The sequence below is a fragment of the Scyliorhinus torazame genome, chromosome 2 (genome assembly GCF_047496885.1).
Source record: "Scyliorhinus torazame isolate Kashiwa2021f chromosome 2, sScyTor2.1, whole genome shotgun sequence".
NCBI lineage: Eukaryota > Metazoa > Chordata > Chondrichthyes > Carcharhiniformes > Scyliorhinidae > Scyliorhinus > Scyliorhinus torazame.
The window spans coordinates 144,859,908-144,931,996 of NC_092708.1; the positions used below are offsets into that span (position 1 = coordinate 144,859,908).

Sequence of the window (72,089 nt, forward strand, 5' to 3'; positions counted from 1 at the left end):
TGTGTCTTCATCCTTTATGTCATTTTTTTCAAGACTCAAAACAGGAAACATTAAAAGTAGATTGTTATTCTTCATTGTAAAAAAAACATCATTACATGGAATGATTGTCATACAGGAAGAAAAATCTGCCACTGTAATGATGAGAATAAAGGAAGCCTACCAATTAGTCTCCTGTTCTGAATGTTACCAAAGTGTCTGATACTGAAACTTCAGTGAAATGATGCTGTGTGACAGGAAAAGTCATTAAACTTTAGCTCTCGATAGTTTTTATTCCAAACAAGTATTTCTGTCAAGTTTTGCCCATTACAAACCAAATTGTTTACAGTATAGTGGAGCTACTTTTAATGAAAACTTGGTTCCAAAGTGTGTTAGTCCTTCACGATGGACATCAAGAGAATTGTTTTTGGCCCATCTCTGATTGGGAAATGCATGGGAAGAGCAATTTTCCTGCTCCAAGAAGATGTACCATTTGAAGGCAGTCATGTGGTGGCCATAAGGACCTTGATGAGATGCAAGGAGGGACTGTTTTGGTTCACTGAAAAGAGATGCATGCCGTGATTTTCATATTCCTCTTGCAGAATGGTGTTTCCATCACATCTTGACAGGAATCTGGGTGATGTTGCCAATTGTTAAAGTGACCCATGGAATAGAATTTAAGTCAACTTGATAACTACGGATTGGCAGTGTCCATTTTTTGGCACCATCCCTTCCTTCATCTTGTTCTGAGTTAGGCCAGTGGCAGCTTCTATTGGTTAGTATGAGATAGCTCGCACATTGTTCCTCAGTGAGTTTGGGGCAGGAATTGTGCTTTTCATATATCCACAGGATGCAGAACTGTATGCTTCCTACCCCATCACCTGCCTTTGGCAATCTCTGTAGATTTGCCATGATAACCAGAACACATAAAATTGCATAGATTAGTTATTTTTTTTGCTATACAGCCTTAGTAGATTTTAGTGCTAAGGTACAAACTGCTTTGGTTCTTCAAAGAGCTAGAAATCATTTGTGTTACAATCTCTGTAGACACCATTAACTTTTAGAAAGAAATTCAAACTTCCGGTTATTAATTGAAAGGATAACGTGACAAGTTTTCACTTTATGAAGACTTTTACTGCAACAGAAGGCTAATAGTACACGAGTCTAAACATTATATTCATAGACAACTTAAGTTTTGAATCACAAAACAGAACATTGCCCTTTTCCTTTTAGCACGACCAGAAACACACTTCAAGGAAATACTTTACACTGTCCTTCAAGTAGGCATTCAATTCTCCGGAACCAGTCCAAGGAAATGGTCCCTCTTTTCTTTCCATCCTTTTCTGGAATACATTTTGTTCTTTGCACCATCTCAATGTAACATGCAGATCTATGTCACCAGTAGAAACAAATAACCTGTAGGTAAAATATATTTTATTATTTACTCTGAGAGTGACCAAGGATATGGTAGAAAGAATATTAACACAAGCAAAAATCAACAATATGCATTGTTTAAGGTGTTACTTTGATACTAAATCAAATATGAAGAAAATTAACACTGTAAAAATTCCAGTAGCCTTTTCAAAATCGTACATGTATCCATTCCTTTGCAGCAGAAAACAAAATTATCCATTTTCTTGTCTTAGGAAACAAACTATGTTCTTCACATTGATGCATTTTTACTCTTTATGTTTAAAATTATCAAATCTTAATAACTCAGCAATTCCTAATAATTTTAATAGTAAAAAGGTGGCAGTGGCATGGTGGTTAGCACTGCTGCCTTACAGCGCCAGGGACCCCGGCTCGATTGCAGCCTTGGGTGACTGTGTGTATGGAGTTTGCACGTTCTCCCTGTGTTTGCATGGGTTTCCTCCAGGAGCCTTAGTTTCGTCTCACAGTCCAAAGATGTGCAGGTTAAGTGGATTGGCCATGCTAAATTGTCCTTTCGTTTTCCAACAAGATGTGTAGGTTAGGTGGAGTTACAGTGATACATGGAGGAGTGGGTCAAGGTCAGGTGTTCTTTTGAAGCGTTGGTGCAGAATTGATGGACCAAATGGCTTCCTCCTGCACTGTGGAGATTCTATAATTTAATTCCTGCTTGCCGTTTCCCACCACTTGCAGTCCACCTCTTCCGACTTGCAGATGCTCCCTACTCATCACTTCTCCCCTGAAACCGGCTGCTTGATTCCTCTTCCACCTCATCGCTTTCCTCCTACCACCTCTCCCACTTTCTGTCTCCCTCATGAACCCTCCAATTCAGCGCAGCTCCTGCTTTCCCTCCCATATCCCGATTCTGATTCTGTAAATCCTTATGTTCCCAAAGATTTACATTGGATCCTTACCAGCGAACATAAGAGACTGCGCCTCTGCTGGACTAACATCAGTCAAACTCCAAATTGTGGCTGAGGTGCAAATATTTGCACCCTGACAATTTGTTTAAAAGCCGGACTCCATTGTAGCATGTCTCCTTTGGGACTGGCTTCAGTTTCAGTATTGGTCACCGCCCACATTGGCAATGCTAAGATCAGCCATTAGATTGGCCAGCAACACTCGGAGGCATGATTTGCTATCCAAATGGATGCAGAAGGCCAACCTCAAGCCGATGAATGGTTTAGACAACTATTAATTGACAATGGGACAAACCAGTCAAGTGGAGGTGGCCTCACCTTTGACTTTTGCGCTGGGATGCGGGAAATTTCCCAGCATCTAGCCCCTATGGGAAGAATTTTACAGTCTCTCCCACTGGCAGGATTTTCCAGTCCTGCCAAAGTCAATAGACTTTTGAATGCTTGCCACATTTTCCATCCCCGCCCAGCTGGGACAGGCCGCAAAATAATTCTGCCCCATGTTTCTGAAACATTTTTAATGATAGGAAGGAAAATCTGTTCATTATTCTCTGATCAAAACACAAAGATGTTTATTTGCTCTTTGTGTCTGAAATATATGCTAATTGTGCATTAAAGGGGAATAATTTTATGATTCAGCATTGATTGACCTTTTCCCACGCTTCTAACTTTGCTTCTCACTGTGAAATGTGAAGTTAAATAGTGAGGGTATTGCTGCAGTGGGATAAGATGCTGCTAAGTAATTTTCACTTCTTAAGTGTTTCTAAAGCTGTTCACCACCTGTTTTTAGTACATTGAGGGGTCTGCTTCTCACACACAGTTACATAGAAGAATCCACCATTTGATAAAATTACAACTTTTATTTTCCAACAGAAAGTTTCATTGAGGCCAGGCAATCGTTTGTAGCAACAGAATCTAATAACCAGCTGTTCCAAACAGCATTATCTCAAGAGGACAAAGCGGTAGATATTATATAATACAAAAGTGTGCATTTACTTCAGTTGCTTTGCATGAAGCACATTCGCAAGACGATGTTCATTGTATTCACTATTAATTTTCAATTCTAATTCTAACCACAGCTATACACTTTAATATTCTACCTTACAGCCCCATCTTTTTTTCAGTTTTGGTTACAGAAGCTTTGAGCAAAAACAATACGATTTAAATTTATTTTGTGGCTTAAAAGAGAAAACGGGCGAAATTCTCCGGTATCAGCGCGATGTCCGCCGACCGGCGCCAAAAACGGCGCAAATCAGTCGGGCATTGTGCCGCCCCAAAGGTGCTAAATCCTCCGCATCTTGGGGGGCCAAGCCCTAACCTTGAGGGGCTAGGCCGGCGCCGGACTGATTTCCCCCCACCAGCAGGCGGAAAAGGCTCCTCCAGCTGGCGCGGAAATGACATTGCCAGGCGGCGCATGCACGGGAGCGTTTGCGGCCGCTCACGGTATCCCCGCGCATGCGCTGTGGAGGGAGTCTCTTCCGCCTCCGCCATGGTGGAGACCGTGGCAAAGGCGGAAGGAAAAGAGTGCCCCCACGGCACAGGCCCGCCCGCGGATCCGTGGGCCCCGATTGCGGGCCAGGCCACCGTGGGGGCACCCCCCCCCCGGGGCCAGATCGCCCCGCGCTCCCCCCCCAGGACCCCGGAGCCCGCCCGCGCCGCCTTGTCCCGCCGGTAAGAGAGGTGGTTTAATCCACGCCGGCGGGACAGGCATCCTAGCAGCGGGACTTCGTCCGGGCTGGAGAATCGCGGGGGGGGGGGGGGGGCGCCAAGCGGCGCGGCGCGATTCCCGCCCCCGCCGAATCTCCAGTGCTGGAGAATTCGGCAACGGGTGGGGGCGGGATTCACGCCAGCCCCCGGCGATTCTCTGACCCGGCGGGGGGGTCGGAGAATCTCGCCCGACATTTGAATTCTGTGGCTGGATAGGATCACCACTGACTGAACTGGTTGAGCCCTTTAATATATAGCTGCCAACTATGCCCTTGTCATGAAACAATCAATACAGCAAAGCACAGTATATTTTTGTGTAAAAATAGATCTTGAGTAAAAGTCAACCCCATGACCATTGGTCCAAAAAAGCATAAATTTCCATGGTTCTCGTGTAATCGATTATCCTAGTTTCTCAAGGATCAAACTGCATTATGACTATTAATTTACTTATCGGTAATTACTAAAGTTCACAGAAACATAGAAATATAGAACAAATAGAGCAGGAGGAGGTCATTCGGCCCTTCAAGCCTGCTCCGTCATTCAATATGATCATCCAACTCAATAGTCTAATCCCTCTTTCCCCCATATCCTTTATTTCCTTCACCACTCTCTGAGTGAAGAAAGTTCTCCTCATCTCTGTCCTAAATGGTCTACCCCGTATCCTCAGACTGTGACCCTGGTTCGGGACACATCCACCATCAGGAACATTCTTCCTGCATCTACCCTGTCCAGCCCTGTTGGAATTTTATAGGTTTCTATGAGATCCCCCTCATTCTTCTGAACTCCAGCGAGTGAAATCCTAACCGATTCAATCTTTCCTCGTATTTCAATACTGCCATCCCAGGAATCAGTCTTGTAAACCTTCGCTACACTCCCTCTATAACTAAAACATCCTTCCTTAGAGAAGGAGACCAAAGCTGAACACAATATTCCAGGTGTGGCCTCACCAAGGCCTTGTACAATTGCAGCAAAACATCCTTGCTCCTGTACTCAAATCCTCTCGCAATGAAGGCCAGCATACCATTTGCCATTTTTACCGCCTCCTGCACCTGCATGCTTACCTTCAGTGACTGGTGTACGAGGACACCCGGGTCTCATTGCACACTCCTAATTTATGGCCATTCAGATAATAGTTTGTTTTCTTGTTTTTGCTACCAAAGTGGATAACCTCGCATTTATCCAAATTATACTGCGTCTGCCATTCATTTGCCCACTCACTCAACTTAACCAAATCAAACTGAAGGATCTCTGCATCCTCCTCACAGATCACCCTCCAACCCAACTTGGTGTCATCTGCAAATTTGGAGATGCGACATTTTGTTCCCTCATCTAAATCATTAATATACATTGTGAGTAGCCGGGGTCCTAGCACCAATTCCTGCGGTACCCCACTAGTCACTGCCTGCCAATTTGAAAAAGACTCGTTAATTCCTACCCTTTGTTTCCTGTCTGCCAACCAGTTTTCTATCCATCTCAGTACACTACCCCCAATCCCATGCGCTTTAATTTTACAGACTAATCTTTTATGTGGGACTTTGTCAAAAGCTTTCTGCAAATCCAAATACACCACATACATTGACTTCCCTTCGAAGTGTGAGTCTCTGCGCTGGTGGAGGGTGCAGTTCACAGCTGTGACACAGCTTTAGTGTCCTTCGTCGATAATTCTTCAGAGCTCTGCCCCTGGCTTGGCACAGGAACTCTGGTGGTGGAGGGGACAAATTGTTCCGGTGATTTGCCTGCAAGGGAAGAGACATGGTATTAGTGTATGGGCAAAGGTCTGGGAAAGCACAGGTCTGGGAAGACAGACCTCATGTGAGTTAGGGCAGACAAATGTAAGTGCAGAGGCTCCTCACTTTCCTCTCTCAGGCCCAGCTTGCTCTCCACACAGGCGTGCTATTTCTCCTCTGCTGCGAGCTTCATTGCTCGCCCCTTGAATGGAATCAGGATCCTCAGCTCCCCCACAGAGACTCCCTAATGAAAGGGACCGCTTAGAGACCCTCTTACTAAAGGGACCACCCCCAGAGACCCTCTAACTAAAGAGACACCCCAACTAAAAGAACCCCTCCCACAGACCCCCCAGAAATGAGACTCCTGTCTGGAAGCTAGAGAGCAGTCCAGACAGGGGCAGTGAAAAAATCTACTGTTGTTACACTTACCTGGGTGTACGCCTGCTGGTTCAGAGAGAGGAAGCACACATGTCCATTCCTGGAAAGAGAAAAGTATTGACCTGTGTTTAAACACCTCAGATCCCATAGCTACAAACCATTCATTCATTTCTGTGATTGACTGTGATTCCACAAACACAGTCTTGCTTCATTCATCTGCCTTCATGGATGGGTAACTCTGTGTTGTGACCGCAATGTGTACAACAGTGGGTCTCCTTATTCGGTGCATCTCTGTGGGGGGGTTACCCTACCTAGGGGATGTCTGGGGGGGGGTCCCTATCCGGGGGTCTTGGGGTGCGAGTGATTCGGGTCACCCCCGTACCTGTGGGGGGATCCAGTAAATCCATGGGTGGGGGGCTGAATCACGATACGGGAGGGCAGAGGGCGGTGGGAGGCTGTTTTGCGACGCAGGTGGGGGGGGCTGGCTGGCCACGGGATCTCGCTATCAGGCCGCCGACCCAAAATGACGGTCCGATAACGGATTCCATTGGGAATCCCTCGCATTCCTCGCCATGCATAAACTTGCATGGTGAGGGATTCTGAATTGCTTCCTGAGTGGAAGCACAAATCAGTTCCAATTCACCTCCGGCGGGAGAACAGTCTCCCAAACAGAGAATTCCGGCCAGGGTTTATTAACTGCTAATTCCTGAAATTTGCTTATTTAACTATTTTTCACTGAAACAATGACTTCCTTAGCATGGAAATATTCAACGTGTACAACACTAGTTCGTCAGACCAGCCATTGGTTTACAAACAGATGTGTTGTCCAAGAATGAATGGTTTCTGGAATTTTTGATATAGCAGTAGTGTGCAATTCAGATGCTCGAGCCCACTGCGCCATTCAATACAATCATGGCTGATCTCTTGGCCTCAACTCCACTTTCCTCCCGTTCTCCATAACCCTTCAACCAATTATGAATTAAAAACTTGTCTATCTGCTCCTTAAATGTACTCAATATCCCAGCATCCACTGCACTCTGGGGTAGTGAATTCCACAGATTCAGGATCCTTTGAGAGAAATAATTTCTTCTCATCTTTGTTTTAAATCTGCTATCCCTTCTTCTAAAACTGTGAACTCTCGTTCTAGACTGCCCCACAAGAGGATGCATCCACTCAACGTCTACTTTGTCCATACCTTTTATCATCTTAGTTACCTCAACTTAACAGAAAATACTGAACAATTGTCAGTCTTCTTCAACATACTTCGAGCCACTGCCAGCTACCTTCTCACTAAACTTGTAAAATGTCTTTATCTGAGTCATGTCACCACTGTGTGTCTCTCCTCTACCATGTGAGCTTCTGTGGCTCTCCTGCCATATCAACAATCATTCTGAAAAACCCTCAATGAATTCAGGCCATTAGCAGTCCTGGACTATTTATGACCATCCCTTCTCTTTGAGAACAACTGATCAAGAACTAATGACTGATCATCTCTAATACACAGCCCAATTAGGGTTTTGTAAGGTTCTGGTTTCTCTGATTTATGACTGGTAAGAATCTGTGAATGATAGTGATATGGAAATGATTGGCTTTGCCAGTCACAATCTTATCCATTAAGTGGTTAGGATTGTGCTTAACAAATTCACTGAAGGCTTCAAATTACTGAGTACTGGCATACATAGCAGACACAAGCCTTGTAGGTGCTGGGGTTTGGGGGGAATTGCTTGAGTGAGACTACCAGCATTTACTTGCGGGAGAATGAAGATGCCCAAGGATCAAACTCAGGATGTAGGAACATTTTCTATTGACAACATTTCCTTTTATTTAGTTTGCGTGAACACCTAAGCTGGATACTTGGAGCTTGTTGACTATTAATTCGGCAATTGGCGCCTTTTGGAAGAGGTCAAACGCAAGATGTTACCCCTAAAAATTGATCTCCCCCCCAAGTTAATTTCACCCAATAATATAAGCAGAATGGAAACCAATTTCTCCTGCATAATGCCGCACCGTCCCTCGAAGACTGGAAAGTCCAGGAAGAATCCTAATGAAGGCAATATCTGAAATGTTGTCATCACTCCTCTTCAACAATGCTGAAGGTGCAATAGCCCAAACGGGGCCTACGGGATGGGAATGAATATCTTCTCTGTTGTTCTTGTGGAGTACGAATTCCCCCGCTTGGGGCAAGGTAACTCAATTGACCTCTGTCTATAAGGTTGGCCAGTAAGGCACCTACCAGAACAGGAACGTGGTAGGGATCTACTGAGCAGTGTACATATTGTGTGTAAATTAAAACTACATTTCCTATTTTTACTCGGTGTGGACTCCTCGTGTCTTTTTAAAGAAGGTTTCCCCACATTTTCGGTTTCGCTTTCAGATTTCCAGTGCTTGCAATGTTTTGATTTTGCAATTTAAAGATTATTTGTAAAGGAGGACAAGAAAGATATTTGACTCCACTGGCACCTCGAATTGATGTATTTTCTAAAACCAATACAAGCCGAGGAAACTTTACAAATATATGTTAACAGAATCTTTCTGAAGCAAAACAATATTATAGTCTGTTGGATTAATGTCTGTCAGGCATTGTCAAGGCCCACTGGGATACATTTATGGGTAAAAAGTGCCTAAGGTCTGCTGGCTGCTTCATGGATAACAGAACCAACATGTCTTAGGTCAGACACTAGCATTCTCAAGTCCAAGCATTGTGGATTTAGATTGAATTCTGGAGCCCTGATTATATAATTTGTCTGACGTATCACAGTCGTGAGGGACGTATGCACTATTAGAAGTACTTTCCTTCTGATGATATGTTCACACCTTGACTCTCCCTGCTATTGTGCAAATAATGGCCTGTGCCAACCCCTGGCTGTCTTATTCTCGCCGTCACCAGTATGTCTGGTGGCACATTTCTGGCTCATAATTAGTGCATTTTTACTATCTGCCACATTGGCGATTTTAAGAGCCCATTTCAGAAAAAAATCACCAGTCAACATTGATTGTCTAAGTCAGTGAGAAGAACGCAAGGTCCACATTGATATTTTAAATAAAGAATTCTCAGACTGTTTCAAAAGTGAGACCTCCCTATCATATTTTCTGAACGGAAATGTTATTGTAATGTGCCAGAGACCATTAAGTACACAAACAAGCGAGAGGTTTGCATTCCCATTTGTACTGTTCATTATGTTGAGCAAGCACCAACTCTCCAAGATAATGGATATAACTGGTTACTGGACCTTCGCAGCTTCATGCCACATGACTTGATTCCTTTTATGATCTTCCAGTATAACACAAGAAGACACTTGTATTCGGTATTCATATATAAGCTAGGGTTTTAGAACCCTTTAAATATTGGATTTGAAAGGAATATCTCCGTTCTCACAAAATAGGGCAGCACGGTAGCACAATGGGTGGAACTGTGGTTTCACAGCACCAGGTCCCAGGTTTGATTCCCGGCTTGGGTCACTGTCTGTGTGGAGTCTGCACATTCTCCCCGTGTCTGTGTGGGTTTCCTCCGGGTGCTCCGGTTTCCTCCCACAAGTACCGAAAGATGTGCTTGTTCGGTGAATTGGACATTCTGTATTCTCGCTCTGTGTACCCGAACAGGTACCGGAATGTGGAGACTAGGGGATTTTCACAGAAACCTCATTGCAGTGTTAATGTAAGTCTACATGTGAGAATAAGGATTATGTGAGAATAAAGATTATTATTATAAAGTTGACAGATTGCACATTTTGTGGAATATTATCAAGAATTATATAGGCATTCAGTAAATTGTGTATTGTAGATGGTAATGCATTAAAAAAAATTAGAGCTCTAATGTGTTTGAAACCCCTATGATTCAGTGCCTTTCAATGTTTCATCCAACTGAGTTATCCTGAGCACAGTCTCCAAGTTCACATTCTATAATTGCCCAACTTGACATCAATATTCGGTGCAATATCATGCCAGCTGGTGGTGTGATTGTAATAGCAGCAAAGTACACCATGTCCTATTCCAGGAAATGTCCAGACCTCTGTCATTTATGTTTTGGGCCATGCAATGGGTGCCCTGGGTGCTGGCCACAAATAAATTGGCACCAGCAAATTGGACTTGCCCACTGGTACTTAATTGGCATTAAGCAGGCTAACCAGCAGTTCTTAAAGGAACGACTGAAGATCACTCAGGAAATGTCGAATTGTAAATTAAGTTGTGGGCGTCAGAAGGATTGTATCAGACTTTCTCCTCTTTCATTTCTCAATCCAAGATCATAATGACCAATGTGCATTCCTGATGTTCCTTTATCGACTTTTGAGTCATCTATTACATTTACCACATCAGTTGATTTGACTTGATCATAGTACTTCAGGGTGTCACTACAGAAGGCCTCAATTTCCTGCTCACAATGATCTTGTGCTGGAATATACACTTGAGGCTAAAGAGGAATGGTATAATGCATTGTATGATGAAGTATTGGAACTGGAAAGAAATCACAAAATGAAAGTATTGTGCTGGAAGGTGAAATCTTTGACAGATAGGTAACAACAGATAAAAAGACAACAATGGCAAAATATTGTTTGAAAGGGATGCAGCAGGAAAATGATGGACATAATAAATGGCACAATGATCCAAATCATGGGATCCCTCAAGATATAGAGGCAAATGATTGTCTAAACAATATGATATCAGAGGTAAAGAATACTTTGAAATTCTTGAGTACAAGAGAAACCCCAGGCATAGATGAAAGTATCAACAGAAATGGGAGAAATGGAAGTAGAAGTGATAAACAGAAATTTGTGATCAAATATATCTCAAAGCGTGCATTCCAAGTGACTTGACATTCAATATTCATTAAGTTACTTGTGAAACTTAAAGCAATGGAGTGCAATAACTTTAGAACTGTAAGCTTAATGAGTCATCTCATTAAATTGATCTTGAAAATCATAATTTAAAAAAAGAATTATACAGACAAAACAGAAATTGGTGAAGCATAGCTTGGATTTAGACCTAGAGTCGGAATAAAAGAGAGTGTTCACGCCGTCGCATTTTACGACGCATGAACGGGACGACCCGATGACTAATTCTGGCCCATAAAAGGGGCCAGCACAGCACTGGAGCGGTTCACACCGCTCCAGCTGCTGATCCCGGCGTGAACTGGGCACCGCTGGTTCCGTGCATATGCAGTGGCACCGGCGCCAATGCACACATGCGCAGTGGTTTCCTTCAACGCGCCGGCCCCGACGCAACATGGCGCAGGACTACAGGTGCCGGCGCGGAAGAAACAAGGCCCCCAGCCAGAGAGGCCGGCCCGTCGATTGGTGGGCCCCAATCGTGGGCCAGGCCACATTGGAGGCGCCCCCCCCCCCCCGGGTCGGATCCCCCTTCCCCCCCCCCCCCCCCCCCCCCCCACAGGCCACCTCCCGAACCTTCCACGCAGAGGTCCCGCCAGCTGAGAGCAGGTGTGGATGGCACCGGCGGGACTCGCCGTTTTTACGACGGCCGCTCGGCCCAACCCAGGCCGAGAATCGGCGGGCCGGCCGCGTAGAGCGGCCCCCGACCAGCACCGCACCAACCACACTGGCACCAATGGCGCCAATTCGCCACTCTGCAGAGAATTGCGTGCCGGCGTCGGGGTGGCGTGGAGCAATTCATGCGGGTTGTGGGGATTCTCCGGTCCTGCCCCGGGCTGAGAGAATCCCGCCCAAGGGATCTAAGAACAATCTTTGATAAATACCTAGAAGTAAAGAAGGATATTTATATATGCTTCATAGATTTTGAAGAAGTGTTTGATTGTATTTAGCACCATGCGCTAATATAGAAGGTGTTGAAAGTGACATTAAAGATGTGAGATTTATGTAGACTCTACATTGGGACCCAATAACGGGTAGCAGGCTCAAAGATGGACGATCAGCTATGTTTCATGAGATGAGAGGAGTATGACAAGGTTGTGTACCATCGTCAAAATTATTCAACCTCAGGACAAATAGTCAGAGGTAAAAATTGGAGGCAAGAACATAACAAAATTGCGGTACGCTGATGACACAGCACTACTTACAGAAATAGATGATGTACTAGGATATATCAGGGATCAAGTAAAACATCGAAGCTTAGAATATGGATTGAGTATAAACACCAAAAAGACAACAACAATGGCGGTCAGAAGGAATACATTAGAAGAAACTAGAGTGAAGATTGAAGTGGATGGTGTCACACGAGATCAAATAAGTAAGTGTGGCTTTGGACAAATGATAACAGAAGATGGCAGGTGCCATGCCAACGTCAGGGGAAGGGTAGAGATAGCCACAAGTAATTTTGTGAAGATAAAGGATGTGTTAACAACAAAAAACTCAAGCTTGTAAATATGTCACATACTATCAACTTTTCTGAAATTCGGACAATAAAGAAAGATCTGTAGAAAAAAATGGATGCATTGGAAATGTGGATGCTGAGGCGCATGCTAAAAATAATCATATCATACTATAAGACAAATGAAGGTTGCTTGGAATTGCAAGAGCAAAAATAACTCATAAAAGTAACAAAATGAAACATATTATGACCATGTGGTCAAAGCTGATCTCTCCCAGAGGGCAAAGTGGAGGGCAACAGAAAGAGCGATGAACATCAGGGTAGTTGGATGTTAAGCACCACAAACAGTTGCAGATGAGCTACAGTGGATGTGTGAAGATGGCACAATCCAAACGAGTGTGACATTCCATGGTAGCAGATCTCATAGTTGGAGTCGCACTGATATTCACAGAATGCATGCTACACCATGTAGCTTTGACCAATCAAAGAGGTTTGGAGGGGTTGCCAGTTGAGGTCCAATGGGTAGCCATCACCGTTATACCCTAGGGCTGAGACAGTTACCAAGCAGGATGACCGATGCCACCCCTCACAATGCACCATCATTATGAATTACCTCCTTGGCCTTTCTGACTGTACAATAGGGCCCGGTGACAGAGGCTGCTCCTGCATTAATGTTTGTGCAGCAATCTCTAGAGGGCTCCAACTGGCACTTATACAATGAGGACAATCACCATGCAGAGCTCAGCTGTGAGCAGATGAACAGGCTGCCTCCACCTTCTCCAAAGTCGCAAGGGAAGTACTGCACGGAAGTGCCCAAAAGCTGATGAATCACTGAGATTTATTACACCTGCAATGGAGCATTTTTACTCTCATTTTTCACATTGAAAATATTGAACATAACACCGGACATAAGAGCTTCCGATGTTCAATGTGTTACGATTCCAGTTGATGTCATAACTGGATGGGAAGCTCCCAGAATAGAATCCTGGCTCAAATGATGGTAACTTTTACTTTTTTTAATACAATGTAGAGGAACAGAGTCACATGACCAATAATTTGTTCCAACAAAAAAAAATCATTGAACATGAAAAAATTGGATTATGATACACCACTCCTTAGCTTAACAATTACACAAAGATTCTCTTCAGATCCCTGCACTTATTTTCTTTATTTTTCATTTTATAAATTTAGAATACCCAATTCATTTTTTCCAATTAAGGGGCAATTTAGCATGGCCAATTCACCAACCCTGCACATGTTTGGGTTGTGGGGGCAGAACCCACGCACACACGGGGAGAATGTGAAATCTCAACACAGACAGTAACCCAGAGCCGGGATCGAACCTGGGACCTCGGCGCCGTGAGGCAGCAATGCTAACCACTGCACCACTGTGCTGCCCTGCACTCGTTTTCTTAACTCTAGCAAAGCTGAAAGAGATGCTCTCTCTTGCCTTCTGAACCAAATGCTAAATGCTTCAAGCAGAGCTCGGAGAGCTTCCTTCTCTCTCACTACCTATCTGCAACTGCAATCAAATTAGCTGAACTAAAGCTTAAAAGCTTCACTACCCCACAAGGCGCCAGTTGCTAAGCAATACTCACATGCTTGCGCCTTTTATTTATTCTTTATGCCGTAACCCTCTCAAAGTACAATAGGACCACAATTGGTACTTAACCACCCTCAGACATGCAAACACCTTTGTCCAGCAAAAATCTAACTATAGCCTTTACCTTACCTTTTACCCTTATAGAAATGTTACATTAAACCCACTTAAAACTGTACCTCATTTCTAATGTTCTAATATACCTTGTTTTAATCTCTTAAAACTACCTTTGTTTTCCAAACAAATGAAAGTGGTGAAGGGGAGCGAAGGTCACTGGACATGTACAGTGAAACCCCTGTTTAGTTCTATGTCCTTCATTGATGTTAAGAATGAATCTATTCCAGGTTGCATATCCAATGAGTTTCCTGTGAGAACATTTCCAAAGTGAGTTCCAGACCATGTCATCCCTCCTAATTCGAGAAGCTGAGCCAAAAATCTGCCTGGATCAGATATTCCTTGACATTGACAGCATCCTAACAAGATCCTCGACTCCTGAGCCTGGCCCGTTCACTTCCTTGTGCAGTTGGAACACCTCTGTACTCTTCTTCCTCCTCTTCCTTCAACCATTGCTTCTCCTCTTCCGCTATTGAGTGGTGTAGTTCAAGGATCACATCATTTTCAAGGTCCACTCCTTTCTGAGAGGACATGTTGTAGAGAGTCCAGCAACCCGTAACAGCCTCCCCGAACAGGTGCCGGAATGTGGCGACTAGGGGCTTTTCATAGTAACTTCATTGAAGCCTACTTGTGACAATAAGCGATTTTCATTTTCATTTCACCATCTCAATGTGCAGGATCCTTGCAGGAGTGTGCTGCAGGGTGTAACCTGAATGACCCAGGCACCGGAACTACATCTTCAGAAGTCTGATGGCCTGCTCGACAGTGGTCCTGGTGAAGAGATGGTTTTAATTGTAATGCTTCTGTTTCTCTGTCTCAGGTTCTCATAAAGGGGTGAGAGTAACAAACTAAAATCCAACAACTTAGTGTGAGATTGGAGAGAAGAGTTGCGGTTGTTTGGATTTGTGCAAGATGAAGGATTCATGGCAGCTGCCAAAAAAGCAAGTGTAGGAATCTCTTGCTGAGGCGCAGAACAGCTCATTGTTGAAGGACTGAAAATCATTCCTGTTAATGAATCACACTGCCCAGTCACTTGGTGCCTTAAAGATTACATGGGTGCAGTCAATGATTCTCTGCACCTGGGGGATTCCAGTGATGGAGACTGAACCCACTTACCTCTGTCAGCCCCCATCTATCTGCATCTGAATATGTTGGCCAGTTCTGGCAAATAGGCACTAATGAGCCAGGGGATGCAATAGTATGCAACTGTTTGCAAGATCAACCCAACGTTCTCCAGTAGATTTTTAAATGTCCCAGCAGCAAAGAAGTTCAAGGCCACAGTACTTCAATGGCTACTCTTTGGGCATGGTGTCTGATGCTACGAGGTGGGAAATCTTCCGCAATGTTGCCACAGACCTCTGTAACCAACTATCTGGACAGTAGCAATCTCCTGCAGCCATGGGTCTATAGATAGTTCCAACTTTGACAATCAATCTTATGTTGGTAGTATGGCTTCCATGTCTTTCTTGCCACTAGTCCTTTTCCTCATGCTTCCAGATGCCCAGGGCTCTGCCCTTCCTGCGGAGGATGTGGATATTCTGGTCCTGCAGTCTACACACTTATAGCCTGTTGTCCAGTTTCATTGGAAGAATTAAATGAATTTAAATTAAATGAAAATCACTTATTGTCACAAGTAGGCTTCAAATGAAGTTACTGTGAAAAGCAACTAGTCGCCACATTCCGGCGCCTGTCCGGGGAGGCTGGTACGGGAATTGAACCGTGCTGCTGGCCTGCCTTGGTCTGCTTTAAAAGCCAGCTGTTTAGCCCAGTGTGCTAAATGAATAGATCCCTTAAAGTCTAACGTGAGGCATGCTTATTTACTGCTCTCCCAAACATATTGCTGTAAAATTAGCAGTCAATCTCTAAATTAGAGAGATGAATTCTTAATTTCCATAAATTACATTTCAAATCAATGAGGACAGGAGTTTCTGGCCCTTCCCACCAGCAACAAAGAACAAAGAAATGTACAGCACAGGAACAGGCCCTTCGGCCCTCCAAGCCCGTGCCGACCATACTGCCCGACTAAACTACAATCTTCTACACTTCCTGGGTCCGTATCCTTCTATTCCCATCCTATTCATATATTTGTCAAGATGCCCCTTAAATGTCCCTATCGTCCCTGCTTCCACTACCTCCTCCGGTAGTGAGTTCCAGGCACCCACTACCCTCTGCGTAAAAAACTTGCCTCGTACATCTACTCTAAACCTTGCCCCTCTCACCTTAAACCTATGCCCCCTAGTAATTGACCCCTCTACCCTGGGGAAAAGCCTCTGACTATCCACTCTGTCTATGCCCCTCATAATTTTGTATACCTCTATCAGGTCGCCCCTCAACCTCCTTCGTTCCAGTGAGAACAAACCGAGTTTATTCAATCGCTCCTCATAGCTTATGCCCTCCATACCAGGCAACATTCTGGTAAATCTCTTCTGCACCCTCTCGAAAGCCTCCACATCCTTCTGGTAGTGTGGCGACCAGAATTGAACACTATACTCCAAGTGTGGCCTAACTAAGGTTCTATACAGCTGCAACATGACTTGCCAATTCTTATACTCAATGCCCCGACCAATGAAGGCAAGCATGCCGTATGCCTTCTTGACTACCTTCTCCACCTGTGTTGCCCCTTTCAATGACCTGTGGACCTGTACTCCTAGATCTCTTTGACTTTCAATACTCTTGAGGGTTCTACCATTCACTGTATATTCCCTACCTGCATTAGCCCTTCCAAAATGCATTACCTCACATTTGTCCGGATTAAACTCCATCTGCCATCTCTCCGCCCAAGTCTCCAGACAATCTAAATCCTGCTGTATCCTCTGACAGTCCTCATCGCTATCCGCAATTCCACCAACCTTTGTGTCGTCTGCAAACTTACTAATCAGACCAGTTACATTTTCCTCCAAATCATTTATATATACTACAAACAGCAAAGGTCCCAACACTGATCCCTGTGGAACACCACTGGTCACAGCCCTCCAATTAGAAAAGCATCCCTCCATTGCTAAAGCAGATCCACTGAATTGAGCTCCCCCGTGTTGGGTTCCCCAACGGATGGGAGTTCGAACCATGTAAAGCCTATGGACATTGGAGGGACTGGAAGATGCCACTGGAAAACTAGCCGGTGGTGGGGGTGACCAGAAATTCCCAGCCAATGTGTAAGATCAGTACTTAAAAAGCGAGATATTGGACCGTAATTTACCAATAATTACCTCAAAAGGTAATTTCCTAAATCCTAATTGGTGTGACTCGAGACATACACTAGAGGCTGCCAGGAACTTAACAAAGGGGTTTATTGATGAAAGGGGAAGGCAGTTAGATAACAGGCACAGAGCACTATACAAAATATTCTAGATTTAGATTCTATGTTTCTACAGGCAAATGGGGTTAGCTTAGATGGGCTTTTGGGTTAACATGGACAAGTTTGGGCTGAAGAGCTTGTCTCCATGCTGTAGATTCTATGATTCTATGAAAAGGTCTGATCACTTCAGCTCCTTAGTCCACACTGCCCGGGATCCTGGTCCCAAGGCCCCACGCAAACTCACTATTGACCGGAAATCGCGCGCTCCTGGGTTATTGGCTCTGAGATGGTCACGTGGTCCACGGAGACCACTCCCTTAAAGGGGCCACTGTACCACATCCCTCCCCCCATTAAGTCCCATATTACAACTACCCCAAAAACATATATGGAGAGGTTAGAAACTTTTGAAGAGACAACAGAGGAAAGAGAGTCGATCAAAATGTCAATCAGTCCGGAGACCCCCAGGACCTCCGTAGCCCCACCACAGGCTCAGCACCCTTCTGGGCAATCGAATTGTCCACAGTCGGTGTCACCTTAGGAGGCACTGCCTCAATGACAGGCAAATTGGCCTCATTGGCCTTGACAGAAGCAGAATCAGGAGCACCAGAGATCTGAGTCCTTACCCCCTGTGTGGAACGGGCCCTGGAAATCTCAGGGGTGTCCGAGCAGAGAGCAGTCATTGACAAGGTTAGCCTGCGCAGCAGCAGTGAGGATCCACTGCTTATTCACCCAGATGATCTGTCTCAAGTAAGTTTTTCATGTCAGAAAAAAGGGTCCTTCCCCCCCCCTTCCCCCCCCCCCCCCCCCGCTGACCACATTTCCATTCCCCCACAGGATCTCCATCTGATGAGGCTGGGCCATCTGGAATTGTCCCCCCTGCCCTCCAAGAGACCACCTTGGAGGAGAGCTCCGAGGAGTCAACTATCCAGGTGGCATTAGTGAACAGGCTTCTGGGACACAATCTGGTGAACATCAGGTAGAGGCAGGAACATCCAAGGGAGTCAGCATGCAGATCTGGACAAGGTTATTTCAATGCTGATGCAGAACAGATTCAGGAGCAGATGTCAGCGACATTCCAGTCAGTGCATAGCCGACAGGAGGAGTCCTAAAGGTTACAGGCACAGGAGATGTCAATGCGTGGCACCGAGACCAACCCTGCTAGTGTGATGACTGCAGTGGAATATCAGTATCTTGAGTGATGGTGCCCAAGGCATGGCTCAGTCTGTGACGACCATGGCTGAGGGTTTCAACATTATGTCCCAGTTGCTGAGGGACATGTCATTGCTGAGGCACTACAGAGCGTGGCCCAGTCACTGAGGAGCGTCGCTGAGGGCGTTGACACCATGGTGCAGATAACGGGGAGGTGTCAGGACTGGCAGATCCCAATGACCCAGAGGCCTCTGGAGCTCACTCCAGCTGGCCCTCCATCCCATGGAGTGCCCCAGTGCCCTATGGGCACTGTTAGGGAGGAGGAAGCGCTGGAGGCCAACCTGGGGTTCGTCACCAAGGAGACGACGACGGTCTCCAGTTCTTCCGAATTCCCCCCTCCTGGCACTGGCATATCTCAATGGCAGCATGCAGAACAGGATGGCACGGGAAAGCCAGTGACACCGGTAAGTCAGCCTTCCGGCTCCAGGCCCTCCAGAAGATGTCTGCCTCGGGCATCAAACGTCACAGGTTGTGGAAAACAGCAAGCTGCCTCCACCTCTGATGTGCATCCAGGGGACACAACTAGACATAACAGTAGAGCACGTAAGATCAAGAAAATTGAGGAGCACTAAGTGGGCACTGGGGGGTGGGGGTGGGGAAGTCACTATGCGTAGCTAGGGGAAATGGAAATAGCCAATGTTCACTATTATAACACCTGATATATGTGAAACCTCTGTCACGTTAATCTTCACAGTGGGCCTGACTGTACCCCACACCCTGTTGCCCTCTGCTCCCCCCACCCTGACCCCAGGCACAATGGTCCAAGATCAAATGCCCCAAATGCAGATCCTGTTCAGTGGATGGGCGTGAGCGCTGTTCGCAGAAAGAGAGGAGTCAGACTTTGGCATGAACTGAGGGGCACCAGAGCTTTCCTCACAGTGAGTTATCATCACTCTCCTGCCTTGTATACTGACCCCCTGACACAGGTCCATCTCACTGAACCTGATTTTGCACAAACCCTGGGAGGGTGGAAGGAGGGGAATGGGGGTGAGGGGGCGGGGGTGGGGGTAAGCTGACAGATGCAGCCTTGTCCTATGAGAATCAGGTGAGGATGAGGGCCTCCCTGTTCCTCCGGGCATGCTGGACCTTCGCCGCTAGCTGTCCCCCATCTTCCGGCACCTCCTGCAGGTACTTGCAGGCTTGTCCTCCATCGCCTCCTGGTCCACCTCCTCCTCCTCAGACGAGGCCGCATGTACTTCCTCCTCATCCTCTTCCTCCAGCATGTTGCCCCACTGCCGTGCCAGGCTGTGGATGACAAAGCAGACCACCACTAAGTGGGAGACCCTTTGGAGGGTGTACGGCAGTGCATCACCAGAACGGTCCAGGCATCAGAACCGCAGATTGAGCAGTTCGATACACTGCTTAATGACAGCACCACTGGTAATATGGAGCTTGTTATATCGGGTTTCCGCCCCAGTCTCTGGTCTCCATACTGGCATCATCAGCCAGGACCTCAGCGGGTACCCCTTATCCCCCAAGACTCAACTCATCATCCTGGATGGTTCTCGAAGGTGCTGGGGATCCCAAGTGTTCCAGGATGTAGATGTCATGCACACTCCCTGGGAAGTGTGCACACATGTGCATGGTCCGGAGGTGGTGGTCGCACACGAGTTGAACATTCAGGGAGTGGAACCCTTTCCTGTTAATGAAGGGCATTCGCTGATGCCATAGTGCGATCAAGGGAACATGCATGCCATCAATTACCCCCTGGTCCAGGGGCATCTTGGCAAAGTGGCTAGTCTGGTACACTGGAAGAGGCCTTTGTTGGAATTGATTGTAGCAAACCTCTCAGACCCCTCATCGAGCTAGGCATGCATGAGGTCCAGTTTTGAATAGGTGAGGGTCCCGTCCAGCCGATCAGGGGAAATCGAATACCGATTAACTGGGCAGTTTGATTTAAGGTCAGCTTATTCTCCCCACATATCCTTATCTGGTTTAAGGACAGGGGCTATCAGCACCACCAACTCTGGAAACGGAATCGGCTTGATTATACCCAACTCTTCTAATCTCTTTAGCTCTCTTTCAATCTCCTGATGTAATCCGTATGGCACTGGTCTGGCTCCATGGAACTTGGGCATTGAATCGGGATTGACATATATCTTCATTTTGACACCCTTAATCCGGTCAAATTCCTTGTGGAAGACATCTTCAAACTTCCTTAGGAAATATCAAAGGATGTCATTGTATATTTTGAAGATTTCCAGCCAGTTGAGCCTAATCTTCTGTAACCTACCTCCTCCCACAGACTGGGTCTCTGTCCTTCCATGACAACCAGAGGCAGATTGGCCTCCTGCCCTCTTTTGGTCACTGGGGTTAGGCTGTTCTGAGGATCTTCAAAATTTTTCAAATGTATTTTGAAAGGTTGGCTGTAGTACTCATAAAGTTTAAAGACATTTTACAAGATATTGGAGAGACTGCTACCCCACTACAGTCACTGAAGCCCCGATGTTGACTTCCATTTTAAGGGGTCTACCATTTATCCTTAAGAAAATTTCAGTGGGGTTGTCTTATTCACTTGGACTGCATTCAACTGAAACCTTTCTCTTCTCCAAAGCTCTGCTCCACTCTGTTCAGTGGTGCTGTGGATTGATGCTGCTGTTGTTTTGTTTGCATCCGCGTGATTTTCCTCACGCGGCAACATGCTTGAATGTGCCCCCTTCGGTTGCATCGGTAGCAGACAAACTCCTGAACATGACAGATCCCTTGGAATGGTTCGCCCCATAATTATAGCAGTCCACCTCGGATAATAATGAGAACCAGTTTTGCCCAGTAGGCTAGTGATGCCCTATCAATTACGACGAGACGAGAGTAGAATGTAATCGAGGCTTTATTACACAGAGATGTGTGGCCTCCTACAGCAGCTGATGAAATGGCTGCTGTTCGGAGAACACAAATATTTATACTCTGCCTACTGGGCGGAGCCAGCAGGCAGGGATCTACCCCTGTACCTGTAGTACAGGGGTCTTACCGTAAAACCCATATATACACAGTATAATACATCAGCGATGACTACCACATTCACCCCCTGTTAAAAATGAGTCCAGCAGGGGGGGGGGGGGGGGGGGGGGGTTGGAGAACTATATACAGACAAGGTGCTTTTAAAAATCGCAGAGAATATTACAAATTTAGGCGGTCCGGTGCCTTGATCTGTCGCTGAGAGCGCCGCAGTGCTGGTGGCGACTCAGGCGTCAGCTTGGTCTTCGGTGACTCCGGGAGCATGTCGAAATCCTCTTCATCCCCGGGTGGGAGCAAGGTATAATACATCAGTGGTGACTACCACAGCTAGACAGCTGGTTTGTGATGCAGAACAAGGCCAGCAGTGTGGGCCTGTACCGGCTGAGGTTATTCATGAAGGTCTGCCTTCTCAGCCTTGCTCCTCGTCTGAGGTGTGTTGATCCTCAGTTAAACCAGGCAGCTCTCCCTCTCAAAGGGGAAAGGAGCCCATGGTCATCTGGCATGATGGCGACTTTACTGCTGCCAGATATTATTAGCATTCTCAATATTTCCATGTCCCGTGATTTTAATTTAGGGCAGCACGGTGGGTCAGTGGTTAGCACTACTGCCTCACAGCGTCAGGGACCCAATTTCAATACCGGCGTCAGGTGACTGTGTGGAGTTTGCACATTCTCCCCATGTCTGCCTGGGTTTCCTCAGTGTGCTCTGGTTTCCACTCACAGTGCAAAGATGTGCAGGTTAGGTGGATTGGCCATGCTAAATTTCCCCTTAGTGGGGTTACTGGGTTACGGGGAAATGTTCGGGGATTGGACCTAGGTAGGGTACTTTTTCCAAGTGTCAGTGTAGATTTGATGGACCAAATGGCCTCCTTCTGCACTGTAGAGATTCTATGGTTCTATGATTGCATTGACACCCCGACATTTTCCAATCCGAGGGTTCTGGGCCAGTACTGAGGACCGTGTCTGATTCTCATTGCAGAGTTAAACTTAGAATGTTGGAATATAATCGAGGGCCTTGGTGGAAATGTTCTTTAACCAATTTCACTATCAGGTCAAAGGTCTTTGAGTCGGGCACCTCTGGAGACGCGATGCTTCTAATCAAATTCGATGTTTGGGGCCTGCAAACTGTCAGATGTATCACCTTCTGCTTGTCCTCGCCTGTGACCTCGTTTAAGGTAAAAAATAGCGGAGCCATTCGATGTGTTGACTTCAAGCCTCAGCCCCTTGGTCAAATTGGTCTAACGTACCAGTGATAGGCATTTCCACTCACCGGTTAAATGATTCCGACTCTCGCTGGAGCTTCTCTACTTTTTCAAATGTTTCCTCCTGTCCCCTTAATTCACGACAACTGTCAGCTGTGCTCAAGACATACACTGGAGGCTTCCAGCAGTTAACAAATAGGCTTATTGTTGAAAGATAACAGCAGTTAAGTAACAGGCACAGAACACTATACAACAGTTCTTAACACTTGGACTCCCTGGTCCACACTGCCTGGGTCCTGCTCCCAGCGCCCCGTGCATATTCCCTTTTGGCTGGGGCTTGGACGCTCCTGCGCAATTGGCACCAAAGTGGTCACGTGATCTGTGGAGCTTGCCCCCCCCTCCCCTTAAAGGGGCCAAACTACCACACTGGGTAGCTACAAAAAAAACCAAAACATTTGCTTAAGATTGACGAGCACATTCAGTTTGGAATTTCCTCTAATTACTAATACTGGTTATTGTGAGATTTCTTTTAGTTGTATCATAATATTCAGTCAGCATCCGGACCGAGAAAAGATGGGTTTTAGATGTTATGGGTTTCTACCTTTGCATCACTGAGCAATTAAACTGACCTTAAAACAGCAGGACAGCCAACCGTACATATCACCTCACATTAACTATTGCATACTCCTTAACATTCACTGGCATAACTTTATCTGGATAGATTAAAACTTAATTTATTTTATGGCTGACAATATCAGAGAACGGCTGAACAGGCACCGGCTCTGTTCCTGCGATGTGAATTTTGAAGAGACGTTTGGGGAAATCACATCTGAGGGCTGTTGTAAAGTTGTAAACCTACCATCACCTTTCACTAAGAGTCAAGACGATGTTTCAGTTCAGATTGAGTCAAATTTCAGCTGTGGAAAAGTTTCATGAAAAGAATAAAAGATTAATGGAAATTTTGAGAAATACGCATAGAGCACCTACAGACCAGCATTTTATCCGGCAGCTGATTTTTATTTTGTCGATATAATTAATTTTATGACAAGAAAATTAACTTCAGTCTGTCATTATCCACTCAGCTCCACACAACATACGTGCATGTTGTGTTAAGATCCAATTATAGTGAAGATGGTTGATCGCCAGACACCGTGAGCCACAGATTGTCAGTGATAACAGGTTAAAAGAGAGTTCACAGGCTATAACATTTTGGGTGTGAGCCTTCAACCAGATGTGCTCTGCTGAAGTGTTCTGATGAAAGGTAGACACCATAACATCTAAAACCCATCTTTGCTCGGGCTGGATGCTGACTGATTTGCGCTGTATATCCAGTGCCTTCTGTTTTGTTTAATTCCGCGAGGCAGCATCATTCAATGTCACTTCTGCTGTTGGCGGAAGCAAAACATTGTACTGGATAACAAAAATCTAAAACTGTCCTCCAAAATATTTTCTCTGCAGGGACTTGCTCTCAGGCACCTTCTGTCGTACCTTCTATCGTAACTGCTGAAAGCTAGCCAAAGGATAAAAGAAAACAATGATATCACTGCAGGATATGTATAAGCACCAGGAGTAAGATGCAGAACATTCAGAAATGCAAAGACACAGGAATTCACAGTCTTTTGCACCTTGTCACATACATTCATAGAATTTGCAGTCCCCATTTTGCCTGAGATAAGGGGGAGCACATATTTTGCTGTCTAATTTCTTTTCACTTTTTCTGTGCTTATAAGGAGAAAGCCACTGGCAAGAATTTGAATAGGACAGTATGGAGGATTTGGATGTGCCATTATAATGTTTATATGCCACACATTGGGGGAAATCAAGTATGTAAATTCTTCCCTAAAACTGTTGATGTCTGAATCCCACGTCGCATCTTTTCTTGGTGTGCGATAAAAACATTGGGCGTGATTCTCCGAACCCCCACCGGGTCGGCGAATCGCCGGGGGCTGGCGTGAATCCCGCCCCCGCCGTGTCCCGAATTCTCCGCCACCAGAGATTCGGCGGGGGTGGGAATCGCGCCGCGCCGGTCGGTGGGGGCAGGAATCGCGGTGTGCCGGTCGGCGGGCCCACCCCCGGCAATTCTCCGGCCCGCGATGGGCCAAAGACCCGCCGCTGTCAACCCTCTCCCGCCGGCGTGGATTAAACCACCTTTTGAACGGCGGGACAAGGTGGTGCGGGCAGACTCCGGGGTCCTGGGGGAGGCACGGGCAATCTGGCCCCGGGGGGTGCCCCACGGTGGCCTGGCCCATGATTGGGACCCACCGATCCGCGGGCGGGCCTGTGCCGTGGGGGCACTCTTTTTCTTTCACTTTCGCCATGGTCTTCACTATCGTGGAGGCGGAAGAGACCCCCCTCCACTGTGCAGGCGTCACCCAGCGAAGACCTTTCGGCGCCGGCTGGCGTGGCGCCAAAGGCCTTTCCCGCCAGCCGGCAGAACGGAAACCACTCCGGCGCGGGCCTCGCCCCTCAAGTTGAGGGCTTGGCCCCTAAAGGTGCGGAAGTCTCCGCACCTTTGGGGCGGCCCGACGGCGGAGTGGGTCCCGTCACTCCATTACGCGGGAACCCCCCGCCCTGCCGGGTAGGGGAGAATTGCGCCCTCTAACTGCGAACAACATTTCAAGTCGCAAAACTATGATTTACTTTATAAAGTGATTCACAACTCTCATTTTAAATTTCTTCAAACTCAGCTTTATATACGAATTGTTACCATGCCCCCAACCCCTGCCGAAGACCCCCATGCCAGCTGAACGGCTCCCCTCCCCCGACTGTGGCGGCACTGGACACAGTCCACAGCTGCTATCCGAGGTTGGCGAAATCTCAGAGCACACGTGTCCCACGTCGTCGGGAATTCGACCCATCGGGGGCAGAGCATCGGGGAAAGGCCTTCAGCTGACAACCTGAGGCCATCCCAATGGTGTGCGTCGTTCTCACCGATGGAGGGAGTGGAGCATCTGAAAACAGGCACCGGCCCGATTTCGGTGTCAAAAGGGATTCTCCGCCCGATCGGCGAATACGATTTCGGCATTGGGCAATGGAGAATCCTGTCCAGTGTCTCTCCAGAAAGATAGAGGTGTGAATGCGAACCTTGAGCTGAAGGCCCAATTTGATGAGCAATAATGGGCAGGATTCTCCATTTGCTGACGCCGGAATCGCGAAACGCATTTGGGCGAAGAGTAGGTTCCGATGCCAAAATCATGGCGGATGCCGAATTGATGCCAAATCATGAAAATCCGTCACCTCGACAGCAACATCAATGCGTACCGGAACGCACGCACAGTAAACACAGTTTCCATATTATTAGCAGGCCGAACCTGGTATTCTCCGGAGCCTCCGCACTTCCCCCCCCTCCACCGGGGTGAATTCCCAACGGCGCGGTTCACTTGTGCTTTTAAAAATCCTGAAACTGGCGTCATGGCTGCTGAGGGAGCCAGAGAGAAGGAAGCACACAGAGAGGAGCTGCCAGGCTGTACACTGGCCAGGCTGGCTGGGGTGCGGAGGCCCTGCCAAGACCGGGGGAGGGGGGGAGGATGACAGGGGAACGGCCAAGTGGCTGGGGTGAGCCCCTCACGGCCATCTTGATGCGCACCCACTGACCACCCACCTTGACCCCTGGTCCTGCAGAGTGACACCGGCTATATGGGTGCTCCCACCCCTCCATCCCGCAGCCCAACCTCCGCCAAATTCCACCCACCCACCCAGCAGCCACCCAGCAGCGGCCCACCTAGGGCAACACCCACTGTCGTCCTTACGGGGGCTGCGGTGTATACCCCTGGCAGGGGCAGTATCAGCCAACAGTACCCCAGACATCAGGGATGGGAGCCACTGCCAGAAGTCCCCACGGGTGCCAGCCACTGACGGGGCCAGGGGAGCGGGGGAGTGGAACATGCTGGGGCAGAGCCCGCGGTGCCAACCAGGGCCACCATGTAGCTGTTGGACCTGGTTGGGCATTGGAGCACACACCTTTCATCACCTGCAGACAATGGATATTGGAATTCAACCAGCAATGGAGGCCTTCCTGCCAACCAGCAATGGAGGCCTTCCGGCTAGCCGCTGCAGCACTGGGGGATGCCCTGTGGTTGTACGAGCTGGAGCTGCTTGAGGAGGAGGAGGAAGCTGCAGCAGCAGAGTGTGCCACAGAGGGACAGGGTGCAGCCACCCTTAGATGGAGAGTGAGCTGACCAACAGGCCGAGGATGAGAAGGAGGTGCCAAGGAGGTCCAAAATGCCCAGCCGGCTCAATACATCGATTTCAATGTGGACGGAGCCCACCAGGCTGCCCGGTCGGTAGGGTTCGCCACCATTGCCTGGATGCCCCGGATCCAGGGGTCGATCGACAGGATGCATGTTGCCCTACGAATACCAGCAGATGACAGGCAGATGACCAGCAGAGAACAAAGTTTCTGCACAAACCGAAAGGGGTTCCACTCGATGACGTGCAGCTGATATGTGACCATCAGCTGGGCATCATGCACGTCTATGCCCAATACCGGGCAGTGTGCACAACGCCTTTATCCTGGCACACTCGACGATTCCTGACATGTTCGATATGCCCCCCACCCCCCCGGCTGGGAGGCTGGTTCCTGGGTGACAGGGGTTATCCACTGTGGCCATGGCTGATAACACCTGTCTGGAAGTCACAGATTGATGCAGAAATCTGCTACAACGATGCCCAAGCAGCGACCATCAGTGTGATTGAGCGGTGCTTCGGCCTCCTGAAGATGTGGTTCAGGTGCCTGGACTGTGTGATCTTTTCTGTGGAGTCCCTCAAGATGGCTAAAAGTTGTAGTGCGGACAAAGAACATCAAGCTGTGTATTTCAAACAGAACTAGATTATTTGCACTACTTTAAGTGATTTGCACACCTGAGTAAGTAATAGCTAAGAAAAGAACAGGATCAAATCAATGCTACAGAAATCTATAATATCTAACACTACTGTCTAATCCCTTTCTGATACAATTGTTATGGGCGAGGCGTTTTCAGAACCCCAAAATGTATCATGGAGTTCAACCAACCTCTCCCTTTAATGGATTTGCTGCTTTTCTGAGCACACGGCTTTTCCCTAGGTGTGGGATTACAATTATGGACACGTGGGTTTTTAAACACAAAACACTGTTTATTCCATGAACTAAACTTAACATCTTAAATAAACATTGGATCTCTTAACACCCCTTACTTCAAAGATAACTCAGAAAATATTGCAACAGTAAATACTTCCTTAAAATGTTCCTTCAAACTTCCAAGAGACTTAACACCTTTAAACAGTATCACATCAGGTTAAAGGATATATATATTTTCTGTAGAATGGCAGAGGTATATTAGCTTGGTTGATTTCAGCTCCTGCGCCTTGTTTTTTTCCTGCAACTCTCTGGACACACACAGACACACACAACCTGCTGTCTCCAACTGCAAAACTAAACTGCAAAACTTGCAGCTCTCTGGAAACACACAGACACACACACTGCTTTTTAAACTGCAACTAAAAACCTGCAAAATGGCTGACCTGAGCTGTGCTCCACCCGCTCTATGACATCACTGTTTTCTTAAAGGTACATTACTTAAACATCCAGTTCTTAAAGGCATTCTCGCATGACACCTCCCCCAAGAAGAAAAAACCATCAACTTCACGATGGTTTCATTTTTCACCTCTGCACCATCAATTAAGAAATGTACACAGTAAATATAACTTTTCGTTTTTTAAAAAAGCAACACATGCAAACAGGTATAATAATATAGTCCATTTTTCTTTGTTCTTCTTCCTCCAACCAAAATCCTTTTTGATTGACAGTCTCTTTGAACAAAGTCTCTGCACGATCCATCCATTCCTCTACTCCTCGGCATTTCTCTTTAGAATCAGATACTTTAGTTCAATCTGACCACAGATTCCCTTGCAATTCTCCAATACAGGAGCATTGGTGATCACAGCATTCAGGCAGTCAAATGCCTGTTGAAAATCCGCTATCCATTGAAATTCCATCAGTGGAGTATTCACGCCACAAAACTTTTGCACAAAGGTTCGATCAAATTCACTCATGCTAAGAAATCGCATTATTTCCCTTCGTCTTGAGGATATCGGAAACTCCGTAAGGAAAGTGATTCAGGCTTCTCCAAACTCACTTTCGGCTAGGTTCATCACCAAACCCACCTCCTGAAGTCGATCGAAGAACTCCATACGATGTTTTAAATGTTCTTTCCACGTCTGGAAGTTGGAAATAAAAGCAGATTGTTCCACTTTCTCAATGCAATCCTTCAAACGTGGGATAGGATAAGAGTCTGTTCTTGTAACTGCATTCACCTTTCGATAGTCCACACACAACCATTGGGTACCGTCTGGTTTAGGTACCATCACTATGGGTGAGCTCCATTGGCTGCAACCCACTTCAATTATGCCATTTTTAAGCATACTCTCAATCTCTTTGTTAACCTGTGCCAATTTTAAAGGATTAAGTCTATATGGATGTTGTTTGATAGGAACAGCATTTCCCACATCTACATCATGTATAGCCATTTTAGTAATTCCCAATGTATCTCTACAAACTTGCCCATGTGATATCAATAACTCTTTCAGGTCAGTTTGTTTTTGCTCTGGAAGGTAACTTAACAATTCATCCCAATTTTGAAGATCATCCTCATTTTCCAATTTAATTTGAGGTATGTCAAATTCACAGTCATCTGGATTTGGTTCGTCACTTTGAGTTAGAATCATTAAAACCTCCTTTTTCTCTCCTTTCCTTTCAAAGTACCTTTTAAGCATATTCACATGACACACTCGGTGAGTCTTCCTTCTATCTGGTGTTTTTACCACATAATTCACCTCACTTAATTTCCTTTCAATCTGATACGGTCCACAAAACCTAGCTTTTAAAGGCTCCCCTACCACTGGTAACAACACTAAAAATTTATCCCCACTGGCAAAACTACGAACTTTGGATTTCTTGTCCGCTATCCGTTTCATCACATTTTGTGAAACTTTCAAATGTTGTATAGCCAATTCACCTGCTCTATTTAATCGTTCCCTAAAATTTGACACGTAATCCAATAGTGTAATTTTCGATTTCTCACCCACCAATTTTTCCTTAATCAATTTAAGTGGTCCTCTTACCTCATGACCAGAAATTAGTTCAAAAGGACTAAATTTTGGTAGATTCATTTTGTGCATCCCTAATTGCAAACAATACGAATGGGATTCCTTTATCCCAATCCTCAGGATAATCTTGACAATACGCCCTCAACATTGTCTTTAATGTCTGATGCCACCTTTCTAACGCTCCCTGCGATTCTGGATGGCACGCAGTTGATTTAAATTATTTTATTCCTAAACTATCCATAACTTCTTTGAATAACTTTGAAGTAAAATTCATTCCTTGATCCAATTGAATTTCTATGGGTAGTCCATATCTAGTAAAGAATTTAAGTAACTCCTCCACAATCATTTTAGCTGTAATATTACGTACTGGAATGGCCTCTGGAAACCTAGTAGACACATCCATTACAGTCAAAAGATATTGATTCCCACTTCTTGTTTTAGGAAGCGGTCCTACACAAACGATTAGGACCCTTGTAAAAGGTTCCTCAAAAGCTGGACTGGATATTAAGGGTGCTGGTTGTATCACTACTTGAGGTTTCCCTATCACTTGACATGTGTGACATGAGTGACAAAATGTTACTACATCTTATGTACTCCAGGCCAATAAAAATGTTTCTGGATTTTAACTTGAGTTTTCCTTATTCCCAAATGACCTCCCACTGGTACCTCATGTGCAACTCGCAACACCTCCTTTCTATACCCTACCGGCAATACTACTTGATGAACTTCTGCCCACTTTTCTTCTACCTGCATATGTACAGGTCTCCATTTTCTCATCAAGACATCATTTTTACGGTAATAACACTCTGGTATACTCTCAGATTCCTCTTCCGTATATGCTTTCTGATACATTTGTTTTATTTCTACATCTTTCTGTTGTAACTCCGCCAATTTTCCTGAACTAAAAATATCCGCCTCATCCTCCACCTGTTCTTGTTCTTTTTCAACCATCTGGTCAAAAATCGTTTCTGATAATTGCACTTCAACTTCATCTTCACGCTTTGATTTCTCCTCTTGTCTTAACCTAAGACTTTGCAACCTTGTTACTACACAATCCGGAAAAATCCCAGGATATTCGTCCTTCAACCCTTCAGTTGACTGATTTTCCACTGTCTTATCAACCACAGTAGGCATCACTCCCATCTGCGATCCAGCTATATCATTACCCAAGACTGTATTCCTGGACAAGATAGTTTATCTATTACTCCTACTATCACGTCACCACTCTTCACTGGACTTTCCAACCTTACCTTATATAATGGAACGCTACTCCTCTCACCCTGAATTTCACATATCACCACCTTTTCTGGCAACATTCTTCCCAAACTGCATAATTCCTCATCTCTTATCATTAAAGATTGACTAGCCCCTGTATCCCTTAAAATTGTGACTTCTTTACCTGCTCCTCCTGAAACACATGAGTAAACTTTACCCACACAAGTAAATTCTTTAAAGACATCTGGCACCTTCTTAACAATTACTTCTTGAACAGGCTGTACAACCGTTTGCACCTCCTTCGCTTCCCTTGGGCTTTCCTTTACCACTCTAACAAACCCCACTGTCTTATCCTGTTTTAGCACATCAGCCTTCCTAGTGCTTTTCTTCAACCACCAACAGTGTGACTTTACATGGCCTAGTTTATTACAGTGAAAACATCTGAAACTTTTTATTTCTTTTCCACCCTCCTGGATTTCTTTTTTAAACTGAGGTACACTCTCTTTATTGTCTCCCATCAGATCACCTTTACCTTTACCGCTTGAGTATTTCTCATGTCCCCAGTTTCTATCCCTCACCGGCTGAAACTGATGTGGGTAACCAATCTTTGATTTATGAACTAATTCATAATTATCTGCCATTTCTGCTGCTAATCTCACAGTTTTATCCCTCTGTTCTTCCACATGAGTTCTCACTACATCAGGAATTGAATTTTTAAACTCCTCCAAAAGTATAATTTCTCTGAGAACTTCATACGTTTGGTCTATTTTCAAAGCCCTTATCCACCTTTCAAAATTACTCTGGTTGAGCCTTTTAAACTCCATGTATGTTTGACCAAATCCTTTCCTTAAATTTCTAAACCTTTGTCTGTAAGCTTCAGCCACTAGCTCATATGCACTTAAGATGGATTTCTTCACCTTGGCAATGCTTGGGACATATTTAAATAGATCCTCACCACGTCTTTGACTATGACGCTCTGTCTCATTATCCTCATCACTATCATCCAACTGTACATTTCCCAATGTCTGCCAATTTTAACTGATTGTCATGTTTCATGGCCATTTTCTGAAGTTCAAACTCCCTCTCTTTATCTGTTTCCCTAATCTGTATCTCCCTTTCTTTTCTTTTTTGTTCTGCTAGGGCTATTCTTTCTTTTCTTCTTTCTTCTCTCTCCTTTTCTTTTTCCTATCTCTCTCTTTCTCTTTCTTTTTCCTCTCTCTTTCTTTCTCTTTCTTTTTCCTCTCTCTCTCTTTCTCTTTCTTTTTCCTCTCTCTCACTCTCGTACTCCAGCCGCTTTAATTCTTTCTCATGTTCCATTTGTTTAATTTGCAGTTGAATTTTTGCCATTTTCAATGAGTCAAACTCTATCTCAGGCAACTTTAAATGCTGAACCACTGCCATAATTACCTCATCTTTTCGCATTTTGTCAGATAATGTTAACTGCAATGTTCTTGCCAAATCTAACAGTCTGCTTTTCCTTTCTGTCCGTAAAGTACTACGTGTGACATTCTCCACCCCCAAAAACTTCTGAGCCTCTGAAAGAGCCATTGTTCACAACAACCTCCCCACTTAAATTAAAATACCACACCGGAAAAGCAACAATCCTTCACTGTCTTTAAGTTCACAAAAGCCAATCCAGTAGATAGACTTTTATCCCCCTCGAGCCCCCAATTGTTATGGGCGAGGGGTTTCCAGAAACCCTCATTGTTTCATGGAGTTCAACCAACCTCTCCCTTTAATGGATTTGTTGCTTTTCCGAGCACATGGCTTTTCCCTAGGTGTGGGATTACAATTATGGACACGTGGGTTTTTAAACACAAAACACTGTTTATTCCATGAACTCAACTTAACATCTTAAATAAACATTGGATCTCTTAACACCCCTTACTTCAAAGATAACTCAGAAAATATTGCAACAGTAAATACTTCCTTAAAATGTTCCTTCAAACTTCCAAGAGACTTAACACCTTTAAACAGTATAACATCAGGTTAAAGGATATATATATGTTCTGTAGAATGGCAGAGATATATTAGCTTGGTTGATTTCAGCTCCAGCACCTTGTTTTTTTCCTGCAGCTCTCTGGACACACACAGACACACACAACCTGCTTTCTCCAACTGCAAAACTAAACTGCAAAACTTGCAGCTCTCTGGAAACACACAGAAACACACACTGCTTTTTAAACTGCAACTAAAAACCTGCAAAATGGCTGACCTGAGCTGAGCTCCACCCGCTCTATGACATCACTGTTTTCTTAAAGGTACATTGCTTAAACATCCAGTTCTTAAAAGCACTCTCGCATGACACAATGAATAACCAACATGGACAGCACGGTAGCATAGTGGTTAGCACTGTGGCTTCACAGTGCCAGAGTCCCAGGTTCAATTCCCAGCTGGGTCACTGTCTGTGCGGAGTCTGCATGTTCTCTCCGCGTCTGCGTTGGTTTCCTCCAGCTGCTCAGGTTTCCTCCCACTAGTTCTGAAAGACGTGCTGTTAGGTAATTTGGGCATTCTAAATTCTCCCTCTGTGTACCCGAACAGGCGCTGGAATGTGGCGACTAGGGGCTTTTTACAGTAACTTCATTGCAATGTAATCTTCCTTGTGAAAATAAAGATTATTATTATCTTTTACCTACCACTAACACCTTCTCCCAGAATTCTAGGAGTCACAGTATATTTATATGACTACTCTGTGGTGCCACCTAGTGTTGAGATACATGAACACCATCTTGTCAACTCTTTGCACTCCCTACTTTATACATATCACTACAGACCGCTCTAGAGGGGCCCTCCAGTATGATGCTGAGAGGGTCGCCCGCATCGTGGCGGCCTGCTGCATCCTCCATAGCATCGCGCAATAGAGGAGTGACATGCTGGAGGAGGAGGAGGAACGTAAGGCTTCGTCTAATGAAGAGGATGCTCAGGAGGTTGAGGATAGGCAGGACATGGGACCCAGGCAGGCACAGGAGGCCGCACGACGTGAGCACCAGGGCAAATGTGCATGGGACACTCTAATCACCTCCAGGTTCACTGACTGGGGCACCCCCACCACCTGGTGCTGCCAATCCTGGAGACCCACTCTGGTCTCGACCAGGGTCCACAAGCTCGCAGCCATGCAGCACAGAGAGTGAACCATCTCCATCTGGGACTGCGCCACATCACACTGCGACTGTGCCACCACCTTCTGGGTTTGTGTCACATCAGCCAGTGACTGTGCCATCTCCCTCTGGGACTGGGCCAACTCCCTCTGTGTCTGAGCCATGGTGGCCACCACCTGGGCAATGCCACCGACGTTCCCAGCCATGGCCATGCTGTGACTGCACCATGCTCAAGAGCACTACTGCGATGTCCAGGTGACTCTGGCACATGGTGCCTGCACAGAATGCCCCGGCCTTGGACATGCTGATCCATAGCCACGACTGTTGCATCCAATGCCTCCACCATGGACGTACGGTGCTGGCCTGGGTGACACGCATTGCCGGCAACATCTCCTGCTGCTGCATGTGGTTGGACTCCTCCTACAGCACCTGCAGGTGGTGGATGCTCGCCGACATCCCCTCAGGTTGCCCACAACCCATCTGGACAGCAGCTAGTTCCTGGAGTCGGCCTGCCCTCTGACCGTCTGCCCCCTTGGGTGTTCCTACCTCCATCTGCTGTCCAGAGTAGCTGTGTGGTGCGCACCAGATAGTGTCCCAGGAGCCTCTTCACTAACATGCCCACCCGAGGTGAGTGTCACAGAGTCGGTGGAGGGTGTTGGAGCCAGCTGTGACGGGAAATCACTGTCATCCTCGGACCCAAGCTCCAGGGTCTCCTGACTCTCTGCCTGAGGGCTGGTGGCCGAGCTGCTCTCCACATCACTCCTGGGCTCTCGGGGGGCGTCCGGCTGTGGCAATGGCTGGGGGTGGGGGCACCAGATGGAACCGCCCCATCCCCAGCAGGTCCTGTAAGACACAAGGCAAGACACGTGATTAGACTGTGGGCCAGGGTTAGTGGAGGTGGGAGTGTGTGCAGGAGTGGGGGGTGGTGGTGTAGGGATGGTGTAGGGTGAGGGTGGTGTGGGGGTGAGGGTGGTGTTTATTGGGGGGGGGGGGTTGACTCATGTAAAATGGGGAACCGCAACTAAGTGGGATCCCACTTCTTCGCCCATGGCCGAACTCCACCTCAGCGACCTCCCATTCCTCTGGGCTGCCAACCACATCCAGGGCCCTCTGCTCTGCCATGGCGAGGGGCCGAAGGGCCGGTGGGCCTCCTCCCATCCTGCCCCGCTCCTGGGGGTTGTGTGCGGCCTTCTCCTGGGGGGTAGGGGAAAACAGAAGGCAACAGCGTTAGACAGTCCGACTCATGCAGCCCAGGGGGAGGGTAGCTGGTGCCCTCAGTGGCCAGGGCACCCGGCCATGGCTACCGGTATGGATTTCCGGCATGTGGGCAGGGTGGGGGTTCGGCCGCCCTCCGGGTTGGGGGGTGAGGGTCGGGTTATGGGTGTGTGGGACGGGGGTTGGTGCCAATGGCACAGTTGTGCCTACTGACCCTGGCCGCCCGGAGGAGATCGTGCAGTTTTTTCTGCACTGCTGGTCAGTCCGGACTACGTTTCCCATGGCACTGACCGCCTCCGCCACCTGTGCCTAGTCATGACAAACTGCAGCGGCTGGCAGCCTCCTTCCTGGGCCAGGGTACAGGGTCACCCTCCTGTCCTCCATGACATCCAGGAGGGTCTCCAGCTCAGCGCTGCGAAACGTAGGCTACATGTTTTACTGCTATCTTGCTGGTTGGGATGGTGTGTGTGTGGAGTGAGGTGTGTTTATGCGGCTGCAGCTTGTCAGCCTTCTGACTGTCAATGATGAAATAGGTGAATCTGGCACCGTTTCCCATTGAAATTGATTGTGTTCCATGTGGCACCGGTGCTGGACTCTTAACAATATGTGTTGAACGGTTATTGTATTACTGTACCCTTATCATCATGTAAGGTGATGTCCCCTTTAAGACCGGGCTTGGAACCCTGGGGACTCCGACTCTGGCTCTGCCCACCTGGGAGTCGTATATAAGGGGCCGCCTTGTGGGCAGCACCCAGTTAGCACCCGTCTCGGCACCAGGCTAGTTCTTAGCTTATTAAAGCCTTCTTTACCGTTTACTCTCTAAGCATCGTTATTGAGGGTACAACAATTTAATAAGCTAAACTACATCAGGATGGACGCAGGCCTAAAACCAGTGAAGCTCAATCTGGAAGCACGGGCACCGGAGGCAAAATAAATTTTAAAATACTGGCTCCGATGTTTCGAGGCCTACCTGGACTCCTCAGAGACTCCCATCCTGGGGCCACGCAAGCTGCGCCTACTCCACGCCCGGGTGAGTCACAGAATTTCCGCCACGCTCGAAAAGGCGACTACCTATGAAGAGGCGGTCGAGTTACTCCACAAGCGGCCATCAAACCCATCAACGAGGTACATGCCAGGCACCTGCTATCTACCTGCCAGCAACGCTCGGGGGAATCGCTAGACAAATTTGTAGAAAACTCACCGCACTTGCCAGGGACTGTGACCATCAGAATGTGACAGGGGAAACCCACATGAACCTGCACATCAGAGATGCGTTCGTGTCCGGCATCCGCTCGACCTACATCCGGCAGCGGCTACACGAAAATGGGGCAAAGGACCTCCAGGAAACGCTAATGCTTGCCTCCTCACTGGAGGTGGCCCGACATAATTTGGGCACGTACCCCGCGGACTCTGCGAGCCCCCCTCGGACTTCCTCAGACTCAGCCACGTTACAGGCCTGCGCCGCGCGTCGACCCGCTAGGACTGGGGGCACACCATGCCACTTCTGCGAGCAGGGCCAGCATCCACTCCCACGCTGCCCAGCCCGCTTCGTTATCTGCAGTGACTGCGGGAAGAAGGGGCATTTTGCGAGGGTCTGCCTGGCCAGGCCCAGGGGCAAGAAACACAAAAAACAGCAGGCCCGAAAATCAGGCTCACAGGCCCGCAGGCCTTGCAATGTGGCTGCGCATCAACCTGACACCCCCCCTTCTGACGCGTCATCCAACTCGTGCAAATCAAGTGAGCGGCCATCTTGTCGGTGTCCATCTTCTCGACCCGGCACGTGCGACCGACGGCGGCGGCCATTTTACGAGTCCGACTTGGCTGAGGACTCGGACTACCCGCGATTGGGAGTGATCAACCTCGACCAAACTCTGCCAAAACATCTGCAGAACTCGATGATGAAGGTCCAAGTCAACGGGTGTGACACTTCATGCCTCTTCAACTCCGGGAGCACGGATGACTTTATTCGTCCAGAAATGGTAAGACGCTGCTCCTTACGCACCCATCCCACGTTCCAAACCATAGCCCTCGCATCCGGGTCCCACTCGGTACAAATCAAGAAAGTGTACTTAAGGCCACAATCAGAACAGCCATGATCTTATTGAATAGCAAAACTAGCGTGATGGCCTACTTCTGCTCTTATTTCTTCTGTGTTTGTCTCTTACATTCTCATAAATCAGAGGATTCATGACCTCCCCAAAGAATGGCATTCCATACTATTCTTTGATTGAAGAAAATAAGAGAATAACATTTCTTTTTGTATTATGCAAAGACCAATTCAATTTCATAAAGCATTGACAGTATCGATTGCTTGCCAGACAACCAATTACCTGCAAACTGTACTTGACTGAAAAAGACTTTTGAATGGGTGAGAAATGCCTCATGAAGCAGTTTAAGAACTAGATTTGATGAACTACCTATCCCAGCTCTATAATAACTCCCATAAATTTAGCAATCCTGTTCTGTCAGTAGGCGACCATAGCTGGAAGGTAACATGGATTAGAGAATCAACACTACAATGATGTAATCCGATAGTGCTTCTTTAGTGCCATTTTTCAAATTGGTAAATTTGGCTGGTCTCTGTTTTTGTTGCTTTGTACCCAGCCCCATGAAGATGAAAATTGGTCCCGTGAGGCTTTAACGATGAACCTCAACCCAAACTCAGAAAAATACTTCAGGGAAGAATACTTAAAGTGGAAAGAATTGGCTGCAGCCAGCAATTGGGCATCAGGGGCGTCATTCTCCGACCCCCCCAGCGGGTCGGTGAATGGCCGTTGGCCGCCGTGAATCCCGCCCCCGCCGGTTGCCGAAGTCTCCGAAGGGAGAAAAGTCGGCGGGGCGTTAATGTCGCCGCTGCAGTCGGAGAATGTCACGGGTCTGCGCAAGGCAGCCGATTTTCGGCCTGCCGATATTCTCCCTTCCGGATGGGCCGAAGTCCCGTCGACGTGATGACCGTTCACGTCGACGTAAATTAAACCTCCTTTTCATCGGCGTGACCCTGTGCTCCAGGCTCACGCCGACCAGCGTGGAGGTAAGTGACGGCCTGGGGGGTTGGCTCTGGGCAGGCGATGGCGTGGCCGCAGTCTGGATGAGTGAGGAGAGGTGTGTCTCGGGTTGTGTGTGTGTGTGTGTGTGTTCGGCGGGGGGGGGGGGGTGGTTAGAGTAGGCTGGGCTCCGGGGGAGTGCCGGGAGGGGATCCGTGCCGGGGTGGAGGTTGGGAGGGGGGGTCCGTGCCGGGGTGGAGGTTGGGGGGGGTCCATGCCGGGGTGGAGGTTGGAGGGGGGGTCCGTGCTGGGGTGGAGGTTGGGGGGGGGTCCGTGCCGAGGGGGGGGATGGGGGGGGGTCCGTGCCGGGGTGGAGGTTGGGGGGGGGGGTGGTTTGTGCCGGGGTGGAGGTTGGGGGGGGGTCCGTGCCGGGGTGGAGGTTGGGGGGGGGGTGGTTTGTGCCGGGGTGGAGGTTGGGGGGGGGTCCGTGCCGGGGAGGGTGATGGGGGGGTCCGTGCCGGGGTGGAGGTTGGGCGGGGTGGTCCGTGCCGGGGTGGAGGTTGGGCGGGGTCCGTGCCGGGGAGGGGAATGGGGGGGGTCCGTGCCGGGGAGGGTGATGGGGGGTCCGTGCCGGGGTGGAGGTTGGGGGGGGGGGGGGGGGTCCGTGCCGGGGTGGAGGTTGGGGGGGGGGTCCGTGCCGGGGTGGAGGTTGGGGGGGGGGGTCCGTGCCGGGGAGGGGGGATGCGAGGGCAAGTGAGTTGGTCCACCTGGCCAGGTGCCAGCCTCCAACAGTTGGACCCATGCGGTCCATGCCACCTGGCTGGGGGGAGGAGGGGATATGGGCAATGATGACATGTCGTCGTTCCCCTCCCCCCACCAGGCCATCATGTTTTCAGATCATCCAGCGATGTTGGCCGCCGTGGCGGCAGCCGCTCATGTCTATGTTGCCCTGGATGAGGAGGAGGAGGAGGAGGAGGAGGAGAGTGCCAGAGAGGCGGCGCAGGCTGCCGCAGAGGGGCAGGCGGCAGCCGCCCAGGCTGGAGGGACACCTGACCGACAGGACGAGGAGGGGGAGGAGGACGTCGCGGCCCCACGGCAACGGAGGCACCCGAGGGCGCCCCGTGTATACCGGCCCCGGCAGTCATACCAGGACCTCACGGACCGGGAATGCAGGAGGAGACTCCGGATGAGGCGGGAAACCGTGGCACACATCTGCCACCTGCTGGCACACCTGTCACCGCGTGGCACTGGTGGGGGACACCCTCTCCCCGTGTCCGTCAAGGTTACGGTGGCCCTGAACTTTTATGCAACGGGGTCATTCCAGGCACCGAGTGGGGACCTGTCCGGCATATCGCAGACATCGGTGCACCGGTGCATCCGGGCAGTGACAGATGCCCTATATGCCATGGCGCACCGCTACATCCGCTTCCCCGTGGACCGGGCCAGCCAAGATGCCAGGGCCGTGGGCTTCTCTGCCGTGGCCGGGTTCCCCATGGTCCAGGGCGCGATCGATGGGATGCACGTCGCCGTGCGGCCACCTGCAGATAACAGGGCTGTGTTCACCAATAGGAAGGGGACCTATTCGATGAACGTACAGGTGGTCTGCGACCACCGCATGATGATCCTGCACGTCTGCGCCCGTTACCCAGGCAGTGTACACGACTCATGCGTGTTGTCGCGGTCATCCATCCCCGGCATGTACGAGGGACGCCATCCCCGGCTGAGGGGCTGGTTGCTGGGCGACAGGGGCTACCCATTGCGATCGTGGCTGATGACGCCTATACGGAGGCCACGCAATGAGGTGGAGAACCGCTGCAATGATGCCCATGTAGCGACAAGGGGAGTGATAGAGAGGTGCTTTGGCGTGCTGAAGATGCGTTTCAGGTGCCTGGACCTCTCTGGGGGCGCCCATCAGTATCGGTCAGATAGGGTCGGCCGCATCATTGTGGTGTGCTGCGTCCTGCACAACATAGCCCAGCAGAGGGGCGATGTGCCGCAGGCAGAGGAGGGCGGAATGGAGGAGTGGCAGGAAGAGGAGCAGTCCTCCCCAGATCAGGGGGATGGGGGTAATGGTCAGGGCAGACGGGGTAGACACAGGCGGGTGGCTGTCCACCGTTACCGGCTGGCCCAGCGGGCACGGGACAGACTGATAGATGCCCGCTTCACTGACTAGATGGGCGTGGTAATCGGGTAGCATGGCCACAGACCGCACACCATGGCAACAGCCGACCACCCACACCCCCCACCCATCCACCCACCCAGCACCCTCACCCCCCTCCCCAACCCCACCCACCCCACCCGCATGCACACCACCCCCCCCCTTTGCTGATCCAACTGCGGCACAACGGGCCGGGCTCACACAGTTGCGGGTGGACGCGTGTCTATCGCAGGCCATGGAGGATGATGACAACCCGCCCTGCGGTGAGCTCCTGGCTCTACATCGTTGGACTATGTCTGACCCATGGCCACAGTACCACCATCCACCCGGACCATCCCTGCATGCGGCTGTGACACTGCAGCGCACGGTCCCGTCCTCTGCCCGGGGGATGTTGATGGCGGCCCAGGGAGAAGGGGGCAGACTCACCTGGGGCTGAGGTAAGACCACCCCTCACACACACACTTGCGCTCAACGTACATGACACCCCCGCACACTTTGGACAGAGCACAAAGGCAGCTTCTGTAGGTGTAACATTGACTTTATTAACCAAAGGAGTTCATGCACGTGCCCTAGTCCCTAAAACTCATCTATGCCCTGCACCCGTGCCAACTTACTCAGTGTCTAATTGTTTGGCCTTATGGGCCCTTTGACTACGTCTACGTGGTTCCCCAGACGGTACAGCAGAACTGGAGGTGGACTCCTGTGATTCCTGCCCTCTGACACGGGATCCCTTTGGCGGCCGTTTCCTGGGGCGTCCTGGCCTATATGGGCCAGGCTGCGGCCCGGGCGACTGGGATGGCGAGCTGCCAGCCTGTCCTGCCCGTTGCCCACCCGATGCACCTGGGACGGAAGGGGGGGGAGTCCGAGGTGTCGCGGTGTACCGGGACCTCCCCTACAGGGGGAGCCGGGACGGACCACACCACCTCCTCCTCCCCCAGGGTGCCCGATGGCCCCCAGGCCTCTACATGGGTGGGGGATGCGAACGGACTTGCCATCCGACGCCCCCCCGACATCTGGCGCTGCCAGTCCTGGAAGCCCGTGCTGGTATCGACAGGGGTCTGCAGGTTTGCAGCCATGGAGCCCAGGGGGTTGGCAAACCCTGTCTGTGACAGTGCGACGCCGGCTCGCACATGGCCATTGGCGCCGATGCCCTCAGCGATGGCCTGCAGAGACTGGGCCATGGCCTGCTGAGACTGGGCTATGGCCTGCAGAGACTGGGCCATGGCCTGCTGAGACTGGGCTATGGCATTGAGCGCCTCTGCCATCTGGCACTGGCACTGGCTCATGGCCTCCTGTGAGAGGGCAGCCATTTCCTGGGCCACAGACGCCGCCTGCATGGAAAGCCCCAGGCCTCGCAAACCGTTCCCCATGTCTGACACCGTCGCACCCATTGCCTCCACCGCAGACGCCACCCGTGCGGTGTCGGCCTGGGTGGCACGCATGACCGGCACCACTCCCAGCTCCTGGACGCGGGTGGACTCCTCCACCTGCGACTGCAGCCGCCGCAAGCCGCCCGTCACCGTCTTCGCTCGTCTCCGGGTCGGTGGTTGCATCGGATCTATGTGTGGGTGTGGTAACTGCAGGAACCCGGGATCCATCTGGGCGGCAGATGTTCGCTTGGGCTGGGCTGCCCTCCGACCGCCCGGCCCCTCTGCTGCTCCTACCGCCACCTGCTGTACCGGGACGGCTGTGTTGTGCGCACCAGTGAGTGTACCAGACGCCTCATCACTAAAGTGCCCAACCGTGGTGAGTGTTTCTGCGATGGTGGAGGGTGTTGGTGACAGCAGTGGCATTGTGTCGTGCTCTTCGTCCATGGCACTTTGGGGTGGGGGTTCGTCTCCACCCATCCACTCTGAGTCACTGTCCGGTATTTCGTCTTCCTGGGTAGTGGTGTCCCGGGTAGGGGTGTCCTGGGCAGTGCTGTCCCGGGCAGTGCTGTCCCGGGTAGTGCTGTCCCGGGTAGTGGTGTCCCGGGTAGTGGTGTCCTGGATAGTGGTGTCCCGGGTAGTGGTGTCCCGGGTAGTGGTGTCCCGGGTAGTGGTGTCCCGGGTAGTGGTGTCCCGGCTAGTGGTGTCCCGGGTAGTGTTGTCCCGGGTAGTGGTGTCCTGGATAGTGGTGTCCTGGGTAGTGGTGTCCTGGATAGTGGTGTCCTGGGTAGTGGTGTCCTGGGTAGTGGTGTCCTGGGTAGTGGTGTCCTGGCTCGGATGTGATGGGGGCCTGTGGCTGCCCCCCTCGTCGCTGGGTGGTCGCTCCCGCACGTGACAGGGGTGTCGTCTCGCTGTTGCTCCAGGTCTCTCTGTCTCCCGTGGTGTGCGAGGGGCATCCTGCGGGCGTCGCATGCTGGAGGGTGCGGGTCTCTCCGTCTCCCTTGGTGTGCGAGGGGCATCCTGCGTGCGTCGCATGCTGGAGGGTGCGGGTCTCTCCGTCTCCCGTGGCCTCCGAGGGGCATCCTGCGGGCGTCACATGCTGGAGGGTGCGGGTCTCTCCGTCTCCCGTGGCCTCCGAGGGGCATCCTGCGGGCGTCGCATGCTGGAGGGTCTGGGTCTCTCTGTCTCCCGTGGCCTCCGAGGGGCATCCTGCGGGCGTCGCATGCTGGAGGGTCTGGGTCTCTCTGTCTCCCGTGGCCTCCGAGGGGCATCCTGCGGGCGGTCTGCATCTGCGGGGATGGGTGCCTGGACGTTTGGTCCTGCGATACACAATGAAGCATGCATGGTTAGACATCAGGCAGTGAGCAGGTGATATGGGGGAGGGGTTTATAGGGGAGGGGGGATATGTTGACGGGCTGTCGGTGGCTCACTTGCTAGTACGCCCCCGACCTCTGCATCAGCAACCTCCCGGTCCTCAGGTCCGCCAGCCAGTTCCAGGGCCCTTTCCTCGTGTTCGGTCAGTGGCCTCTCATCAGCGGGGCCTCCTCCAGTCCTCACATGCTCCCTATTTTTGTGTGCGCGCTTATCCTGTTGGGGGGGGGGGTGGCAGGGGTAAAAGGCAACACTGTTAGGCAGGGAGGTGAATGCACGCCATCGGTTGCGCGTGCATTGCAGAGGTTAAGGTTAGGGCTGGATTCACTTGGGGGTATGGGGGAGGGGGGATATGGGGGATATGGGGGAGGGGGGATATGGGGGAGGGGGGATATGGGGGAGTGGGGGATATGGGGGAGGGGGGATATGGGGGATATGGGGAGGGGGGATATGGGGGAGAGGGGATATGGGGGAGGGGGGATATGGGGGATATGGGGGAGGGGGGATATGGGGGAGGCTCACCCTGCCTGTTCTGACGAGGTCGTTCACCTTCTTGTGGCACTGGGTGCCTGTCCGTGGTGTCAGGGCCACAGCAGTGACGGTCTCTGCCACTTCCCTCCACAGACGCCGGCTGTGGCGTGGGGCAACTCTGCGGCCGTGCCCGGGATACAGGGAATCCCTCCTCTGCTCCACCACGTCCAGGAGCGCCTCCACATCCCGTGACTCGAAATCGGGGCTGAGCGGCGGCCAGCCATCCAGTCGGGTGTTGCAGTCGGGTGTTCCGGTCGGGTGGGGGGGAGCAGCGCGGCCTTATGAGCCGTCACGCCATGCGGCGCGTATGACGCTGCACGGCGTGAACCACGTGCGCAAGCGCGGATCCCGTTACGTCGCTGCTAGCCCATTTCGGGCCGGAGACTATCGACCCATTTTTCCGACGTGACGCAAGTCGGATTTGCACCGTTTTTTGCGCCGATCGGCAGACTTTCCGCCGATAACGGAGAATTTCGCCCCAGGATCACAATTTGGGATTAAGTTATGCCTGCATGTAGAGCTATGTCTGTCTGCAGCACACACATTTGCTGCAGCCTGTTAATTTAAATGATAACATTAAGCATGTTGCTCAGTGGTTGACTGCCTCAACTGGGGCCCCAAGTCTGTGTAAGGGTAGCACTGCTTAAAGCTATTCTCCACTACTTAAAGTCAGATTGTACCTCTTAAAGGGCCACTGCATGTTGGCTCGGGCAGCTGCTGGAACTGATTCAAGAAGGCACTCCGAATAGAAAGAGGAGTGAAAATAGTGCAGCAGGCAAGAGCACTGAGGGGCTGGAAAAATCCAGGTATTGTAATAGCACCTAAATTATGAGGGGTCAAATAATAAGCAGTTGGATTTGTAAAGCATATCAAATAGAATCTGAAAAAAATCATTCAGGTGTGAGTCTTCATCAAAATTCTGCATCTTCACCAATTTAACTTTACTTCAAGTTCCAGTGTTATCAGTACCAAACCAGAAGCATGGTGACAGAAGCAAGATGGGCAACACGGTAGCACAGTGGTTAGCACTGTTGCTTCACAGCACCAGGGTCCCAGGTTCGATTCCCGGCTTGGGTCACTATCAGTGCGGAGTCTGAATGTTTTCTCCGCGTTGGTATGGGTTTCCTCCGGGTGCTCCGGTTTCCTCCCACAGTCCAAAGATGCGCAGGTTAGGTGGATTGGCTATGCTAAATTGCCTTTTGTGTCAAAAAGGGTTGGGTGGGGTTGCTGGGTTGCGGGGATCGGGTGGAGGTGTGTGCTTGGGTAGGATGCTCTTTCCAAGGGCGGGTGCAGCCATGATGGGCCGAATGGCCTCCAGCTGCTCTGTAAATTCTATGATTCTAAGTGCAGATGAACATTGTAAAGAATATGCTTCTTAAAAATGTCACATTTGTTTCAAACGCTACCTTAAACTTTGAAAGATGCTCACAACATCTAACAGTGCTAGTGTTTGTAATCTGGGTGCGTCTCTCTCCTCTGCATTGTGAATAGGTTGTTTTTGTGACAACCAACACCACAGTTCCGTATTAACTATTCTATCAGTAAGGCAGCAGCTCTTCATTTTGAATCGTCTGACCTCCATGTTGGGGTGCAAAATTGGACTGTGGGAATTCTCATGAGAGAGTATAAGAATATAGCTAACAGCTAATTTTTCTGCCAAATCTGGGTGATCTTTATAATGCAGTTGACGTGAGTTGTGGATTTACCCATATATTTCCAGAAACTAAAGGCATTGAATCAAAACGTACATGAGAAATGCCTCAGCTTCTCTATGCGTAAGTAGTTTGCATTTGAAGAACATAAAGAGCCATGTACCATGAATAAAATCAAAACATTTTTCAAAGATGCAACATGGTGCTTTGGCTGCTTTAACTCTATTATGATTGTATAGACAACCTCTATACTCTTCAAGGGATCTATTTGATCCCAGCTACCTATGCATGTCATATGCCTCCTTCTTTTTTTTAATAGTGTACCCAATTCATTTTTTTTCAATTAAGGGGCAATTTAGCGTGGTCAATCTACCTAGCCTGCACATCTTTGGGTTGTGGGGGCAAAACCCACGCAAACACGGGGAGAATGTGCAAACTCCACGCGGACAGTGACTCAGAGCGGGGTTCGAACCTGGGACCTCGGTGTCATGAGGCAACAGGGCTAACCCACTGCGCCATCGTGCTGCCGTCCTTCTTCTTTTTGACCAGGGCCTCACTACCCTGAGTCATCCAGGGTTCCCCACTTCTACCAGCCTTGGCCTTCACTCTAAAAGGAATGTGCTTACCCTGAATCCTGGTTAACACACTTTTGAAAGCCTCCCACTTACCAGCTGTCCCTTTGCCTGCTAACAGATTCCCCAATCAACTTTTGAAAGTTCCTGTCTAATACCATGCCTTGCCCCAATTTATAAATTTAACTTTTGGGCCAGACCTATCATTCTCCATAGCTATCTTAAAACTAGAGGAATTATGGTCCCAAAGTGATCCCTCCCTAACACTTCTGTCACCTGCCCTTTCTTATTTCCCAATTGGAGGTCAAGTTTTGCCCCTCTCTAGTCGGGCCATCCACATACTGAATGAGAAATTCTTCCTGACTACCCTCAACTAATTTCTATCCATCCAAACCCCTAGTGCAATGGTTGTCCCAGTCAATGTTGTCCCCAACTATTACCACGCTATTTTTCTTGCAGCTATCTGTAATCTCCTTCCATATTTGCTCCTCAATTTCCTGCTGACTATTTGGGGACCTGTAGTACAATCCTATCATAGTGATCCCTCCCTTCTTATGTTCCAGTTCTACTCATATTGACTCAGTGGACGAACCCTCGGATATATCCCCTCTCAGTACTGCCGTGATATTCTCCTGAATCAAAAACACAACTCCCCCTCCTCTCTTGCTTCCTGTTCTATCTTTCCGATAGCAACTGTACCCCGGGACATTGAGCTGCCAGTCCTTCCCCTCCTATGACCATGTTTCAGTAATAGCTATAATATCCCAGTCTCATATGCCCAACCATGTCCTGAATTTAACTTCCTTGCCCGTCAGGCCTCTTGCATTGAAATTAATACAGTGTTGTGTGAGAGTACCTTTGAGAAATGGGTGTTTATTACTGCAATGATGTCAGATAGTGGGTGGAGCTGGGCTATCTGTCAGCTTTTCACTTTCGCTTTAGGCTTTTTGCTGCATGGTGGGTTTGGTTTCATTTTCGTTTTGGAGAAGCTGCAATCACAGCAGGACATGAGAAATACTCAAGTGGTAAAGGTAAAGGTGATCTGATGGGAGATAATAAGGAGGGTGTACCTCAGATTAAAAAAGAAATCCATTAGGGTGGAAGAGACATGAAAAGTTTCAAATGTTTTCACTGCAATAAACTAGGCCATGTAAAGTCACAGTGTTGGTGGTTGAAGAAAAGCACTGGGAAGGCTGATGTGGTAAAACAGGATAAGACAGTGGGGTTTGTTAAAGTGGTAAAGGTAAGTGAAGGAGGTGCAAAAGATTCTACAGCCTGATCAAGAGGTGATTGATAAGAAGGTGCCAGATCTCTTTAAAGAATTTACTTGTGTGGGTAAAGTTTATTCATATGTATCAGGAGGAGCAGGTAAAGAAGTCACAATTTTAAGAGATACGGGAGCTAGTCAATCATTAATGATAAGAGATGAGGAGTTATGTAGTTTGGGAAGAATATTGCGAGAAAAGGTGGTAATATGTGGAATTCAGGGTGAGAGGAGTAGTGGTCCATTATATAAGGTAAGGTTGGAAAGTCCAGTGAAGAGTGGTGAAGTGATAGTAGGAGTAATCGAGAAACTTTCTTGTCCAGGAATACAGTTTACCTTGGGTAATGATATAGCTGGATCGCAGGTGGGAGTGATGCCTACTGTGGTTAATAAGCCAGTGGAAAATCAGACAACTGAAGTGTTGAAGAATGAATATCCTGGGATTTTTCCAGATTGTGTAGTAACAAGGTCGCAAAGCCACAGGTTAAGACAAAAGGAGAAATCATAGAGTGAAGATGAAGTTGAAGTGCAATTATCAGAAATGATTTTTGATTGGATGGTTAAAAAAGAACAAGAACAGGTGGAGGAAGAGGCTGATATTTTTAGTTCAGGAAAATTGGCGAAGTTACAACAGAAAGACATAGAAATAAAACGGATGTATCAGAAAGTATTTGCAGAAGAGGAATCTGAGTGTATACCAGAGTGTTATTACCGTAACAGTGATGTCTTGATGAGAAAATGGAGACCTTTACATATGCAGGCGGATGAAAAGTGGACAGAGGTTCATCAAGTAATATTGCTGGTAGGGTATAGAAAGGAGATGTTGCGAGTTGCGCATGAGGTACAAGTGGGAGGTCATTTGGGAATAAGGAAAACTCAAGTTAAAATATCAATTTTTTTTATTGGCCTGGACTCCATAAAGATGGAGTTAAATTTTGTCAATCACGTCACACATGTCAAGTGATAGGGAAACCTCAAGCAGTGATAAAACCAGCGCCCTTAATACCCATTCCAGCATTTGAGGAACCTTTTACAAGGGTCCTAATTGATTGCGTAGGACCGCTTTCTAAATCAAAAAGTGGGAATCAATATCTTTTGACTATAATGGATGTGTCTACTAGGTTTCCAGAGGCCATTCCAGTACGTAATATTACAGCTAAAATGATTGTGGAGAAGTTAAGAACAAAGAAAATTACAGCACAGGAACAGGCCCATCGGCCCTCCCAGCCTGTGCCGATAGGTTATTTAAATTCTTTACTGGATATAGACTACCCACAGAAATACAATCAGATCAAGGATCAAATTTTACCTCAAGGTTATTCAAAGAAGTTATGGATAGCTTAGGAATAAAACAATTTAAATCAACTGCGTACCATCCAGAATCGCAGGAGGTGCTAGAAAGGTGGCATAAAACATTGAAGACAATGTTGAGGGCTTATTGTAAAGATTATCCAGAGGATTGGGATAATGGAATTCCATTCGTACTGTTTGCAATTAGTCCACCAAATTCATTCCTTTTGAACTAATGTTTGGTCATGAGGTAAGAGGGCCACTTAAATTGATTGAGGAAAAATTGTTGAATGAGAAATTGGAAATTACATTATTGGATTACGTGTCAAATTTTAGGGAATGATTAAATAGAGCAGGTGAATTGGCCAGACAACATTTAAAATTTGAACAAAATGTGAGAAACGGGTAGCGGACAAGAAATCCAAAGTTCGTAGTTATGCCAGTGGAAATAAAGTTTTAGTATTGTTACCAATGGTAGGTGAGCCTTTAAAAGCAAGGTTTAGTGGACCTTATCAAATTGAAAGGAAATTAAGTGAGGTGAATTATGTGGTAAAAACACCAGATAGAAGGAAGGTTCTTTGAGTGTGTCATGTGAATATGTTTAAAAGGTACTTTGAAAGGGAAGGAGAGAAAAAAGAGGTTTTAATGATTCTAACTCAAAGTGACAAACCAAATCCAGATTACTGTGAATTTGACATACCTCAAATTAAATTGGAAAATGAGGATGTTCTTAAAAATTAGGATAAATTGAGAGTTAACTTCCAGAGGAAATACGGACCGACCGACATGGGCAAGTTTAGAACATAGAACATAGAACGATACAGCGCAGTACAGGCCCTTCGGCCCACGATGTTGCACCAAAACAAAAAGCCATCGAAACAAAAAGCCATCTAACCTACACTATGCCATTATCATCCATATGCTTATCCAATAAACTTTTAAATGCCCTCAATGTTGGCGAGTTCACTACTGTTGCAGGTAGGGCATTCCACGGCCTCACCACTCTTTGCGTAAAGAACCTACCTCTGGCCTCTGTCCTATATCTATTACCCCTCAGTTTAAAGCTATGTCCCCTCGTGCTAGCCATTTCCATCCATGGGAGAAGACTCTCACTGTCCACCCTATCTAACCCGCTGATCATTTTGTATGCCTCTACTAAGTCTCCTCTTAACCTTCTTCTCTCCAACGAAAACGACCTCAAGTCCATCAGCCTTTCCTCATAAGATTTTCCCTCCATACCAGGCAACATCCTGATAAATCTCCTCTGCACCCGCTCTAAAGCTTCCACATCCTTCCTATAATGCGGTGACCAGAACTGTACGCAATACTCCAAATGCGGCCGTACCAGAGTTTTGTACAGCTGCAACATGACCTCATGACTCCGGAACTCAATCTCTCTGCCAATAAAGACCAACACTCCATAGGCCTTCTTCACAACCCTATCAACCTGGGTGGCAACTTTCAGGGATCTATGTACATGGACACCTAGATCCCTCTGCTCATCCACACTTCCAAGAACTTTACCATTAGCCAAATATTCCGCATTCCTGTTATTCCTTCCAAAGTGAATCACCTCACACTTCTCTACATTAAACTCCATTTGCCACCTCTCAGCCCAGCTCTGCAGCTTGTCTATGTCCCTCTGTAACCTGCTACATCCTTCCGCACTGTCGACAACACCACCGACTTTAGTGTTGTCCGCAAATTTACTCACCCACCCTTCTGCGCCCTCCTCTAGGTCATTGATAAAAATGACAAAGAGCAACGGCCCCAGAACAGATCCTTGTGGTACGCCACTTGTAACTGAACTCCATTCTGAACATTTCCCATCAACCACCACCCTCTGTCTCCTTTCAGCTAGCCAATTTCTGATCCACATCTCTAAATCACCCTCAATCCCCAGCCTCCGTATTTTCTGCAATAGCCTACCGCGGGGAACCTTATCAAACGCTTTACTGAAATCCATATACACCACATCAACTGCTCTACCCTCGTCTACCTGTTCAGTCACCTTCTCAAAGAATTCTATAAGGTTTGTGAGGCATGACCTACCCTTCACAAAGCCATGTTGACTATCCCTGATCATATTATTCCTATCTAGATGATTATAAATCTTGTCTCTTATAATCCCCTCCAAGACTTTACCCACAACAGACGTGAGGCTCACCGGTCTATAATTGCCTGGGTTGTCTCTACTCCCCTTTTTGAACAAAGGGACCACATTTGCTAACCTCCATCCTCTGGCACTATTCCTGTAGCCAATGATGAAATAAAAATCAAAGCCAAAGGCCCAGCAATCTCTTCCCTGGCCTCCCAGAGAATCCTAGGATAAATCCCATCAGGCCCCGGGGACTTATCTATTTTCAGCCTGTCCAGAATTGCCAACACCTCTTCCCTACGTACCTCAATGCCATCTATTCTAATAGCCTGGGTCTCAGCATTCTCCTCCACAACATTATCATTTTCCTGAGTGAATACTGACGAAAAATATTCATTTAGTATCACGCCTATCTCTTCAGACTCCACACACAACTTCCCATCCCTGTCCTTGACTGGCCCTACTCTTACCCTAGTCATTCTTTTATTCCTAACATACCTAGAGAAAGCTTTTGGGTTTTCCTTGATCCTACCTGCCAAATACTTCTCATGTCCCCTCCTTGCTCGTCTTAGCTCTCTCTTGAGATCCTTCCTCGCTATCTTGTAACTATCCATCGCCCCAACTGAAACTTCACACCTCATCTTCACATAGGCCTCCTTCTTCCTCTTAACAAGAGATTCCACTTCTTTGGTAAACCGCGGTTCCCTCGCTCGACGCCTTCCTCCCTGCCTGACCGGTACGTACTTATCAAGAACACGCAGTAGCTGTTCCTTGAACAAGCTCCACTTATCCAGTGTGCCCAACACTTGCAGCCTACTTCGCCAACCTATCCCCCCCAAGTCATGTCTAATGGCATCATAATTGCCCTTCCCCCAGCTATAACTCTTGCCCTGCGGTGTATACTTATCTCTTTCCATCACTAACGTAAGCGTCACCGAATTATGTCCCCAAAGTGCTCTCCTACCTCCAAATCCAACACCTGGCCTGGTTCATTACCCAAAACCAAATCCAAAGTGGCTTCGCCTCTTGTTGGCCTGTCCACATATTGTGTCAGGAAACCCTCCTGCACACATTGTACAAAAAACGACCCATCTAATGTACTCGAACTATATCTTTTCCAGTCAATATTTGGAAAGTTAAAGTCTCCCATAATAACTACCCTGTTACTTTCGCTCCTATCCAGAATCACCTTCGCCATCCTTTCCTCTACATCCCTAGAACTATTTGGAGGCCTATAGAAAGCTCCCAACAGGGTGCCCTCTCCTTTCCTGTTTCTAACCTCAGCCCAGACTACCTCGGAAGAAAAGTCCCCATCTAGCACCCTCTCCGCCACCGTAATACTGCTCTTGACTAGCAGCGCCACTCCTCCCCCTCTTTTGCCTCCTTCTCTGAGCTTACTAAAACACCTAAACCCCGGAACCTGCAACAACCATTCCTGTCCCTGCTCTATCCATGTCTCCGAAATGGCCACAACATCGAAGTCCCAGGTGCCAACCCATGCTGCCAGTTCCCCTACCTTATTTTGTATACTCCTGGCATTGAGGTAGACACACTTCAAACCACCTACCTGAACACTGGCCCCCTCCTGCGACGTCAAATCTGTGCTCCTGACCTCTATACTTCCATTCTCCCGTAGCCTAAAACTACAATCCAGGTTCCCATGCCCCTGCTGCATTAGTTTAAACCCCCCCAAAGAGCACTAACAAATCTCCCCCCCAGGATATTTGTGCCCCTCAGGTTCAGATGTAGACCATCCTGTCTGTAGAGGTCCCACCTTCCCCAGAAAGAGCCCCAGTTATCCAGAAATCTGAATCCCTCCCGCCTGCACCATCCCTGTAGCCACGTGTTTAATTGCTCTCTCTCCCTATTCCTCATCTCATTATCACGTGGCACGGGCAACAACCCAGAGATAACAACTCTGTTTGTTCTTGTTCTGAGCTTCCATCCTAGCTCCCTGAAAGCCTGCCTGACATCCTTGTAGTTTGTAGAGATAAATTGGGAAGTACGGTAGCACAAGTGCATAGCACTGTGGCTTCACAGCGCCAGGGTCCCAGGTTCGATTCCCCACTGGGTCACTGTGCAGAGTCTGCACGTTCTCCCCGTGTCTGCATGGGTTTCCTCTGGGTCCTCCGGTTTCCTCCCACAGTCCAAAGAAGTGCAGGTCAGGTGGATTGGCTATGATAAATTGCCCTTAGTGACCAAAAAGGGGTTATTGGGTTACGGGGATAGGGTGGAAGTGAGGGCTTAAGTGGGTCGGTGCAGTCTCGATGGGCCAAATGGCCTCCTTCTGCACTGTATGTTCTATGTACTAAAATGGCTATACATGATGGCAATGTGGGAAATGCTGTTCCAATCACACAACATCCATATAGACTTAACCCTTTAAAATTGGCACAGGTTAACACCGAGATTGAGAGTATGCTTAAAAATGGCATAATTGAAGTGGGTTGCAGCCAATGGAGCTCACCCATAGTGATGGTACCTAAACCAGACGGTACCCAACGGTTGTGTGTGGACTATAGAAAGGTTATTGCAGTTAAAGGAACAAACTCTTATCCTATTGCACGTTTGGACAATTGCATGAGAAAGTGGGACAATCAGCTTTTATTTCTAAACTGGATTTACTTAAAGGTTACTGGCAGGTACCTTTATCCGAAAGGGAGATTTCAGCTTTTGTGACTCCAGATGGTATATACCAATTCAAAGTTATGCCATTTGGCATGAAAAACACCCCAGCCACATTTCAACGGTTAACTAACAAAGTCGTTTCAGGATTACCCAATTGTGCGGTATACATCAACGATCTGGTGATTTTCAGTCAGACATGGAAAGAACATTTAAAACATCTGATGGAGTTATTCGATCAACTTCAGGAGGCGGGTTTGGTGATAAACCTAGCCAAAAGTGAATTTGGAAAAGCCCAAGTCACTTTCCTTGGCCATACAATCGGACAGGGTCGAATGGTCCCACGGGATGTGAAACCAACAGTTATTGAGGAGTTTCCGATACCCTCGACACAAAGGGAAATAATGAGATTTCTTGGCATGAGTGGATTTGATCGAACATTTGTGAAAAGTGTTTGTAGCATGGTTGCTCCACTAATGGACTTGCTGAAGAAACATCGAAAATTTCAGTGGACAGCAGACTTTCAACAGGCATTTGACTGCCCGAAAGCTGTGATAACCAATTCTCCTGTGTTGGAGAATTACAAGGGACCCTGTGATCAGATTGAACTAAAGTATCTGACTTTAAAGAAAAATGCCGAGGCGTAGAGAAATGGATTGATCATGCAGAGACCTTCTTGTTCAAAGAGACATGTCAATCGAGAAGGATTCCAGTTGGAGGAAGAAGAACAAAAATGGACTATATTATTATACCTGTTTGCGTGTGTTGTTTTTTGAAACGAAAAAGTATATTTCCTGTGTGCATTTCTTAAAGGATATTGAAAAGGTGAAAAATGAAACCATCTCGAAGTTGATGGGTTTTTTTTCTTGGGGAGAGGTGTCATGTGAGAGTACCTTTCAGAAATGGGTGTTTTTATAGAAATATCTGTAGTGAGAGTACCTTAAAGAAATGGATGTTTATTACTGCGGTGATGTCAGAGAGTGGATTGAGCTGGGCTGTCTGTCAGGTTTTTACTTTCGCTTTTGGCTTTTTGCTGCAGGGTGGGTTTGGTTTCATTTTAGTTTTGGAGAAGCTGCAATCACAGTAGGATATGTGTGAATTTCTGCAAGCTTATGAGTGTCCATTTGCAATTTCAACATGGTAACTGTTCTCAGTAGTGAAGTTAAGTCTGATGTCTTTCTGGAAAAAGGTGTTTTTAAGTCTTATGAATGTTAAAAGGAAAGCTTAAAGGACTAGTGTTGTAGTCTTTGGGGGCTGTATTTGAATTAATGGTTGCTAAGATGTTCACTGTATGTTTTTAAAACATTAACTTGAGTTCATAGAATAAACATTGTTTTGCTTTAAAAAATACTTTTCAATTTCTGCTGTACCACACCTGTAGAGTGGGCCGTGTGCTCCCCATACCACAATCTATTAAAAGCTGTGGGTCAGGTGAACTCCATGATACACTTTGGGGTTCTCTAAACCTTGGGCCATAACAATTTGGGAAGCTCGAGGGGGATAAAAGTCTATCTATTGGATTGGCTTAATGAACCTTTGTTTCTGTCTCCACTTTACTTCCCTCCGACTTCCTGCATCAGGTCCCATCCCCCTGCCATATTAGTTTAAATCCTCCCCAACAGCAAGCACTAGCAAGCATTCTTCCTGGACATTGGTTCCAGTCCTGCCCAGGTGCAGACAGTCCGGTTTGTACTGATGTCACCTCCCCCAGAACCAGTTCCAATGTCCCAGGAATTGCATTATTAGCAAGGAATTAAATTAAACCGCTAGCAAGCAATAAAGCATCATCAGGCATGGACTCTGTGTGGATAGAGTTAATAATAATAATCTTTATTAGTGTCACAAGTAGACTTGCATTAACACTGCAATGAAACTACTGTGAAAATCCCCTAGTCGCCACGCTCCGGCGCCTGTTCAGGTGCACTGAGGGAGAATTCAGAATGTCCAATTCACCGAATAAGAATGTCTTTCGGGACTTGTGGGAGGAAACCGGAGTGCCCAGAGGAAATCCATGCAGACACGAGGAGAACATGCAGACTCTGCACAGACAGTGACCCGAGCCGGGAATCAAACCTGGGACCCTGGCGCTGTGAAGCAACAGTGCTAACCACTGTGCTACCATATGGTAGTCGTACTGTGCATGGAATTTGAATCCCTCCCTCTTGCAACATCTCTTACGCCACGTATTAATCTTATCCATCCTGACATTCCTACTCTGACTCGAATGTGGCACTGGTAGCTATCGTGAGATTACTATCTTTGAGGTCCTACTTTTTAGTTTAATTCCTAACTCCCTAAGTTCAGCTTGTGGGACCTTATCACATTTTTTGCCTATATCGTTGGTGCCTATATGCATCATGACAGCTGGCTGTTCACCATCCCCCTCCAGAATGTCCTGCAGCCACTCCGAAACATCCTTGACCCTTGCACCAGGGATACACCATGCTATCCTGGAGTCTCGTTTGCACCTGCAGAAACGCCTGTCTATTCTTTCTTAACGTTGAGTCCCCTATCACTATAGCTCTGCCACTCTTTCCAGTCCTCCTGTGCAGCAGAGCCAGCCACGGTGCCATGAACCTGGCTGATGCCATCTTCCTCTGGTGAGCCATCTCCCCCAACAGTATCCAAAATGGTATGCTTGTTTTGGAGGGAGATGACCGCAGGGGACCCCTGCACCGCCTTCCTACTCTTCCTCTTTCTGGTGGTCACCCATCTCCTATCTCCCTCAGTAATTTTTAACTGCGGTGTGACCAACTCACTGGATGTGCTGTCCACAAATTCCTCAGCATTGTGGATGCTCCAAAGTGAGTCCATTCGCAGATCCAGAGCGTCAAGCGATCTAACAAGAGCTGTAGCTGGACACACTTCTTGCATGTGAAGGAACCAGGGACACCAGAAGGGTCCACATCGCACAAGAGGATCATGACACGGGTCTGGGATCTCCAGCCATGACTTAACTGACAACAACAACTACAACTGCCAAGCCAAAAAGAAAAACTATTTACCAGTGACATCTGATGCGACCATCAATTCACACGAAACGATTAGTAGAAGTGAACAGTGGTTTTAATACGCTAGATCTGTGCCTGCCTGCGACTGCTCTGTACTGAGTGCCGCCTACAGGCTTACAGGTTGATATACCACCCCCGAGGGGGCGGAGCCACAGGCGGAGCCCACAAGGGCATCAACATAATAGAACACAGTACAGTGGTGAATTGTAGTAGCATACGTTCACCACAACATCACAGTTCGAATACTCTCCGCCTTCCACTTCCCCTCGAGTCTCCCTCGTAGGTTCACCTCTCCACTCCTCTGATGATGAGCACGTCTTTCCCCTCAGCACCGAATTCCCACTCAGCTCCAAATTCTCAATACCCTCACTCTGGCTGAAATCTTACTCTGGCTGTCTGGCCAGGCACAAGCTCTCTGGTTCAAATTCAAATACAAATATCTTGTGGAGCTGGTTCAAATTCTGGTTAATTGGATAATTGATGGATGATTATTCAGTTTAATATACTATAATAACCATAAAATCTTTGCTGTGACATTGAAACTGTTCACTTATTCTTTTACTGTTTAATTTTTTTGGATTGTTTAGCAGTCCTCGCCTAGTGTGTTATTCTGCTGCCCATGTGCTAAAATTGATAACAGGGTAGTTTTCAACCTCGACACGTGCAACTAAAAACTGTCAGTATTGAATCAGCTACCTATTTTCCAATCTACCTCCTACCACTCAATTATTCTTTCCAGTAACCTTGAAGTTGTAAGTTACCCCCGTGTGAGAATGTAGCATAACCAAGAAACTGAAATAAAGTGAAGAGGATTCCGTGCTCATGCCTTGTGCAAAACAATTAATTTACCCAGGGAGACAAATTTGACGAGTTGCCAGAGCGGCCCAAGGTTGTGAACCTTACAAAAATGTTAAAAATATAATTCTAACTATAACCATTCTGTCACAGTTTACTCTTGAGGACATGAAGTAAGCAAATATGAATTTATTGAATATCACTATTACAAATAATTCTATGGTCTACTGAAATATATTTATTGAAAAAATAAAGATTGATACTTATTAAGGGGATGGTTTAGCTCAGTGGGCTAGACAGCTGGTTTGTGATGCAGAACAAGGCCAGCAGCGTAGGTTCAATTCCTGTACCAGCTGAGAATTCTGAATTCTCCCTCTGTGTCTCCGAACAGATGCCGGAATGTAGCAACGAGGGGCTTTTCACAGTAACTTCATTGCAGTGTTAATGTAAGCCTACTTGTGACAATAAAGATCATTTAAATTTTTATTTAAATTTATTTTAGAAAAATAATACTTTAGTATTGATTCTATAGTTTTATATATATATAGTTGCTTGGTAGGACAGAACGTTAGCATTAATAATAAAAGAGATATGGGCCGCAATCATATGGCCTTGTCGCGCCCGACACGTGTCACAGCAAGGCCGGTAAATCTCAAGAGAGGGATGCTTGGAATGCCTTGCGAGATCTAACCAAATCTTGTGAGACGTCATGATCGGGATCTTGCCCTCAATGGGCAGGATCTAGATTTACTTCTTTAAGTGTGCAGTTATGCTCACTTAAATATGTTTGCACTGGAATCTCTCAAAGTCTGGGACCGAATGCCCACTCTTGGAGACCTCGCCACGGCACTGTTTAGCACTGGTTCAAACAAATGCAAAGCAGGCATAATGACACCTGTCGGGGGGGTCTCCCAGGATCGGAAGCCTCTGGGTGGTCGGGCTCTGGGCAGGATGGTATCCTCTCACCCCTAATTCCAACCTGGCACTTTGGCATTACCAGGCTGACACACTGGCAGTGCCACACAGGCATGCTGGCAGTGCCACCCAAGCAATGTTAGGGTGCCCAGTGATACTACCAGGGTGACAGGCTAGCATTGCCAAGGTGCTGGGGTGGCAGTTTGCCCAAGCTGGGGATCGGTCCCAGGGTTGCCATGCCCTTATCAGGTGGGGTGAGGAGGGCTCGAGGACTCCACTAATCGGTAAGTTGGGGCGTTGGGGGGGGGGCACCGATCCCGAGGTGAGGGGTCGAGAAATCAGGGTGGCATTTTTAAATAGCGTCTCTAATTTTATGTTTAATGCCATTCCCAACATCACTACTGGAGTTTGGGGATCTATATACGACATCCACTAATGTTTTTTGCCCTTTGGTATTTCTCAACTCTACCCATACAGACTCCACATTGTCAGAGCTAATATCCTTTCTCACTATTGTGTTAATTTCCTCTTTAACCAGCAATGCCACGCCACCACCTTTTCTTTTATGCCTGTCCCTCCGGAATACTGAATAGCCTGGGACATTCAGTTCCCATCCCTGGTCACCCTGCAGCCATGTCTCCGTAATCCCAATTATATTGTACCCAATAATATCTACCTGGGCGATTAGTTCATCCACTTTATTGCAAATGCTCCGTGCATTAAGGCACAGAACCTTTAAGTTTGCCTTTTTCACATTGTTTGTCTTGCTCCCAATATTTTTCTCTTTTGCCCTGTTTCAATATTGCCCTTGGTTTCTTCACCTATCACTTTTCTTATTTCCTTTTCTACCTTGTGTTTTTGTCCTTGCTCCCTATTTCTCTGAATCCTTACATTGGTTCCCATCCCCCTGCTGCATTATTTTAAACCCTCTCCAACAGCGCTAGCAAACAACCCCCCTAGGGCATTGGTTCCAGTACTGCTCATGTGTAGACAGCCCGATTATTAATGGTCCCACCTCTCCCCGAACCGGTCCCAAAAATCTGCCTCCCTCCCTCCTGCACCATCTCTCATGCCAAGCATTCATCCTGTCTATCCTGTTATTCCAACTCTGACTAGCATGTGGCACTGGTAGCAATCGTGAGATTACTACCTTTGAGGCACTACTTTTTAGTTTAGCTCCTAACTCTCTAAATTCAGCATGTAGGACCTCATCTCCTGCCTTCTGCCCATAACCCCTGATCCCCTAATTAATCAAGAACCTATTTATCTCTGTCTTAAAGACACTCGGTGATTTGGCTTCCACAGCCGTCTGTGGCAAAGAGTTCCATAGATTCACCACTCTCTGACTGAAGAAATTCCTCCTCATCTCTGTTTTAAAGGGTCGTCCCTTTAGCCTGAGATGGTGTCCTCTGCTTCTAGTTTTCCTACAAGTGGAAACATCCTCTCCACATCCATTGTGTCCTGGTCTCGCAGCATCCTGTGAGTTTCAATAAGATCCTCCCTCATCCTTCTAAACTCCAATGAGTACAAACCCAGAGTCCTCAAACGTTGCTCATACAACAAGCTCTTCATTCCAGAGATCATTCTTGTGAACCTCCTCTGCACTCTTTCCAAGGCCAGCACATCCTTCCTTAGGGGCCCAAAACTGCTAACAATACTCCAAATGGGGTCTGACCAGAGCCCAATATCGCCTCAGAAGTATATCCCTGGTCTTGTATTCTAGCCCTCTCGACATGAATGCTAACATTGCATTTGCCTTCCTAACTGCCAACTGAACCTGCACGTTAACCTTAAGAGAATCGTGAACAAGGACTCCCAAGTCTCTTTGTGCTTCTGATTTCCAAAGCAATTCACCATTTAGAAAATAGTCTATGCCTCCATTTCTCCTTCCAAAGTGCATAACCTCACACTTTTTCACATTGTATTCCATCTTCCACTTCTTTGCCCACTCTCCTAGCCTGTCCAAGTTCTTGGGTCACTGTCTGTGCGGAGTCTGCACGTTCTCCCCGTGTATGCGTGGGTTTCCTCCGGGTGCTCCGGTTTCCTCCCACAGTGCAAAGATGTGTAGGTTAGGTGGATTGGTCATGCTAAATTGCCCTTAGTGTCCAAAAAGGTTAGGTGTGGTTACTGGGTTACGGAGAGAGGGTGGAGATGTGGGGCTTTAGTGGTGTGCTCTTTACAAGGGCCGGTACAGACTCAATGGGCCGAATGGCCTCCTTCTGCACTGTAAATTCTATGTTCTGCAGCCCATCTGCTTCCTCAATACTACCTGTCCCTCCACAGATCTTTGTATCATCTGCAAACGTAGAAAAAGTGCCTTCAGTTCCTTCTTCCAGATCATTAATCTATATTGTGAAAAATTGTGGCCCCAGCATCGACCCATTAGTCACCGGCTGCCATCCTGAAAAAGACCCCTTTATCCCCACTCTCTGCCTTCTGCCAGTCAGCCAATCCTCTATCCATGCCAGGATCTTACCCTTAACACAATCGGCTCTTAACTTATTTAACAGTCTCCTATGTGACACCTTGTCAAAGGCCTTCTAAATAAATCACGACCACTGGTTCTCCTTTGTCTAACTTCCTTGTTATTTCGTCAAAGAGCTCTAACAGAGTTGACAGACATGACCTCGCCTTCACAAAGCCGTGCTGACTCAGTCCTGTTTCATCATGCACTTTGAAGTACTCCTCGATTTCATCTTTAATGATAGACTCTAAAATCTTACCAATGACCAAAGTCAGGCTAACGCGACTTCTGCCTCCCTCCCTTCTCAAACAGCAGTGTTACATTAGCCACTTTCCAGGCCTCTGGGACCCTTCCTGCCTCCAGTGATTCTTGAAAGACCATCACCAATGCCTCCACAATCTCCTCAGCTATCGATTTTAGAACCCTGAGATGTAGTCCATGCGGTCCAGGTGATTTATCCACCTTCAGACCTTTCAGTTTCCCCAGAACCTTTTCTTTAGTGATGGTCACTGCACTCACCTCTGCCCTCTGATTCTCCTGGAGCTCTGACATCAAACTGGTGTCTTTCACCATGAAGACTGATGATGAGACCCAGAGTCTACGGCGCAGGAGATATCACCGGCAATTCGTGGCACCGAGGGCAACATTGTTCGTGTGGCGACCGCAGTGCAGAGCCTGGTGCACAATATCGGCACCATTAGCGAAGGTGTCCGAGGCGTTGCGCAGTTGGTGAAGGCCATGGCTGAGGGTCTCGACAGAATTTCCGCCTCACCATGGGACATGACCCAGTACCAGGCTGACCTTGATAAGGTTCTGTAGGACATTTCCCAATCACAGGTGGGAATGGCTGAGGTGCTGGGGAGCTGATCCCAGTCGCAGGTGGGCATTGCCGAAGTGCTGGGGAGCATGGCCCAGTCACTGAGGAGCATCGCCGAGGATGTCTGCATGATGGTGCGGAGCATGGGGAACCGCCAGTGCTGCAGGGGTAGCCGGGGGTCAAACCAGCTGCCCCTCTGTCCCAAAGTAAACCACAGGGTCCTATGAGCACCGAACGAGAGGAGGTGGCACCGAGTGCCAACCCGGTTCGTCCCATGGAGTGGCGGTGGTGGCCACCAGTTCTCCCAAGTTCTACCCCTCTAATGAAGCTGCGTCTCACAGCCAGCACACTGGACAGGGTGGCATGGCTGTGCATGTGCCATCGACAAGTGAGCCGGGCCCCTCCGGCCTCAGAGCCCCCAGAGGACACCCGCCTGGGGCATCGAAGGCCCTGGCTCAAGGAGCTAGCCGCCTCCACCTAATAATAATAATCTTTATTGTCACAAGTAGGCTTACATGAACACTGCAATGAAGTCACTGTGAAAATCCCCTAGTTGACACACTCCGGCGCCTGTTCGGACATACTGAGGGAGAATTCGGAATGTCCAATTCACTTGTGGGAGGAAACCGGAGCACCCGGAGGAACCCACCCAGACACGGGGAGAACGTGTAGACCCTGCACAGACAGTAACCCAAGCGGGAATCAAACCTGGGACCCTGGTGTTGTGAAGCAACAACGCTAACCACTGTCCTACCATGAATTTAGAACAAGAGGTCACAGATATAGGTTAAGAGGTGGTAGCTTTAGAACTGAGATGAGCAGGAACTACTTCTCGCGAGGGTGGTGAATTTGTGGAACCCGCTGCTCCATACTGCGGTGGAATCTGATTAAATGGTTTCAAGAAGGGGATATTTGATTTATTATCACATCTAATGCGGTACAGTGAAACGTATTGTTCTGCATACAATCCAGACCAGATAAATCATTCCATACATGAAAAAACATAGACATACATAAATGTACAATGTAAATACATAGGCACAGGTATCGGGTGAAGCATACGGAGTGCAGCATTATTCAGTACAGAAGATGTGTGGAGCGATCAGTTGAGTCCATAAGAGGGTTATTCAGGAGTCTGGTAACAGCAGGGAAGAAGTTGTTTTTGAACCTGTTAGTGCATGTTCCCAGACTTTTGTATCTCCTGCCCAATGGAAGAGGTTGGACAAGAGAACAGCCCATGTGGGATTATGCTGCCCACTTTCCCAAGGCAGCAGGAAGTGTAGACAGAGTCAATGGATGGGAGGCAGATTCACATGATGGGACAGGGCTGTGTTCATGACTCCCTGAAACCAAATGAAAATTGCTTATTGTCACAAGTAGGCTTCAAATGAAGTTACCGTGAAAAGCCCCTAGTCGCCACATTCCGGCGAGGCTGTTACGGGAATCGAACCGTGCTGCTGGCCTGCTTTCAAAGCCAGCGATTTAGCCCTGTGCTAAACAGCCCCTGTAGTTTCTTACGGTCTTAGGCCGAGCAGTTGCCATATCAAGCTGTGATGCAGCCAGGTGGGTACTTTCTATGGTGCATCTGTAAAAATTGGCAAGAGTCAATGTGGATATGCCGAATTTCCTTAGTTTCCTGAGGCAGTATAGGTAGGTGCTGTTGTGCTTTCTTGGTCATAGCGTCGACATTGGTGGGTCAGGACAGATTATTGGTGTTGAGCACACCTAGGAATTTGAAGCTGTCAACCATCTCCACCTCGGCACCATTGATGCAGACAGGGGTGTGTACGATACTTCACTTCCTGAAGTCAATGACCAGCTCCTTAGTTTTGCTGACGTTGAGGGAGGGATTGTTGTTGTTACACAATGTAACTAGGTTCTCTATCTCTCTCCTGTAGCCTGACTCATCGTTGTTCGAATCCGCCCCTCTACGGTCGTGTCATCAACAAACTTGTAGATGGAGTTGGAGCAAACTTTGCCACACAGTCGTATGTGTATAGTAGGGGACTAAGTATGTAGCTTTGTGGGGCCCTGGTGTTGAAGACTACCGTGGAGCAGGTGTTGTTTAATCTCACTAATTATGGTCTATGGTTCAGAAAGTCGAAGATCCAGTTGCAGACTGAGGAGCCAAGTCCTAGGTTTTGGAGTTTTGAGATGAGCTTGGCTGGGATTATGGTGTTGAAGATGGAGCTGTAGTCAATGAACAGGAGTCTGATGTAGGATTTATTGTTGTTGAGATGCTCCAGGAGTGAGTATATGGCCAGGCTGATGGCGTCTGCTGTGGACCGGTTGTGGCGGTATGCGAATTGCAGTGGATCAAGGCATTCTGGGGGTATGGAGTTGATGTGTCTCATGACCAACCTCTCGAAGCACTTCATAATGATCGATGTCAAGGCCACCAGATGGTAGTCATTGAGGCACGTTGCCTGATTCTTCTTTGGCACCAGTATGATGGTGATCTTCTTGAAGCAGGTGGAAACCTCAGAATGGAGTAGGGTGAGGTTGAAGATGTTCGCAACCACACCCACTAGTTGGTCCGCACAGGATCTGAGTGCACGTCCAGGTCCTACGTCAGGACCCATTGCTTTCCAGGGGTTCATTTTCAATAAGGCCGATCTGACTTTGGAAGCTGCGATGGTAAGTATGAGCGTCCGAGGCTGCTGGGCCAGTTGACAACAGTTTGATAGTTTCCTGCTTGAAACGAGCATAGAATGCATTGAGTTTATCGGGGAGGGGTGCGCTGCTGCCTGAGATTCTACTCGGCTTTGCTTTGTGGATATATTTCTGTTTAGAAAATAGGTTAAAGCGATATGGGGAAGAGGTGGTTTTTAGATCAGCCTTGATCTGATTGAATGGCGGAGCAGGCTCAAAGGGCTCAATTTTCTATTTCTATTCCTAGTTCCCATGTTCCACCCTCACCCACGGGTGCAACACCCATCCCCACCCTGTGGGCCCAACTCCCCCCCACAGATCCAATCTCCACCCGCAGGTCCAGTCCCCATCACCAAGGGTTCACCCCCACGCCCCAACGTGGGCCCCGCCACTCCCTCCATAGCAAGAACATCCTTTCTCCAATAAGGACACCAACACTGCACACTCCAAGGTGTGGCCTCACCAATGCCCTATACAATTGCAGGAAGCCTTACTTTCTTACCTGGCCTGGCCTACATGTGGCTCCACACCCACAGTAATGTAGTTGACTCTTAAACACCCTCTGGAATGACGTAGGAAGCCACAAGGGGGAATAAGAATAGGCAATAAATGGGTCCACACCCTAAGAAAGATTTTTAAGAAACGAAGTGTGAGGTAAAAAAGAATGTTGCATTTTAAGTTTTTCAGATCTTCATTTGTGTTCATTCAGCTTGTCCAACAGGTATTGAGACTTAGGTTCCTTGTGGGAATTCTTAATGGAGGTGACTGTGGGAATACTGCAATTGCCCGCAATGCAATGAGCCAGTGTCGCTGCTGCTGTTTGCAAACCAGTAATCCCTGTTCAGTGCATGCCTGGAGATACTGAGTAAGGACATGAGGGGCTGGATTCTTTGATCCCCCAGTGGCGGGTTTCTCGGTGGCACGCCGTTCACTGCTGTCAGGATTCTCTACTCCAGCTGCTTGTCAATGGGATTTCCCATTGAAGCCACTCTACACAGCCGGGAAACCCGCAGGCGAGGGGCACACTGTCGCTGGGAAGAAGCAATCCCAATGGCCGGAGAATTCTGACCAAGATCGATTACAATGTTGAACAGCCTGTCAACAGTCTCCATCATAGCTCACATGTGAATAAAGACCAGCTAGACCATGAAAAGCTGTGGTGCTGATACCCATGGAGCTGAAACACAGCAAGGAATTAATGGCCGGGTTTCTCCGCTATCCGGCAGGGCGGGCCGTACCGGCTCCGAGGTGTGGCGTGGACCACTCCGGTATCGGACTACCCGGAAGGTGCGGAATCCTCCACACCTTCAGAGGCTAGGCCAGCACTGGCGGGGTTCGCGCCATGCCCGCCGGCACCGGCGGGGTTGGCGCCGAGCCAACCGGCGCCGAAGGGCCTCCGCCGCCGGCTCGAGTTAGTTCATGAGCGGGAGTGCCCGCTGATCTGGCATGATCCCAGCGCATGCGCAGGGGGGTTCTTCTCCGCGCCAGCCATGGTGGAACATTACAGCGGCCGGTCGGAGGGAAAGAGTGCCCCCACGGCATAGGCTCGCCCGCAGATCAGTGGGCCACGATTGCGGGCCATTGCGCTGGAGAATCCGGTAGCCGGCGGCAGGGCAGGATTCACGCCGCCCTCCGGCGATTCTCCGGCCCTGCGGGGTGTCGGAGAATCCCGCCCATAAATATCTTCATAGAGGAGAGAGAGTAAATTGATTCAAAAATAAATCTATAAAAAGTAGAAAAGCTATTTGATACAATCCTGCCTTCAGCTTTCTGATGTTTTTTGAATGGTTTAAAAGATCCTCGTCCTGTTGTGGTACGAAAATTAATTTCTCTAAAGTCCAATTTTCTTTCTTCTCTTGGGTTGTCACCAATTCTGATTCATACTCTTCACCCTCTTGTGATCTATTACTTTGTACCTAGTTTGCCACACTCAGTCTGACCTTGAAGACAGTTGGACATTTTATTTACCTGTTTGGTAATAGTTATCAGTTGTTTGAAGTTAGTAAAGTTATTGCCTATGTTGCGGTGGCTGTTACATTGCATGAAGTTTCAATTTTACCTAATCATCAAGCTAAACTTTCTCATAGTTTTTCTTCAACTGCTTCATCCCGTATGAGCACAGCAAGGGATTCTTCAGCAATATGTTTTGCCATATTTGCAATGGGAATATCTTTTATAGGATCTAAACTCTGAACTTTCAAATTAGGAGATGGATGGAACTGACATTTGGGGCTGAATTTTAACTTTCTGTCTCAGGAGGAGATGCCTGGCAGTGAGCTGGAAACATAAATCTTTCAGGAACATGTTTGTTTGTGGATTTTTAACCCAGACACTGGAGGAGATTCTCTGCCAGAGGGATTGTCCGTTACACCGGCAGCACATCCACACCTGTGGGTTTCCCGGCGGTGTGGGCTGGACTCAGTGGGAAATCCCATTGGCAGGTGGCGGAAAAGGAGAACCCCGCTGCCAGTGAGGTCACGCCACCGAGGAACGCGCGGTTGGCGGAATGGAGAATGCCGCCCACCATATTTACAACTGATTCCAGGTTTCCTAACCAATTTGTGCAAATGGGTATGTTGATGACATGCAGCAGGTTATTACAGCTCCAACATTTAGTGGGTCCCTGCAAAGGTTAGAATTGAAGATTTGTCGATGTGTGCTGATAGAGTCAGGAACTGCACAGGTTGAGATTCAACATGGCAGGCTAACACCATGGCTGAGATTTTCCACTCGCCTTCATGGTGACGGGAATGGAAAATATCGCGGTAGGGTCCAGACGCGTTTCTCAGCGGCGTAAATGCAGGTCGTGATTGTTCCCACCCCCGCTGTTCAAGGCAAGTACCTCATTGTAGTACATTATCGGGCCCATATGCTGGAATCGTATACCGCATCAAATTAAACTTCCACAGCGGCATGATGTACAACTGGTTTCAAGAGAGGTGCATCTGGCGAGCGGAACTCCGAGGGGAGCTCGGAAGTGAGTGTATCAGGCTGGCGTAGCGCCTGTGGAGTGGCACCATGTCTTCGCGGGGAGATGGGGGTGTGGAAGAGGTCATTGGTAGGTCTGCAGAGCAGTTTCTCCCATACTGCCTTGTGGTGCCAGGGCACAGGCTTCAGGGCAGGGGTGAAGGAAGGGAAGGGAAACCCTGGGCATGGGTTTCAGTGAGGTTGAGGGGGTTGAGGGGGTTGAGGGAACCAGCATGGACCCAAGGTGCCACGCAGTCATGGGGGGGTGGGGGGTGTATGGGAGCGGAATAAAGAGAAGCGCAAGGCAAATAGAAGAATATATCAAAGATGAGTGCTCTGTTGCAGCTGAGACCATTTAGCTTGCGCTCTTGAAGGCCAGTATTCTCTTGGCTTGCCAGTTGAAGCTGCAGGCTACCTCCCGAGAGATTATTCAGGTTCGAAGCGCAGATGGTGGGCTGGTGTCTACGTCAGACAAAGTCAATGGGACATTTGAAGCGTTCTATAAGAACCTTTACAGATTGGAGCCACCTGGAAGGGGTCAGGTATGTTGGAGTTCTTGGAGGGCTTAGAGAGTCCCAAGATGGAGGAGAAGAGCGGGAAGACTTGGAAGAGTTCTTGAGGGCAGAGGAAGTCTTGACAGCAGACGGGGCTGGATGGGTTCCCGGTGGAATTTTAAAGAAGTTGAAGGACAGTTGGTACTGTTATTAGTGGAAATGATTGAGGATTCGGAGACGCTGATGCAGGCATCCATTTCATTTCTGTAAAAGAGGATGTGATGAACGGTTACTGCCTTATCATCATGTAAGGTGATGTCCCCTTTAAGACCAGGCTTGGAACCCTGGGGACTCCGCCTCTGGCTCCGCCCATCTGGGAGCCGTACATAAAGGCCTGCCTCATGGTCTGTATAGCAGTCAGCTCTCGTCCAAATCTGTAGCATAGTTATTAGCCTAATAAAGCCTTCTTTACAGTTTAATCTCGAAGCATCATTATTGAGGGTACCTCAATTTATTAGGCTAAACTAGATTCAGGGTGGACGCAGGCCTAAAACCAGAGAAGCTCAATCTGGAAGCACGAACGCCGGAGGCAAAGGAAATTTTTAAATACTGGCTGCGGTGCTTCGAGGCCTACCTGGACTCCGCAGAGACTCCCATCCTGGGGCCACGCAAGCTGCGTCTACTCCACACCCGGGTGAGTCACAGAATCTCCGCCACGCTCGAAAAGGCGACGATTTATGAGGAAGCGATTGAGTTGCTCCGCAAGCGGTTTGTCAAACCCGTCAATGAGGTGCACGCCCGGCATCTGCTCTCTACCTGCTGGCAGCGCTCGGGGGAATCGCTCGACGAGTTTGTTGAGAAACTCACCGCCCTACCAGGGACTGTGACCATCAGGATGTGACAGGGGAAGTCCATATGAACCTGCACATCAGAGATTCTTTCGTGTCCGGCATCCGCTCAACCTACATCCGGCAGCGACTGCTCGAAAACGGGGTAAAAGACCTCCAGGAGACACTAACGCTCGCCTCCTCGCTGGAGGTGGCCCGACATAACTTGGGTACGTACCCCGCGGACTCTGCCAGCCCCCCTCGGACTTCCTCAGACTCGCCCGTATTACAGGCATGCGCCACGCGGCGACCAGCTCACCATGGGGGCACACCTTGCTACTTCTGCGGGCAGGGCCAGCACCCACGCACACGCTGCCCAGCCCGCTCCGCGATCTGCAGCGACTGCGGGAAGAAAGGGACCTTTGCGAGGGTCTGCCTGGCCAGACCCAGGGGCCAGAAAAACAAAGATCAGCCGGCCCGAAAATCAGGCTCTCAGGCCCGCAGGCCTCGCAATGCTGCTGTGCACCGACCCGACACGTCCTCTTCTGACGCGTCATCAGCCTCGTGCGAATCATGGGAGCGGCCATCTGGTCGGCGGCCATCTTCTCGGCCCGACACGTGCGACCAACGGCAGCGGCCATTTTACGACTCCGACTACCCGCGACTGGGTGCGATCACCCTCAATCAAACTCGGCCAAAACACCTGCAGAACTCCATGATGCAGGTCCAGGTCAACAGGCACGACACTGCATGCCTCTTCGACTCCGAGAGCACGGAGAGTTTTATCCACCCTGAAACGGTAAGGCGCTGCTCCCTACGCACCCATCCCACATCCCAAACCATAGCCCTCGCATCTGGGTCCCACTCGGTACAAATCACGGGGTACTGTATTGCGGATCTCTCGATCCAGGGTGCCAAATACACCCGTTTCAAATTTTATATCCTCCCTCACCTCTGTGCCCCCCTGCTGCTCGGACTGGATTTCCAGTGCAGCCACCGAAGTCTGACACTGAAGTTCGGCGGACCCTTGCCCCCCCTCACGGTGTGCTGCCTTGCGACACTGAAAGTCGCACCCCCCTCGCTATTCGCTAACCTCACTCCCGACTGTAAGCCCGTCGCCACCAGGAGCCGGCGCTACAGTGCCCAAGATATGGCTTTTATCAAGTCAGAGGTCCAGCGTTTACTGGGAGAGGGGGTCATCGAGGCTAGCAACAGCCCTTGGAGAGCGCAAGTGGTGGTAGTCCGGTCCGGGGAGAAGAAACGGATTTCGCGGATTATAGCCAGACCATAAACCGATTCACGCAGCTTGATGCGTACCCCCTTCCTCGCATCGCGGAAATGGTAAATCGGATCGCCCAATACCGAGTCTTTTCCACGGTCGACCTCAAATCTGCCTACCACCAGCTTCCCATCCGACCAAAAGACCGCCTCTATACTGCTTTCGAAGCAGCCGGCCGGCTCTTCCACTTCCTCAGGGTCCCCTTTGGTGTCACAAATGGGGTCTCCGTCTTTCTAAGGGCGATGGACCAAATGGTGGACCAGTACGGTTTGCGGGCTACATACCCGTACTTGGACAATGTCACCATCTGCGGCCATGATCAGCAGGACCATGACGCTAACCTCAAAAAGTTCCTCCAGACCGCCCGAGCCCTTAACCTGACCTATAACGAGGGCAAATGCGTTTTCCACACCTCCCGGCTGGCCATCCTCGGCTATGTCGTGGAAGACGGGGTCCTAGGTCCCGACCCCGACCGCATGCGCCCCCTTAAGGAACTCCCTCTCCCCCGCAGCCTCAAGGCCCTCAAACGGTGCTTGGGGCTTTTCTCCTATTACGCCCAGTGGGTCCCCAAGTCTGCGGACAAAGCCCGCCCACTCCTAAAGACCACCACTTTTCCCCTCTCGGCTGAGGCTCAATTGGCCTTCAACCGCATCAAGGCCGACATCATCAAGGCCGCCATGCACGCGGTGGACGAAACCATCCCTTTCCAGGTAGAGAGCGATGCATCAGACATCGCCCTGGCTGCTACCCTCAATCAAGGAGGCAGACCAGTAGCGTTCTTCACCCGAACCCTCACCGCCTCCGAGATTCGACACTCTGCAGTCGAAAAGGAGGCACAAGCCATTGTGGAGGCTGTGCGGTGCTGGAGACACTACCTCGCCGGTAGGAGGTTTACCCTCGTCACCGACCAACGGCCGGTCGCCTATATGTTCGATAACACGCAACGGGGCAAAATAAAAAACGATAACATTTTGAGGTGGAGGATCGAACTCTCCACCTACTCGTACGATATCAAGTATTGTCCAGGGGAGCTCAACGAGCCCCCAGATGCCCTGTCCCGCGGCACATGCGCCAACGCGCAGGAGGACCGCCTGCAAGCCATCCACAATGACCTCTGCCACCCGGGGGTTACCCGGCTCGTCCATTTCATCAAGTCCCGCAACCTACCTTACTCAACCAAGGAGGTCAAGGCCATGGTCAGGGCCTGCCAGGTCTGTGCGGAGTGCAAACCGCACTTCTATCGGCCAGACAAGGTTCGGCTCGTGAAGGCCTTGGGCCCCTTTGAGCGACTGAGCGTGGACTTCAAGGAGCCCCTCCCGTCCACCAACCGTTATGCCTATTTCCTCACCGTGATCGATGAGTTCTCCCGTTTCCCATTCGCCATTCCCTGCACCGACATGACCTCAGCCACGGTGATTAAGGCACTGCACAGCATCTTCACCCTGTTCGGTTTCCCTGCTTATATCCACAGCGACCGGGGTACATCGTTCATGAGCGATGAACTGCGTCAGTATCTGCTCAGCAAAGGCATCGCCTCGAGCAGAACGACCAGCTATAACCCACGGGGAAACGGCAGGTGGAGAGGGAGAACGCGACCGTGTGGAAGGCTGTCCTTCTGGCCCTGCGGTCGAGAAATCTCCCAACCACCCGCTGGCAGGAGGTCCTACCCGATGCCCTACACTCCATTAGGTCACTCCACTGCACAGCCACAAATGAGACCCCTCATGAGCGATTGTTTCTCTTCCCCAGGAAGTCAACCTCCGGGGTCTCGCTTCCACCTTGGCTGACGGCTCCGGGACCTGTTCTTCTCCTGAGGCACGCAAGGAGCCATAAAACGGACCCCCTAGTTGAAAAGGTCCGACTGCTCCACGCCAACCCCAGTTACGCCTACGTGGAGTACTCCGACGGCAGGCAAGATACGGTTTCCCTCCGGGATCTGGCGCCCGCTGGATCCTCCACCACAGACGCCCCTTCCCGCGCCGCTCCCCTGAAGGACCCGTCGCCCCCTACAACACACCCCCTTCCGGCCCTACCACCCGTTGGTGAGCTCCTACCGTGCGCCCCCCCTTGCGCCCCCCCTTTACACACCCCGCCGGCGCTGGCTTCGCTACCCCCGGCCCTGCATAGTTCCTCTGCCCCGACCCGGACCGAAGCTCCGACCGCTGTGCTCCCGGATGTGCCCTCAACCGGGACGTCCGTGCCCGCCGCACCACCGCCCGAACTGAGGAGATCGAGGAGGACGATCCGGCCGCCGAGACGGATGGACCTATGATGGCATTTCACCCCCGCCGGACTCCTTTTTAAACAGGGGGTGAATGTGATGAACGGTTACTGCCTTATCATCATGTAAGGTGATGTTCCCTTTAAGACCAGGCTTGGAACCCTAGGGACTCCGCCTCTGGCTCCGCCCATCTGGGAGCCATACATAAAGGCCTGCCTCATGGTCTGTATAGCAGTCAGCTCTCGTCCAAATCTGTAGCATAGTTATTAGCCTAATAAAGCCTTCTTTACAGTTTAATCTCGAAGCAACATTATTGAGGGTACCTCAGAGGATAAGGA

General features: G+C 48.8%; 1 long non-coding RNA gene across 1 annotated transcript; it reads right to left on the reverse strand.

The window, feature by feature from the left end:
* Window positions 1–1,136: 1,136 nt before the first annotated feature.
* Window positions 1,137–23,051, reverse strand: LOC140407806 (uncharacterized). The gene is made up of 4 exons (XR_011939814.1): window positions 22,855–23,051; window positions 6,185–6,233; window positions 5,603–5,764; window positions 1,137–1,392 (listed from the first exon to the last, which is right to left on the reverse strand). It is a non-coding gene; the product is annotated as an uncharacterized lncRNA (long non-coding RNA).
* Between the last annotated feature and the right edge of the window lie 49,038 nt (window positions 23,052–72,089).